The sequence below is a fragment of the Acanthochromis polyacanthus genome, chromosome 8 (assembly GCF_021347895.1).
Source record: "Acanthochromis polyacanthus isolate Apoly-LR-REF ecotype Palm Island chromosome 8, KAUST_Apoly_ChrSc, whole genome shotgun sequence".
NCBI lineage: Eukaryota > Metazoa > Chordata > Actinopteri > Pomacentridae > Acanthochromis > Acanthochromis polyacanthus.
In genome coordinates this window covers 31999029-32069635 of record NC_067120.1, presented here as the reverse complement: position 1 = coordinate 32069635, position 70607 = coordinate 31999029, and the positions used below count along the sequence as shown (strand labels likewise).

Below are 70607 nucleotides of genomic sequence, written 5' to 3'. Positions count from 1 at the left end.
TTGTAGCTTTATATGACTTTCGTGTTTCAATGTGAGCATTTCTTGTATGCTCTAAGGAGCTGTATAATCTACAAAAACGGCATGAACCAGTTGAGCTGAGCCTAGAAAAGGGACAGAGGGATGTAACTGAGGTGCTCTGGGTAAGTTTGAAGGAACCACGAGGGTTACGGACTTACTTTTGAGGGATTCTGAGAATATGATAACAGTGCAGGAGGACAGAGCTACGTTTGTCTGCTCCACCAGAATACATAACGGGGAGCCATCTGCTCGGACATCCTGCAGGGCCCGGGTCAGGCCCGATTCCACTTGAAGGTAGAGCATTTCCACTGACAGGCCGCGCTCCTGCAAGCACTGGCTTAGCGATTTGGGGTAATCCCTTTGAGAGGAAGAGAAACACTTTGTTAACTTGACATTTCTATGCTAAGTGACTCAACTGGCAGACAGAGAAAGCCTGAGCTCCATCTCTGAGGGGAGCAGAGGGTTATTTCTGATTTGAAATGTGCTTTACCAACAAAAACAATGTGTCATCTTTTTCTGAAGTTTTCGGTGGAACTAACAGGTTTTTGGATCTACTGTGGATGTGTTTAATGTTGCAGTGTGTGTTTAGGGAATGCTTCAGGTAAAAAAGGAGCAGCTCACTCCTGTGGAGGCCTTGAGTGAATTGGTCTGAATTCATGTGAAGAACTTCAACGAGGGCTCGAACTTTGTGTTTTCAGGGTTGATACCAATTAGGGCTGGGCGATATGGCCAAAAAATAAAATCTCGATTTTTTTTTTAGTCATCTTGGACGACTACGATTTTAATCGATTTTTGTTGTTTCTTTGCAGCCTGTTTGCTATGGCTAGTGCTAGCCATGCCGCACTCCCGGAGCTGCGAGCACTTTTCCCATTCTTCAGGATGCCTCTGCTGGAGGTGCTGAAAGAGGTTAGTTGCGCTGCTACTCTTCGTTTTTACGGTACTTTTGCAAACCTTGCACATGACTGTAGTTTGCTCAGTGTCAGTTTTGTCAAAGCTGAAGCACTTCCATATAATCGATGTAACATGAGGCCCTTTTCTCGCGACCAACTCTTCGTCTGCTGTTCTGTCCGCCATGACGGGGGTGTGAGTGTTTTGGCGGAAGGAGATGAGAGGTGGAAGCAAACGCCAGTGCACAAGTCGTGAAAGGCAGAAGAAGAATCTGTATTGTTATATATTTAAGCTTGCCTCGATTTTACGATTTGGCAAATTTTCAAATCATCAGGTTTTAAAAAGGTGAATTAATCGAATTAATTCGATGTATCGCCCAGCTCTAATACCAATACAGATTATTGGTAATCAAGCAGACTGATAAACGACATTTGAAACTGATGTACCTTTGCAGTAAAACTGAAAATTATGGTGTCAAAATCCAGACCAGTGCACTGCAACACAAAACTTTGCTGACACGCTTCAGTTTAATTATGTTTTACATGTGTTACATTAAGAGAAGAACCCTATTTGGAACTTTTCGGTCATAAGCTTTGATTGATTGCAGTAGCTTGTGTTTGTTGAATTGTGCTCGGAAAAAGATAAATGCGCATAACTCTTGACTATTAGCTGTTCACTAATGGCAAACGGGCTTTGAATAAAATGCAAAATGAGTTCCCTTTTTCGGTCTGCAGACAACCAGCATTCTACTGCAGCACACTAATAGAACCAGCAGCACTGCAGTGTCAATACCATTACGGCTTCCAACTCAGTCTGCTGGTGACCTTGATGTTGTAACTATCACATAAAGCAGCCACATTTGTTGCCATGAGTGTACAAGTACATTGTGCATGAAAGATTTTATGTTGTATTGTGTAGGGTGTGTTCTACTTCATACAGTACAATAAAGACTTTTATTTCTAACAAAACAATTAATTTGCTTCTTGTGTGTAGCATGTCACCGCTATGTAACAACAGCGGTTTTGTAAACATATGAAAGAAAGTTAGATTAAAGAGAATGTCTGGCCAGACTGCTTAAATGTGTGAAAAGAAGTGTGATTTAATGTCATGTAGAGAAGAATTCAAGAACATGAATTCTTTGGAAGAGAGGTGTGAGGAGACAGATTTTACTGTTAAACTGCATTAAAACAGAGGCTTTGATTATATGTTTTTCCATGTGCAAAAATGAATACAACCTTGGTTATTGATTGTAAAGTCTGTTGTTTCTTTATGAGGGACCATGACTGCCAGATTTATGGGAGTTTTTTAAAAAGAAAACTGGTGCTGTAGAAAAAAAATAATGTCAAACGAACTGGAGAAAAGATGAATCTGGAGTTTCAGTCACATTTCTTCTTCTGTAAATTATGTTCCAGCGGCTTAGCAAGACGTCAGGTTGTCTCGGACTCATTTTAACAACACTGAAGGTCAGTTTCATGATTCAGACAAACAGCTCACAGGTGGACAAAAACAGGAATCTGCTTATCAGTGCTTAGAATTTCACAGACATCATCATTCAGCACAACACAGAAAGTAAACTGAGCTTGTCGTTGTACACTTCCTCATCGCAGTGCTGTGGAACAACCAGCCAACAATGCATCTAACAAACCATCTCCTACATGTAATTAGCACACTACTTTCACAACACCTACACTTATTTACTACAGAAACGCACGGAAATATTTATATACTGTTTGCATAGCTGGCAACCAAGCATTTAGAATGTTTGGTATGGTAAAAATAGCTATAAAAAACACAGAATTCCAAACTACAGTTCAATCTGTAAGGACATTTATGTTTCTTGTTCTCTGTACTACAGCCTACTGCATGAAAAAATACCAACAATATTCCATACTTAGCATAAATCCCATGAAAAGACCAAAACCAACTGATTTTTCAGAGTACAATAAACTGATTTTCAATGGCCCGAGAAAGAATCAGAATTTTGACATATCGTTAGCTTAATAGCATAGTTGAAAGCAAAGTCATGAAGGCCAACAAATGACTTAGGCAATTATGCAATTATGCTATTAGGCTAACGATATGTGAAACTCTCAATCTCTCAGTGTAAAACGATAGAATATGCAGCAGAGGACTAGCAGCCTCCAGAGAAACAGATGCGTGGGAGAAAAGGTAAGTAAAAACCAAAAGCGTCATTGTTAAATGAATGGTGCTAACTATGCAGTCTCTGATGGGGTGGCGATAAAAAGAATTTAATATGTAACCATCAAGATGGGAACATTAGGAAAATGAGGGGCAGGTGTAAAATTGCTTATTTTCTAAAAATGTATTCGGTATTTATGACTCACTAGAATGATTTCATCACTGATTCTGGCTGTAATTATAACAGAGAGGAGAAAACAACTGCCAGCTTAAACAAAAAAAAAATAGAAGTCTTTGTTATTGCTGCACATTGCTTCAAATAACAATAGTGATGGCCACACTGTGTCACAGAAGACCTTATCAACACAAACTCATAATATGGTGATTTTATCTAAGCTTTGTCTAGACTCGGATCAGAAAATCATATTGGATATCCCCCGTGAAAAACAACAAGCTCTTGCATTTAGCTGGGCTTGAAAGCTCTATCCATCATAAAACGCAATAAAGCCGGAGGATCACGACCAGCCAGGGAGAAGTCATAACAGATAAGCCTCTACAGAAAGACAATGAGAGCCAAATGTTCTTGGCTGACCCCTCTCAATAAATAGAAAATTAAATGACATCTTTAATCTGTCTCACTGATCGACAGCCAAGTAGGAGCTATCAAATCCTGCGTGCAAAAGCCTCCTACACTGTGTTTCAACTGCTTGCGGTTTGGATCTTTGTACTCACAGGCACTGGTTGGTGACAGAAAGCACAACGCAGTCGGCCGGCTTCCTGTCCTCCTGCACCTGTCTGTAGAACTTCTGATAGAGGGTTTTACGTCTGTCTGCTGGAGTGTTGCCCTCTGGCTTGGCTGGGGATTTGAGGACGGTTGGAAGAGAATTAAAGTGAGGTAAACGGAGACAGGGGACATAAGTAGAAGATAAAAGTAAGAGGAGAATGTTTAAGTAAAAAATGGCACATTTTTGGTGAATGCAAAATCAGCAGTATAATTTGATCCAAGATGTACTGGCTCAAACACAAAGTACACATTTTTACATGGAGAATATCTGCCAGAATTAAAATGTTGTGTTTTAATTAACAACTTGAAGAAAGAGTCTCACCATTTGTCTGATTCTTGAGCCCCTCAAACTTTGCATTCCCAGCGTAGTTCTGCATTTGTTCTAGTTCTTCATAACTGAAAGAAAAGCAGTAGGCGTTACATTTCTATTTGAGGAGTCTTTTCCACAGCTTTTGTTGTCCATGTCATGCTACTTGATATAGTTGATGATGTTATATGCCTTCTTCAGATATCACAGATCATCTGCAAGGTTTAAACATTCAAAAATGAAATTCTGACACAGATGGGTATGGCACAGACGATTAAGAAAAAATGTGTCATTTGATCCAACACAGCAAGTGCAGCAAGTTATTGTGGCACAAATCCAAATAAATACCAACTAAATCAGATTAAAAACACTTCTGTTGCTAGAGTGTGACTGTAACACTGGACTACCAAATGGACATGTTACCTTATTTTATATGAAGCAGAGCATGGAAAGGTCTACACAAACCAAAAAAAGACATTAGATTTCTTGTAGAGCTGCATCTAGCTATTATTTTCATTGTCTATCCATGTTTGGTCTATAAGAAGTCATAAAATGGTGAAAAAATATCATTTGGGGTCATCCAAAGCCTTAGATGATGTCAGAAAAGATCCTATTTTGTTCACGATCCAAACACATTCAATTTACTGTTGTAGAAGAGTCAAAAAAATCCTGAAATAATTCAAATTAAGAAGCTGGACCCAGACAAATTTCTCATCTTTTGTTAAATAATTATCCAAAGCAAATAAACAATTATCAAAATTGTTATGTCACTAGCAACTAATCGATTAAACATTGCTACACTAGTTTCTTGTAGAGGGATTTCAACTTACCTGTTTGATTAGAATGTTTTGTGAAATTCAATTATTATTTAGTAGACTAAGATCTCCATGAGGTAGTCCGTAACTACCACGTTATTTATTTTGAAATATTTTATCCTTCTTTCTACTTAGTTTGTAGCACGATGTACAAATATTTGAATGTAATCTTAATCTATCCATGTCCCGCACATTGCTCCATTATTTCACTGTTGAGATTATTGATATTAATGGAAATGAAGGCTTTAAGAGTGAAGATGCACAGTAGACAACTGCCAATAAAGCTGCACAGCTGTGACTGCATTATAATCGCTTAAACTACAACACAAAACCTGCATATAGATGTGATGAAGCTCTGAATGAAGTGACAGAGAAGCAGGTACCTGTCCAGGGCACCCTTCAGATCTTCGGCCCTCTCCTCTCTGGTGGGGTAAGGAGCCGTTCTCCGGAACAAACGCAGTTGTTGAGCACTGTACAACACAGGAAATGTGTAGTTATTAAACAGACCTCACGTTAATTGAAATTACCTGGTTAGGAGAGCGTTCTCGGCTGGTAAAAGTCATTGTTTTGTTAAGTGCTGCAGCTGCTACCGAGCATGCTAGCTGCTAATGCGAACATTGAACGAGAACGTTTACCTTCCGTTCGGGTTGCCTGAGTTCCGCCGACCACCTCCAGAGGATTTCGCCCAAGACGACATGTTATCTGCACTGTTTTACTCGGCTTTTAATAGCAAGGAGGTGGAAAAAAAACATATAGTCTCGGTGTTCCTCCACCAGCGTTCCGAAATACCTGCCTACACTGGTAGAGAAGGAGGAGGAATAGAAGGAGTTCTTCTTCGGGCGGTTACTGCTCTGACCAGCCTTCTCTCAGGTACACTACCGCCCCCTGCCGAAGGATACGGTAGGTGGTTAAATGAAAAATGAAAAATGTCTTAAAATACTACACTATATTTTACGGTTAAATACTGTGTAACAGTTGAGTTGAGTTACTGGAAAATGTTCTTACTTACTGACTTGAGAGTGAAAAAAATGAATTATTGTTCACACTGTGTAATATGCTCTCACTTTTCTTAAGCATATTTCACTGTAAACTAATTTTTCGTGAAATTAGAAGAGTTTTGCTCACCAAAGTGTCATAGTCTAACTTATATATGGAAAAAATATAAATTTCACATTAATCAATAAAGACCATTCTGATATCCAGAGCAGCTCCCACATAAAATAAGTTCAACGCTCTCTTAGACTTACTTTTCAGCATTCAAAATCTGTAATAAGCGGATATGAATAAAAGCAGATATGGTATTTTCTTACATAGTTTAATTCAAAGAACTTCTCAAGGAAAAAAGAAATAAACCTCCAGTATTTTACAATATGGCTGCACAGTGGAGTAGTGGTTAGCACTTTCGCCTTGCAGCAAGAAGGTCTCTGGTTCAAGTCCCAGCCTGGACCTGGGATCTCCCTGAACATGCGTGGGCTTCCTCCCACAGTCCAAAAATATGCTGAGGTTAATTGGCTATTCTAAACTGTCCGTAGGTGTGAATGTGAGTGTGATTGTCTGTATATGTAGCCCTGCGACAGACTGGCGACCTGTCCTGGGTGTCCCCTGCCTTCGCCCGAGTCAGCTGAGATAGGCTCCAGCGCCCCCCGGGACCCTAGTGAGGATAAAGCGGTGTATAGAGAATGGATGGATGGATTTACAATATGCAAAATTATCATTTTTCACATTAGACTTGAACTTAAGCAGCTAATTAACTGTATAAAACTAGCTTCAGCTGCTAAAATGGTAAAAACTCAATTATCAACACATTGGTAAATACAAACTAAAAAATGTCAAACAGAATCACAAATCAGTCACAGCAGGCATTTTTCCATCTCATGAGTAGGCTGCTTTTAGTTTTGATACATGTAGAAATGTTACTGATTCTTCAGGAACTTCACTTGCAGTTGATTATTACATACTTAGAGTTAATATTAATTAAAATATGTAAATATTTCTTACGAAAGAGAGCCAGTTCCCCCCTTTCTCATCATTTACACATTTTATTGCATTCCCTGAGAGATTCCAGTATTTGACTTTTAATGAAGTTGCAAAATAGCATATTGTCATTATAGGTTACTTAGTGTAGACTGATGAAAAAAATTGCCCATTTAAAGTTTATTTATAACGCTATAAAATATGGAAAAACATGAGGGAGTCTGAATGCGTTTCAGGCACCTTTATACACTCAACAAAAATATAAACGCAACACTTTTGCTCCAATTTTTTATGAGATTAACTCAAAGATCTAAAGCTTTTTCCACATACACAATATCACCATTTCTCTCAAATATTGTTCACAAATCTGTGATAGTGAGCACTTCTCCTTTGCTGAGATAATCCATCCCACCTCACAGGTGTGCCATATCAAGATGCTGATTAGACACCATGATTAGTGCACAGGTGTGCCTTAGAATTCCCACAATAAAAGGCCACTCTGAAAGGTGCAGTTCTATCACACAGCACAATGCCACAGATGTGGCAAGATTTGAGGGAGTGTGCAGTTGGCATGCTGACAGCAGGAATGTCAACCAGAGCTGTTGCTCATGTATTGAATGTTCATTTCTCTACCATAAGCCGTCTCCAAAGGCGTTTCAGAGAATTTGGCAGTACATCCAACCAGCCTCACAACCGCAGACCACGTGTAACCACAACAGCCCAGGACCTCCACATCCAGCATGTTCACCTCCAAGATGGTCTGAGACCAGCCACTCAGACAGCTGCTGAAACAATCGGTTTACATAACCAAAGAATTTCTGCACAAACTGTCAGAAACCGTTTCAGGGAAGCTCATCTGCATGCTCGTCGTCCTCATCGGGGTCTCAACCTGACTCTAGTTCGTCGTCGTAACAGACTTGAGTGGGCAAATGCTCACATTGGATGGCGTCTGGCACGTTGGAGAAGTGTTCTCTTCACGGATGAATCCCAGTTTACACTGTTCAGGGATGGCAGACAGCGTGTGTGGCATCGTGTGGGTGAGCGGTTTTCTGATGTCAATGTTGTGGATGGAGTGGCCCATGGTGGTGGTGGGGTTATGGTATGGGCAGGCATCTGTTATGGACAAAGAACACAGGTGCATTTTATTGATGCCATTTTGAATGTACAGAGATACCATGAAGAGATCCTGAGGCACATTGTTGTGCCATACATCCAAGAACATCACCTCATGTTGCAGCAGGACAATGCACGGCCCCATGTTGCAAGGATCTGTACACAATTCTTGGAAGCTGAAAACATCCCAGTTCTTGCATGGCCAGTATACTCACCGGACATGTCACCCATTGAGCATGTTTGGGATGCTCTAGATCGGCGTATACGACAGCGTGTACCAGTTCCCACCAATATCCAGCAACTTCACACAGCCATTGAAGAAAACTGCACCTTTCAGAGTGGCCTCTTATTGTGGGCAGTCTAAGGCACACCTGTGCACTAATCATGGTGTCTAATCAGCATCTTGATATGGCACACCTGTGAGGTGGGATGGATTATCTCAGCAAAGGAGAAGTGCTCACTATCACAGATTTATGAACAATATTTGAGAGAAATGGTGATATTGTGTATGTGGAAAAAGTTTTAGATCTTTGAGTTCATCTCATAAAAAATGGGAGCAAAAACAAAAGTGTTGCATTTATATTTTTGTTGAGTGTAATATAATATATGTCATCATATAATTTCCCTTATGGGGTCAGTCAGTGCAATTACAATTAACATTTATCTTTTTCTCACTTAACATTAATGGTATCTGTATAGAATGGTATTATCAGACTTCTACACACGTGGACAAAATTGTTGGTACCCCTCAGTTAAAGAAGGAAAAACCCACAATTCTCACTGAAATCACTTGAAACTCACAAAAGTAACAATAAATAAAAATTTATTGAAAATTAAATAATCAAAATCAGCCATCACTTTTGAATTGTTGATTAACATAATTATTTAAAAAAACAAACTAATGAAATAGGGCTGGACAAAAATGATGGTACCCATAACTTAATATTTTGTTGCACAACCTTTTGAGGCAATCACTGCAATTACATGATTTCTGTATTTGTCAATGAGCGTTCTGCAGCTGTCAACAGGTATTTTGGCCCACTCCTCATGAGCAAACAGCTCCAGTTGTCTCAGGTTTGATGGGTGTCTTCTCCAAATGGCATGTTTCAGCTCCTTCCACATATGTTCAATGGGATTCAGATCTGGGCTCATAGAAGGCCACTTTAGAATAGTCCAACACTTTTCTCTCAGCCATTCTTGGGTGTTTTTGGCTGTGTGTTTTGGATCGTTGTCCTGTTGGAAGACCCATGACCTGCGACTGAGACCAAGCTTTCTGACACAAGGCAGCACATTTCTCTCCAGAATGCCTTGATAGTCTTCAGATTTCATCGTACCTTGCACACTTTCAAGACACCCTGTGCCAGATGCAGCAAAGCAGCCCCAAAACATTACTGAGCCTCCTCCATGTTTCACCGTAGGGACAGTGTTCTTTTCTTCGTATGCTTGGTTTTTGAGTCTATGAACATAGAGTTGATGTGCCTTACCAAAAAGCTCCAGTTTGGTCTCATCTGTCCAAAGGACATTCTCCCACAAGCTTTGTGGCTTGTCAACATGCATTTTTGCAAATTCCAGTCTGGCTTTTTTATGAGTTTTTTTCAGCAGTGGTGTCCTCCTTGGTCGTCTCCCATGAAGTCCACTTTGGCTCAAACAACGACGAATGGTGCGATCTGACACTGATGTACCTTGGCCTTGGAGTTCACCTTTAATTTCTTTGGAGGTTGCTCTGGGCTCTTGGGATACAATTCGAACGATCCGTCTCTTCAATTTGTCATCAATTTTCCTCTTGCGGCCACGTCCAGGGAGGTTGGCTACTGTCCCGTGGGTCTTGAACTTCTGAATAATATGAGCCACTGTTGTCACAGGAACTTCAAGCTGTTTAGAGATGGTCTTATAGCCTTTACCTTTAAGATGTTTGTCTATCATTTTTTTTCGGATGTCCTGGGACAATTCTCTCCTTCGCTTTCTGTTGTCCATGTTCAGTGTGGTACACACCTTTTCACCAAACAGCAGGGTGACTACTTGTCTCCCTTTAAATAGGCAGACTGACTGATTATGAGTTTGGAAACACCTGTGATGTCAATTAAATGACACACCTGAGTTAATCATGTCACTCTGGTCAAATAGTTTTCAATCTTTTATAGAGGTACCATCATTTTTGTCCAGGCCTGTTTCATTAGTTTGTTTTTTTAAATAATTATGTTAATCAACAATTCAAAAGTGATGGCTGTTTTTGATTATTTAATTTTGAATAAATTTTTATTTATTGTTACTTTTGTGAGTTTCAAGTGATTTCAGTGAGAATTGTGGGTTTTTCCTTCTTTAACTGAGGGGTACCAACAATTGGTACCCCTCAATTGTTGGTACCAATTGAGGGGTACGTGTGTACCCCACACGTACACACGTGTGGGGTGTACGTGTGTACACGTACACACGTGTGTACATGAGTCTCTCACTTTCACTGTCTGAAGTGTGAAATGCTTGTCTGTGGTGGAAACAGGGAGCAATTTGACATGACTAAGTAGATTATTTTAGTGACGGAGTGCTAATCTTCTATCTGGTAACAGATCATTGCAAAGCAAAATCTGACATAACTGATGATTATGAAATCTAATGTCAGCCTCCAGATGTAGCTCCTGTCCTCTATTTTGTTTGGTTCAGATTTAGGTATGGTTTTAGTCATGGTTGCTGATTATTTCAGCACCACTGTTGGATACCCAAACGCATAGTAGTTAGGGTATATTTAATACAACTACAACACCTCTGGATAAACTGGGCACCTTTGTCACATGTCACACTCCTGTCCAACTCACAACTTTTCCTGTCTGGCTGTTACACTGTCACTGTCCAGTAAAAGCAAACATGCTATAAATGCCTATGCCAATCAGTTAGAACATTAAAACCACTTGCCTATATTGTATAGGTCCCCTTCAAGCCACCAAAACAGCTCTGTCCTCCATGCATGAACACCAAAGGCCTTCTGAAGGTGTTCTGTGGAATCAGGCATCGAGATGACTAGCAGCAGATCCTTTAGGTCCATTTCACTTGTTTATGCATCATATCTTACTGATGCTCAATTGGATTGAAATCTGGGGTACTTGGAAGACAATTTAATGTCTTGAACTCCTTGTCAAGCTCCTAAAACCATTTCTGAATATGGTTTGCAGTGTGGCAGGGCAGGTTATCATACTGAAAGCAGTCACTGCCATCACGGACACTGTTGTCATAAAGGATTGCATGGACTTAAAACAGCATTTAGGTAGGTGGTGCATGCCTAAGTAACATCCACATGACTGCATGACCAAAGGAGGTAGTTCCAGATGGAGCTCAGAGTAAAGTAGCCGCTCCTTTGCATTGAAAGGTACCAGCTGAGGTGGTTCTGATAGTCTTACAAGAGCAACATGCCATCTATGATGACGTAAGGACATCGAGCAGAATTTGGGATGGTGTCAAGCCAGCACTGACAGCAGGATGGTGCCTTGAATATGACAAGAAAAACAGTGAAGAACACAGCTCTGTGTCCAACGAGATTAGTGGTGTATGATTCATACAAGGAGATTTAAAATGTTATAGTTTTTCTGAATGCAATGGGAGTGTGTCTGTACTGGGAACGGATCATTTTCTGGCAGTTACTGCCATTTTAGTCACCAGGCCACTTTTAAGGTTAGTGCCAGACTGAGCTCTTTCACTCTGGCAAGTGTACAGAGCAACTGCAGAAAGGAAATACATCAAGGAGTGTGTTCTGTGTTCAACAGTACCAAAAGCACTTTGGATCCACATCCCGATTCAAGGATTTTTCATTGATCTTACTAGGTTGATTATGTTCATTTTGACAGGTCACTAGTGTATTGCAGGGCTACATACACAGACAAACATTCACACCTACAGAGAATTTAGAGTTACCAATTAACCTGAGCATGTTTTTGGACTGGGCTGCACAGTGATGTAGTGGTTAGCACTTTTGCCTTGCAGCAAGTACATCCCCGGTTCGAATCCCGGCCTGGGATCTTTCTGCATGGAGTTTGCATGTTCTCCCTGTGCATGTGTGGGTTTTTCCAGGCACTCCGGTTTCCTCCCACAGTCCAAAAATATGCTGAAGTTAATTGGTTACTCTAAATTGTCCGTAGGTGTGAATGTGAGTGTGACTGTTCGTCTGTATATGTAGCCCTGTGACAGACTGGCGACCTGTCCGGGGTGTCCCCTGCCTTCGCCCGAGTCAGCTGGGATAGGCTCCAGCACCCCCTGCGACCCTAATGAGGATAAAGCGGTGTATAGAGAATGGATGGATGGATGTTTTTGGACTGTGGTAGGAAGCGGGAGTACCTGGAGAAAACCCACGCATGCACAGGGAGAACATGGTATTTGCATGCTTGATAGTATGCAAACTCCATGCAGAAAGATGCCGGGAAAGCAGGGACGCAAGCTGCAATTCGAAAGTGTGAACCACCAAGCCACTGTGCAGCCCCTGTTGAAACATGTCAAGGTAAAAAACATCTTTACCAATCCATACTAATTCAAAAGAAACGCTAATCCATAATGCTGTAAAACAATGTTGATGACATCAGAACTATGAAATAACATATATAAAGAAAAAACTATGTACCAAAAACATCTTTACGGAAGCTTCATCAACGATCTGAGCTCCTCTTGTTTGTTTTTACTTCACTCTGTGGTCCACCTGACCCCAAAACATCTCAGCTAGGTTTAGGCTGAGTGATGGTTGATGCCAGGTCATCTGATGCATCACTCCGCCTCTTGGTCAAACAGCCCTCAAAGAGCCTGTAATTGTGTTTCTGCTCAAAAGCAAATCATGGCCCTGCTAAGCTCAAACCAGATGGGATGTTGCATCACTACAGAATGTTGTGGTAGCTGTGCTGGTAAACTGTTTTCCTAAATTGTGAGTAAATGACCAACAGTGTCACCAGAAAAACACCCGGACACAATCACACCTCCACCTCCAGGCTTTGCAGAGGGAACCACAGACACAGATCTCTCTGTCTGGCAACCAAAAAACCATAAATACATAATTTGGACTAAAGCACATATTTTTCCACAGATCTGCCATCTAGTCCTCCTGTTTCTCATGCAATTCAGTTTTTCCTATTGATCTTTGCTGTAGTCGTTTTATGCAGCAATTCAACCATGGAGACGGCAGTTGTGGATGAAATGCTTCTTGTGAAACATCTAATCGGAAATATTATGAGTTTGTATGTCTATAGTTATTTATTTTAAATTCTTCTTTCTGAATTTGTAACCCTAAATACATCATCTGGGTTATTTTTTGCAAGACATTAGAGACAACTGCAGAAAATATTGGTATACAATTGTTCTATTGGTATACAATTGCCTACTTTACACTCATCTGGATGTGGAGAAATGATGCATGGTGCACTTAACAGCTAGCCTATAAAGCTCACTCCACGTGGTTAAACAGATGCCAGAACAGCTGTACATTCCAGTGGGATGAATTTCCATTAGGTATTGTTCTTTCCCCTCCAATATGAAACTAAAAACACCCATTACATTAGGGAATAATAGAATCACGAGTGTTTCTCTTTGTGTTCCATCGTCTGAAATGAATAAAATATAGGAAATATAGGAAAGGATATATGAGTCTGAGTGGAATCAGGTGTCCATCTGCGGGTACCTTGTGTGTCGCGCGAATAATCTCACGCACCCGTCTCGAAACGTGAGCGCGCCGCGGCGGTGACAGTCGCCATTTTATTTTGAAAATCAAGCTGGAGTGGAGGCACAGCAACCCTTCCATTTCGTCCAAGTTTGTTGTGAGAGACAAGGAGGGATGAGGAACTGAATTACTTTCTTGGGAGCACGGTGAGACTTCTAACACATTCGGGGAAAAAACAGCCGTCGACAGGGTTTACGCAGAACGCAGAAGCATCGATATTAACACGGAGTATGGCCGTTAGCCACAAGCGCGGGGGCGGTCTATTTACTGAGAAGCAGCTGTCATATTGGTCACATCAAGAAAGTAGCAGTTATTCAATTTAGCCAATATTTTCGTTCGGTATGTGTAGTTTTCTGTAACTGTATTTCTGTAAGTGATGCTGGAGACGATGCTAACATTAGCTCGGTGTAGGGGTTAGACGTTGTTCCGAGGTAGTTGGCGTTTGTAAGTAGTGTTAGCCGTTCCACAGACTAGTCGGAGCCTGGAGAAATAAGCTAGCAAGGTTAATGCTAACGTTACCTGCCACGATCGCGCAAAACCCATCCGCAATACTCAACGGCCTACAGGCTCACGGCCAAAATTGGGCTTCAGAGCCTTGGTATTTGATTAGCTGTTCATGTGTATAGTGAAGAATAAGATAATGTGCAAATTTAACTGCTTTTCCCGTTACATACTCCCTAGCTTAACACGGGCTCATGCTGCTAACGTTAGCTTCTAGTACATGCTAATTTATTAGCATTAGCTCATAGCCTACAGGGAGTTGGTACTATTTTATAGGTTAATGTTAAACATTGGCCACGGTCAGGCTGTGCACATAAGTTGAGATAGGGATGTACAATAGAAGTCTAACATTTGGAATAGGAAACAATTGCGTGCAATTAATTTAACTATTAATATTAACGCTAGCTAACATTCGGTAAACATGCTGGCTAACGGCAACTTAAACTTCTCCCTAGCAAGTGTTTATCAGCGTCATGGTGATGGTTAGCTGGAGTAGTTAGCTTGGTTTTTCGGCTTTCCACAGTCTCTTTCTAGAAAGGTGACGTTTGTTGTAAACAGTTTAGCCCACGTTAACTTTGTTACATATAATGAAGATTTCTACTAAAATTGGAACTCCGGTTAACGGTCACTGACATCTAAATTGCCTACGAGTATTTAACTGTCAAGAGTTGCTAACTTACGTTAGCTTGGTCTTTGTTTCAGTGTTTCTTTTAAAAATCAAATTGGGTTTATTTTTCATTACAAACTCACAGTTTCGTTTTCTTAATGCAACCTAATTTGTTAGTCAGTTCGATAAGCGACTAAACACGCTTTGTATCTGTGTGCTTGATATTAGTGAGGCCTAGTACAGTCGAGAGACACGATAAGTTTATGTAACACTGCTATATCTCAGTGAGGATATTGTACCAAATTACTTACCTCTAACTCATTTCGACCGTACTTTAGGGAATTTATTAGCAACTACATGGCTGGGCAGCAGGCATTAGAACATATTTAACTTTAAGGTCTGTCGTAAAAGTAGGCCTCAAGCCTGTCACAGTAGGTTGTGTTGTCGGTGGATAGTAAATATTGCCCTGCAATAAAGCAAGCTGCACTTCCATGTTTAGCTCACAAACTAATTCGTTTTTGTTTCCATTGCATAACGATTTATGTATGTGTTAAAAAATAATTTTAATTGTTTTGTCTTTTCATTACAGATGCTGAACTTGATTTTAAACTGAAGGACTCTACCTACTAGCATTGGGAGCCACTGATCGGAACACACATTTGGAAGCCAACATCTTTTACACCTTTTGGGGGGGGGAGCAGAAGTAACCTATCACTGAAGTGACTAAAGGGGAATAATGGTGATTTTGCGCCGTGCTCGGCCGCCTGCTTCCGCCCCAACCAGCAATGAATCTTGACTCGCTCTCGCTGGCTTTGTCTCAAATCAGCTATCTGGTGGACAATTTAACAAAGAAAAACTACCGAGCCAGCCAGCAAGAAATACAGCATGTAAGTGATGGCAGCGACATCATATGTGTTTTCCCCCATCTACCGGCAGATTTCTTGGAATACTTTACCATTTAGCCAGTTACATTTGTAAATTCCTATTTTTCCCTGTTTCAACCTTTCATACAGACTAAAACGGTGCTTGTCTTGCCCCAAAATGAAACACAGGCTGAGTGTTTCAATGAATACAGAGTCCTCAGACAGAGACCATGAGGCAGTAAACTGAAGACAACTTTTAATGAACTCACTTTAAGAAAATGGATTTGGTCAGCTGGCTTTTTCTGAATGACCTTACCAGATTTTTACTGTTACGCACTCTTGTACTGTTTGAGTGGAAGATAAAACAAAGAAGACATGTTGCTGTCTGTGTGTTGCTCTGACATTTTACATGGACAGTCCTCTTTATAAATAGATCTGGAACCACTTCAATGGGTCCAGATAGTCTTGACACAAAACCTGTGTTTTAAAATTTGATAACTTAATGTAAATATATTCTAACTTTTTTTAGTGAAGACTCTTAAAATATACCATGTCCAAGTGTTCTGATACTTTTTTTGTCCTCTCCCAGATTGTAAATCGTCACGGTCCTGAGGCAGACAGGCATCTATTACGCTGTCTCTTCTCCCATGTGGATTTCAGTGGCGATGGTAAAAGCAGTGGCAAGGACTTTCACCAGGTAATTTTTGATTAGAAACACATTCACTATACAGATTTTTTTCTTAGATCTTGGTTGTGTTGCTGGATATACATACATATATATATATATATATTTACTTTTTTTTCACCCGCATAGTATAAACTAAAATATTCCCATTTATCTTGGAAGTTGAGTTTATTTTGAAAATTTTCCGCTTAATATGAGCAATCTGTACCCAGCCAGGTACACATTACTTTAAGACATCTCAAGCTCACATCAAACATAAATGAAAGCATGTAGCATAAGATGGATTAGGGCAGGCAGTGCCAACATAGCACTTCTTTCAAGTGTTGTGCAATGGCCAATGCCTACTAGGGCATGAGAAGTTTTAAAACTGCACAATTCCTTAAACTTGAGAGTTTTTGTAATAATGTCACCCATAGTAAGTATTGGGCATTGGTTTAAAAAACGATCTTAAATTTATCTTGCTGAATTTCTAGTTTTTGGCAGTGCAGTACTGCATCAAAATAGTTAAGAAATAAGTATGTGTTTGCAACATTTAAAATGTAGGACAGTTACATTTATTTTTTTATACTCTGGTAGTTTCACATCTCCTTTCACAGGAGAGACAGATTCACTCAGGACAGGATTGGACGACCGCTACTGGTCTGGTCTTCTAGAGGCCCAGTGTTACGGAAAAACATAACTAAATGAATAATAAGATTATTGTGATAACACTATTTCATTGTTTCGTATCTCCCACCAATTTATATTTTTATTTGATGTTAGACTGAGCCTTTTGCTAAAACTGTCTTTGGCAATGAATAGGAAAGCACTGCCCGCCAGCAAAATAAGCTAGAAACTGCAAGTTTGCCTGAGTGTTTTTGCAACAGTTCCTGCAATATCGGAACTTTCCTTTCACTTAATCAAATTTGAGTGTACTACTACCAGTAGCTGTCCTACAGTATACTGAAATAAAGCAGGGTTTGACATTCACTAATTGATTGAGCACTGATCAGAGAGCCTGACAGACAAACTTTTCTCAAGAACTCAGTTGAATTCATGCCATATTATGTAAAACCATCTCAAAATCTGATAAATTGACCCAGCAAATTAGGAAATTTAATTTGTGTGGCTGTTACTCATCCTTCCCAAATAGTAGTGTCCTAGTTGCAACCACACTTAACTTGTACAGCTGATTGCCATTTTAGGATGCAGTCTCACAGTGGGCTGCTCGTCTTATTTTTTGGAAAAAATGTAATATCTTGGCTAAAAATCATCCCCTGGTAGTGATTGAGGGCTCATTTCAACCGCAATATACTTGGAAATACATCTAAAAAGATATCTTTAAATTATATTAAAAAGTTAAGGCTGCAGAGAGATTTTTCTAGATGTAAGTGTAGGGTTCCACCGATGGAATTTGGTGATTAAACGTAAATTTGAAAGGCGAGACATGATATTGAGACATGATACAAAAATGTGAATCCTTAAAAGGAAAAATTGTGCCAAAAAACTGGAAAAATCTACCAAATTTCAAGAATTTTTTAATGAAATCTGCCCTAAATTGATGCCTTAAATGACCATTTTCAAAATTTGAAGGCAGTTGTTACACTTAGACATCTAGAAGTCTTTTTATACTGCAAAGTATGTGTATATTAGAAGTACTACTTACGATTTCGATACATACGTGTTAACATCAATCGCCCAAGGTCCACACAGGGGAACTTAGACCTTCTTCAGTAAAATTTGATCTGTGAGAGTTGCCATAAGCCAGATTTTCTGACACTTGTATTTTTCAACACCTGACATCCTATTCTTTCAGAAAATATATACTTTCCCATATCTGGCTTATGGCAAGTGAAAATATTCTGGGTGGTACATGAAAATAGTCTCAGAAAAAAAAGTGAAAATTTACTATATTTTTTCAAACTTTGCAGAAATCTTCTAAATTTAAGCAATTAAGAAAATTTGGAGCAGGTAAACCTGAATATTGTTAAAATCTCAGGTAAAAATAGAATGAAAAGGTCAAATATCAATTTTTTTCCAGACATTTGAAATTGCCGCCTTTTCTTTTCAACCTTAGATTCAAACTGGCCTAACTTTTTAAAGAATAGACCGTTTGACTTGATTTTTTTTTTTTGTTGAACTGGATTTTTATTCTACTATAAGAAAAATAAAAGCAATTTGGAGGGGGTCAAATTTTCTAGATTTCCAGGTCCCAGCCCACTGTGAGTCTGTCTGTTGAGCAGCATTTAAAAATGTTGTACCTGGATCAGTCTAACAGTTTTTGCTTAACCTGGAAGAGAAGCCTATTTTATATTCTAATGACAAGCTGTGCTTGTGAAGACCTAGATGCATACAATTCTCTCCACTGACGCCAGTTACTTCCTTGGATATTGATAATTCTGCAGCCATCACTTCAAATTTGACCCAAGTCCTGCCAAACATAGCTTTGTGTGATGCCATGTGTTTTAATTCCTCTGTTGCATACACATCCCAAAACGATGTCAGTGGGAAACCTATCTTCATAACCCCCTTTGCTTACTTTGTTTTTCATGATCAAGTAGTCAGTGATTTTATACTGCTTATTGTCTGATATTTCTTTTTGACCTATTGTCCTAATTCACACTTCACCTGCTTCTGCTCTTTTTACTCTCTTCTTTTCGGTACATTTTGCTTTTCAACTTGCCCAAGACACAGTTTCTGATCCAGGAGTGTGTCTCGCTGATATCAAAGCCAAACTTTATCTCTACTCTGTGCTACGCCATTGACAATCCTCTGCACTACCAGAAGGTAAGAAGCAGATGCTAGAATTTCAGGGATGCAATTAAAATCTTTTTGAGTGAGAAAGAAAAATGAGGCAATTACATTTGTTCATCATTAAGGTGTTTGACTTAAATTGTCTTTCAGAGTTTAAAGCCATCGGCTCACTTATTCACTCAACTGAGTAAAGTTCTTAAGCTCAGCAAGGTCCAAGAGGTAAGCCAGCTCTGCAGCAGGCTTCATTCATGTCTATCTGCTATGGGAAAATATATTAGAATGTATTTTAAATGTATTAATTAATTTCCCAGGTGATATTTGGCCTTGCTTTGCTCAACTCCAGCAACGCAGACCTTCGTGGTTTCGGTAAGTTGTTCACGTAGATCTTCAAATATTTAAACCTGCAGCAAACATGAGCTGAAATCCTGTTTTAGTAGTATGTGTGACACAGTGAAAAGTACTAAAATGCATCAAAACACTTTCCATATTTGCCTCAAACCTGTTATTTGTACAGATCAAATGTTCCAAGCTTTTATAGTGGGAAGATTTAATTTGAGACATTGGTTGAAATATGCATATTGTATAAATATCCCACGACTCTTGAAAACACCATTGAACATGTGACAATATCTACAAAGTAGTTTGAATAGTTTGCAGTTTAAATAGAAACTACGTAAATCCTTTGGCAGTACTAACAGTCAAACGCTGCCTTTAATAAGAGCCTGTAATTACCTGTGTCTAAGATTGTGGTTAGCTTGGAAAGCGTAGATTGTTAGTTGTAAGTGTGTGTATTAATAACTGCTTTTCACAGTTGTATTTAGTTTCCTTGTTATTCAGTGAATGCTTTTTCTTATCAAGCAGTGATAAAGATTGGTAACACCTGGTCATAAAGAGCTGGAGAAGTTTGTCAAACTATGCTTTCAATATGGTCTCTTGAACAAAAACGAATGTGCACGAAAGTCTGTCTTTGCCAGCTTAACTAGTCATTTATGGCCGTTTCTCAGCTGCGCAGTTCATCAAGCAGAAACTTCCAGATCTCCTGCGGTCATACGTTGACGCGGATCTTGGAGGAAACCAGGAAGGTGGCTTCCAGGACATTGCCATAGAGGTGTTACACCTGCTGCTCTCCCATCTACTGTTTGGCCAGAAGGGAGCCAGTGGGGTAGGGCAAGAGCAGATTGACGCCTTCCTTAAGACACTTTGCCGAGGTATGAAGGATGAGATTTGTTGCATCCCTCTGAGTCTGATGGCCAATCAAATAAATGTCTACAAAAAAACATATATGGCTTTGTCAGACCAATTAAATGCCAATGTGCCACATTTGTTTGTGTGTTTCATTTCAGATTTCCCCCAGGAGCGCTGTCCTGTGGTGCTCGCACCACTGCTGTACCCTGAAAAACGGGACATTCTCATGGACAGGATCCTACCAGACTCGGGGGAGTTAGCTAAGACCATAATGGAGAGTTCTCTTGCAGAATTCATTCAAGAAGTTGGCTATGGCTTCTGTGCAAGGTGAATTTCTGGTGTCTTTTGAGCTGTATCAACAATTAAGTAATTGAAATTATTTTTTTGTAATGCCCTGTGTCTACAGTAAGTTTTTTTTTTTTTAATCATGTACGTGAATGGAAAGTAACCATTTGAAAGACCATGTAAGGTGTATTTAACTGCTGCATGCAAACTATATGACTGAGACACAGAGTACAGAATTTATATGAAACATTTATTTCACAAATCTGAATCTGTGTGATTACAAACTTCAAAAAGGATTCAGTTTGATGGCTATCCTATCGCTGACAGCATAGAATTTCCAAGTGATTGAAATTGATATTTGAATGTTCCACATGATGGATCCCAGTGAACATTAACTTGTTTTGTCCCATTTGCCTCCTCAGTCTGGATGAGTGCAGAAACATAATCCTCCAGTATGGGGTGAGAGAGGTGACAGCCAGCCAGGTAGCCAGGGTCCTGGGCATGATGGCTCGTACACACTCTGGCCTAACTGATGGCATTCCACTACAGGTGAGGCACTTTGACTTCTCTAGTTTGGTTTCCTGGATACGGACTAAATGAAGCATATTAGTTTGTTACTGTTGAAGTGTGGTTGACTTGTGGACTTCCCACAAACCAAGATGTGCAGACCTGATGAAATGAACTAGGCCTGCCTCCTCTGGAGTTTACTTATTTTTATGCACAAAATATATCATAAAAGATGCAGGGTCAGTCAGTCTTACTTATGTCTGCTGCATTAATCTTATTTCTGCCACATGGGTGGTTGGCAGTGTAGCAGGCAACTTGTTCATCACAGCTGTTGGAAATGATTTAGAAATTTTAATATTAAAGATGTTAGATAATGCTGACTTGGCTTTTGGATTTTTAACTTTTCATACATCAGAGCTTTAGGTTTCTGCGTGTTTGTGTTTTCTCCCATAGTCCATCTCCGCTCCAGGAAGTGGTATCTGGAGTGATGGTAAGGACAAGAACGATGGTTCGCAGGCACATACGTGGAATGTTGAGGTTCTCATCGACATTGTCAAAGAAGTGGTAAGTGAACCATCTGCTTTTCTCAATGTAAACTTGAACCTGTCCTGAAAAGCAACATGTAGCCACAGACCACATCTTAAAAGATTTACTGTTTTGAGCGACACAAATAGACATGAATCCATTGCAATGTTTGGTGCAATTTAAGCCACATTTGTGCAAGCCTACTTCATGTTAGGGATCAGTCTAAAAGTTGACAGCTCCAGTGTTTGAGTCTGATCCCCACAGCCTGAATGTTGCAGAAATATGTTTTTGTGTGTTCAGAGCTACTGTGGTTTCAGTGTTTGTTTTTTGTTTGTACCCAAGAATCCAAATCTAAACTTCAAAGAGGTGACATACGAACTGGACCACCCAGGCTTTATAATCCGGGACAGTAAAGGCCTGCACATAGTGGTATACGGTATCCAGAGGGGGCTTGGCATGGAAGTCTTCCCTGTTGATCTCATCTATCGACCATGGAAACACGCAGAGGGACAGGTAACGAACCTATGTCTTTTCTCTCAGGATGATTTTTTTTTTTCTTAAGTGTGTAAGTGTTTAAGTGTAGTGGCAAGTTTGAAAGGAATTATGGCTGTCAAGTAAAAGTGGTAAATAATTGTAATGTGGGAATTGATTTTTGTCTTGACACAGTGCAGTGTGAGTAGGTAAGGTTGACTTTTTCTTTCCTTTTTCCAGTTGTCATTCATTCAGCACTCACTGATGAACCCAGAAGTGTTCTGCTTTGCTGACTTCCCCTGTCACACTGTGGCTATTGACATCCTTAAGGCCCCACCAGAGGATGACAACAGGGAGATTGCAACATGGTAAGGAGATTTTTTAAAAAATCTTCTTTATGTTCCTGCTTTGTCCTTGCAAACTCTTAACATTTAATTGCTGTTGCCATGCATGCCGTTCAACTGCATGGCATCAGAAGTTATGTCACGTTAAGGAAACCTTGCAGATGCTTGGATGGTTTAGACTGAATGTCTGTAACCCCTCACAGGAAAAGTCTGGATCTGGTAGAGAGTCTGCTTAGGCTGTCTGAGGTGGGCCAGTACGAACAGGTGAAGCAGCTGTTCAGCTTCCCAATCAAGCACTGCCCAGACATGTTGGTGCTGGCATTACTGCAGATCTCCACCTCCTGGCATACACTGCGCCATGAGCTCATCTCTACCCTAATGCCCATATTTTTGGGCAACCACCCCAACTCAGCCATTATCCTGCACTATGCCTGGCATGGACAGGTTGGTGTTGTTTGCTGGTTTCAATTCCAAAGATCATATTTTGCTTACTTTACTTTGGTTTTCTGAATTCTATTATCTTTTTATTTTGTGAATAAGTGTGATGTTTTTATTTCCTATGTTATGTACTCAAATAACAGTATTGTTATAAAGCATTCTTTTCTTATTACCAGGGACAGTCTCCTTCCATTCGTCAGTTAATTATGCATTCTATGGCTGAGTGGTACATGAGAGGGGAGCAGTATGACCAGGCCAAGCTTTCTCGCATCCTGGACGTAGCCCAGGACTTGAAGGTTTGATGAAATTCATTACATAATCATTAGCTTAAGGCAGTAGTTTGGAGGCAAACATGTTTCCTAAATCTTGACAAGCTCCTAACGTGTGTTTTTTTTTCCTAATTCTTTTACTATTTGTCATTAATCAATCTAGTGGATACAAGGACATACTGTATAACCTTTGGCTTCTTTCCTAAATATGAGAGAGAGTTAAATTGTTACAAAAACAGAATTAAAATTTTAAAATAATGCACTGTGGATTTGTAGCAGTAGTGGGTGTTCTTGTCCTGTATTATCTGACTGGCATAATCAAACAGATTTGAAATATTGATGAGCTGAAAAGCTTTGGGAGTTAGTAATAATTATAGGTATAATTTCCCTGATGCCAAACACGTTTTTTTTTTTTTCTTCCTCCAGTCTCTATCGATGCTGCTGAATGGTACTCCATTTGCCTTTGTTATTGACCTTGCTGCACTTGCCTCTCGCCGTGAATACCTCAAACTTGACAAATGGCTGACTGACAAAATAAGAGAGCATGGGGTAAGTCTTTTGTTTGATCTAGAATCAGTTATTGATGGATATATTTTTTTGGTAATGTCAATTTTATTTTGAGCATGTTACCCTAAGCGTTGTATTATACAATGATTTTCTTTTGTGTTGCTGTGTCAGGAACCTTTCATTCAGGCATGTGTGACATTCCTGAAGAGGCGCTGCCCTTCCATAATGGGGGGCCTGGCCCCTGACAAGGACCAGCCCAAAAGCGCCCAGCTGCCACCAGAAACTTTAGCCACCATGCTGAACTGCTTGAGTCCTGGGTGAGTGGCTTTACCCAAAGTTGAATTTGAGGCCAGAATTAGTTGCATAGGATTTGGCTATATAAGACTGCCAAGCTTGAGAATGTGTAGTTTATGAATAGTTAAACTGGGATATACGCCAGTATTACTATTCCACACAGTGATACATTTATTTACATTAACAGTGTTTTTACTTTTTTCTTAGGAGTGTTTCCCAGGAATTGTCAGAGACGATCCTGACCATGGTTGCCAATTGCAGCAATGTAATGAATAAAGCCCGACAGCCACCACCTGGGGTTATGCCAAAGGGACGTGCCCCAAGTACCAGCAGCCTGGATGCCATCTCACCTGTACAGGTATCTTCATGCGAAAGCCGCGTCATAGCTCTGTAGGCAAATTAGGAAATTCTCTTTGGTGTTTGCAATTGGTGTCGACTAAGCTGATCTGTATAATATAAATTATCAACTTAGAAATATGACTTATTGTGACAATTTTGTCAGAATCCATATTTTTTGTGTTGCCGCAAAATATTTTGCGTTGGTATTACTGACTCAACCTAAACTTATTAAATGCTCTCTATATTTTTTTCCTCCTGCTATTCTCTAGATGGACCCATTGACTGGCATGAGTTCCTTAAACCTTGGGGGCACAGTCACTTCCCACACTCAGAGCATGCAGGGTTTCCCAACCTCACTGAGTTCAGCTTTTAGTAATCCCCAGTCCCCAGCAAAGGCCTTCCCACCACTGTCCAACCCTAACCCCAGCACACCTTTTGGGGGCATTGGCAGCCTCACCTCGCAGCTTCCTGGTATGGACTCTGGTACTATGCTATTTGATTATTTTCCTTTCATACAAACATGCTCACACTCAAACAAGTCATACTACACCACCAATGCGATTTGTCTCTGCTCTTTGGCATCAGTGAAAATATGACCAAAAAGATCAGTTGTAGTTGCACTAAGTGTGGCTGTAAATATTATGTGACCAGGAAAACATTATGGAAGAGATAAATTTGGCAGAAAAGCCTGTTTGGTCACTTAATATTTGTCATATTAAACTGAACCAAATTCAGAGTGCGAAGCGCAATAGTTCAAAAGCTAAAATAATGGTGGACTGAAATGTTGTGTTACTTACAGGTCCCTTGGGCTCTGGCATCGGCTCTGGCATCGGCTCAAGCCTGGGGATGCCAACAGTAAGCACTGACCCTTTTGGCACCAGGAAGATGAGCACACCAGGCCTGAACCCGACGACCTTTCAGCAGAGTAAGATGAAGGCCTGTAAGTGGTGGTGGTAGTGGTGTGACTGAGAGCCCCGCCCTGCGCTGCTCAGCACTGTATTTCCTCTGTAGTGACAATGAATATCTTTTTGATTTGATTTTTGATTTCCAAGTTCTTGCCATGAGTACTGTATAGACTCTTACAATTTTTATTAAATTGATTTCCTTCATCATTCATGTCAAACAACTCAACCCTTTCTTACTCATAGAGGAAATACAGATCAGTCTTCCATTCCTTGTCTGCTTATGCTGACAGCCCCACTTTAATGTGATTGGTGAACTTTTTAAGCATCGAAAAGTGGTCTAACTTGACTGCAATAGTTAGATTGTACATGCAGTCAGGCATTCTTTTTTTTAATATTTGACTTTTCTCCACATCGTTGATTCTAGATCATTTTGGTCGAGATCTCAACAGCAAAATCTGTTTTTATTCACCTTCAACAAAACATAAATCCATGTAAATGAAAACGGCTCTGCTGTGTTTTTGACTGTTGATATTTAAAAATGTATTATTGAGTGAGGTCACTCGCTTATTGTCACTGCCACACAACTCTCAACACACTCTGGGCGGACCTAGGTCATTGCTTTGCAACTGATCTGTTTGCCCTTTACACAGTGAAACACCCAGCTGATTTTATCATATGAAGATGTTTAGGAAGTCATTAGGAAGAAGCACTGTTTTGGGTGGAGTAAAAAGCTGTTTTAGCCTGGATGTGTGGCTGAAGCAGGCACGCAATTTCATTGGCTTATCTAAAGACACATTTTTGATGCGTAATGTGTATCACTTGAAGACGCAATGATTTTCAGCTGTTTGAATTACTTGACTCATGCTCAACCAGCGTCAAATTACAACAAAAAAATGAAAGACGAAAATAATGACTTTCTACCCTCCTTTTCAGCTGACCTTTCTCAGGTGTGGCCCGAGGCAAACCAGCACTTTAGTAAAGAGATAGACGACGAAGCAAATAGTTACTTCCAGCGCATCTACAACCACCCACCTCACCCAACTATGTCTGTGGATGAAGTAAGTAGTGGTGTTGATTCTTTCTTGTCAAAATACACATGGATTTTATTGATTGATTAGCTTGACCCCTCTATTTTTTTGGTACTTTTGCTGCTTTCGAAGTCACTAAACTTCCACTACATTACTGTCATCATCCAGGTACTGGAGATGCTGCAAAGGTTCAAGGACTCAACCATCAAGCGGGAGCGAGAGGTGTTCAACTGCATGCTTCGGAACTTATTTGAGGAATACAGATTCTTCCCCCAATACCCAGACAAGGAGCTGCACATCACTGCCTGCCTTTTTGGTGGCATTATCGAGAAGGGTCTTGTCACCTACATGGCCCTGGGCTTGGCCCTTCGATATGTTCTTGAAGCCTTAAGAAAACCATACGGATCCAAAATGTATTACTTTGGAATTGCTGCCCTAGATAGGTTCAAAAACAGGTATTGAAATTTTCTTTTGCAAGCTAAATGTTAACATGTCAGTCATCTTACATGAAGATGACATATCGTTTGTGTTTCTAGACTAAAGGACTACCCTCAGTATTGTCAACATCTTGCTTCAATTGCTCACTTCTTGCAATTCCCCCACCATTTACAAGAGGTAATCAGGTTTCCTTAATTTACCATTCACAATTCCTCATGTCTTTGTATGTCCCGTCTCTGACTGCGGACAGGGTGTCCCACATTCAGATAAATTAAATCTGTCGCTCTGTACCTTTAAATATCCTGTGTGTGCAGTATATCGAGTATGGCCAACAGTCACGGGACCCTCCGGTGAAGATGCAGGGCTCCATCACCACACCTGGCAGCCTGGCACTGGCACAAGTTCAAGCGCAGGCCCAGTCACAGCAGCCAGCTGGCCTCAAAGCCCCACAGCCTGGTCAGCCCAGCACCCTCGTCACCACCACCACGACTACAACCACAGTAGCGAAGACAACCACCATCACAAGACCGACACCAAGCAGCTTCAAGAAGGATGTACCTGTGAGTTTCATTTGGCTGATAACTGAACACCACATGATGTCCAGTCAGTGATCAGAATTGCTTATTTTTCTGTATGTACAATATATATATATATATATGGTGTCCTTGTTCTTACCTGCAGCCTTCCATAAACACTACCAACATTGACACTCTGCTAGTGGCCACTGACCAAACTGAAAGGATTGTAGAGCCTCCGGAGAATGTCCAAGAGAAGATTGCTTTTATCTTCAACAACCTTTCTCAGTCCAACATGACACAAAAGGTAGGAGAATATTGCCAAAATGTGACAATATCGAACAAACATTGATATTAAAAGATGCTTTGTTTTAAAAGCAACACTTTTTTTTCTCAGGTTGAGGAGTTGAAAGAGACGGTGAAAGAGGAGTTCATGCCCTGGGTCTCTCAGTACCTGGTGATGAAGCGTGTCAGCATCGAGCCCAACTTCCACAGTCTGTACTCTAACTTTTTGGACACACTCAAAAACCCAGAGTTTGTCAAGATGGTTCTCAATGAAACCTACAGAAATATCAAGGTAAAATTTTGTGGGAGGGCATGTTAACTTCATAGTTTTAGGATTTCAGAAGCCACAACTATTTTATTCCTTATCCTGTTAGTGACAACTGTAAATTTGATGTCTTGAAGTGTCAAAAACTCGCCTCGTGTAAAAATATGTTGTCAGCCCTATCTACATGTTGGTCATCCATCACTGATATATCCAGTTTATATAAGGCAGAAATTTTCATTTAGTCCCTGCATTCACTTCATGTCTTCGAATCACACACAACTATGCTTAATAAATGTAATTGTTGTCCTACTTGGCACAGGAATAATTTGTGAAATGCTAACCCTTCCTCTCTAACTCTGTTTCGTTCAGGTGCTTTTGACCTCAGACAAGGCAGCTGCCAATTTCTCTGATCGCTCCCTGCTGAAGAACCTGGGCCACTGGTTGGGCATGATTACACTGGCCAAAAACAAGCCTATCCTCTATACAGTAAGAATTTGTTACAAGTTTGTTGGTTATGTTGTAAAATGATGTGCAGTTTCCTCTGTCTGCTCCAGAGCTAAACTTTTTTTTTTTTTTTTTGTCAGGATCTGGAAGTCAAGTCTCTGCTACTTGAAGCCTACGTTAAAGGCCAGCAGGAGCTACTTTATGTGGTTCCCTTTGTAGCCAAAGTTTTGGAGTCTAGTCTGCGTAGCATGGTGAGCAACATAAGTGTAGACTTGGAGATTTCTCCACCTTTTTGACATTCCAATTAAAAATTATAATCTAGAAAAAACAGTGTGCGCAGTATACTTGACACAAAAACATCTGTTCTTTTTCTAGTTGACACAAGACCAAAATAAATCTGATTCTACTGTGTAATATTCTTGAATTCTTCATTGAATTTGTCTGTGATACTGCAGGTTTTTAGGCCCCAGAATCCTTGGACCATGGCCATCATGAATGTTCTTGCTGAGCTGCATCAAGAACATGACCTCAAGGTAACGTATTACTTTTTCTTGCAGCCGCTGAGAAACCAAATTGTTCTTGGACTGGAGTGTGAAGTCCATTCCAACTAAATGATAGTAACCAGAGCCACAATTATTTCCTTACATTTGTGGTTTAATGGTGGATAAGCACTCCTCTTGCTACATAACAGTCATATATGTAAGTTTTTGATGTAAGTCAGCTATATTTAATATCTGAACACAATGATCCCTCATTTTATCACTTAATGGGCAATATGAATATATTTACCATTAACTTTAAGGGGGAAAAGTGAACAAAAATAATTAAAAGGAATCAGAAAATATTTGGGAATTTGTTGCTCACATTCTCTTCTTGTTTACTGCAGCTGAATTTAAAGTTTGAGATTGAAGTTCTATGTAAGAACTTGTCTCTGGACATCAATGATCTGAAGCCAGGAAACCTGCTGAAGGACAAAGAGAAGCTGAAAAGCCTGGAGGAGCAGCTGTCTGCACCAAAGAAAGAGGCAAAGCCTCCAGAGGAGATGCTGCCAGTCTCTACCACAGGTGACTGCTTCATATTTTTCAGTCTTTTCTTTTTTTTTTTTCTTTTTTTTTTAACTGTCTTCTTAATTTAAACCTGCTTGTGAAGTATTGAAGTATTTGAGCTTCCTGCCTGTATTCAGATTAGGCAAAGATGTTTGGCTAAAAAAGTAAACAAGTACTGTCTGCTTTGTACTCAGCCTTAGAGATATGTAGAGTCATGGATTATTATTTCTTTTTTCTTGTGTGAAAACACACTGCAGGAATGCTTTACCTTTCATAAATGACTAATGAAATAACATTACTTGACTCAGTTGGATGAACAGTTTTAATTGTCAACATAAAGTTCAGAATTTTAATGTAACAAAATCTTAAACCTACTGTGTTGATGATTATAATCATTTTAACTAAATCACCGACCCGTTTTTTCATGTCAGATTTTCTTTTGTTCTTCATTTTGTAACGTTTTTTTTTGTTGTTGTTGTTGCTTGTGTGCTTACTCATTGTTGATTTTTTTAAATTTATTTATTTATTTTTTTGTCTGCATAATCTGCTTTTCCTTGTGATTTTAATCAAATAAGTGTTTTGTGACCAACAGGAGACTTTGTTCCATTTGCAGCTCCTCCCTCAACCCAAGCTGCCACCACTACCACTTGCACAACCACCGGGCCTCCCACTCCACAGTTCAGTTACCACGACATCAATGTGTATGCCTTGGCAGGCCTGGCACCACACATCAATATAAATGTCAACGTAAGTATAAAGGCCAATTCATGGTTTCAGTGTCTGGAGGCAGCTGTGGACTTGCACGTGGTTCTGTAAATACTATAGCTGGGGGGATGCACACATGAAGGCGTTCCACACATGCACACTAGACCTCCTGCCAACAAGAAGAGGAGCTGCTTTGTTTATTGTTCTTGGCCTAACAACACAAAGAAGGAAAAATAAGAACTGTAACAGCTCAACATGATCAGGCCCAAAGATGTGTAATGAAGTACAGACATCATGTTACACATATAGTGCTTAAAACCAGTGACATGTGCACGGTCTGTGCTTTTACTATTGAGATATTCTCTCAGGGCTTCTGCTAATTTAGCAGATGACAAAATTCACATCATGATCTCATGTTGATATTTGTTTTACTTATTTTTCCTTTGACGGTTTCACTCATGCTTCCTTTGTAATTTCTCTTCAGATCCCACTGCTACAGGCTCATCCTCAGCTGAAGCAATGTGTGCGGCAGTCCGTGGAGCGGGCAGTTCAGGAGCTTGTGCACCCTGTGGTGGATCGGTCTATCAAAATTGCAATGACAACCTGTGAGCAGATCATCAGGAAGGACTTTGCCCTGGATTCGGAGGAGTCCCGCATGCGTGTGGCTGCCCACCACATGATGAGAAACCTCACTGCTGGCATGGCCATGATCACTTGCCGCGAGCCACTGCTCATGAGCATTGCCACCAACCTGAAGAACAGCTTTGCTGCTGCTCTTAGGGTAAGCTCGATGCCAGCATGAATGCTTGTCTTAAATGACTAGTCTCAGATGTGATGAAAAGATAGCGCTGTAATTGAAATGGTGTGAATGAACTTATCGAAGTGCATCCAAATATTTCCCCCTTCTTTTTCTACACACCGATCCTTTCTTCTGTTTCTCTGATGACATGCATCCTTCTTATTTTCTAACTTCATCGGTCATTTCTTTCAGGCACCAACACCCCAGCAGAGGGAAATGATGGAAGAGGCTGCAGCTAGGATTGCTCAAGACAACTGTGAATTGGCTTGCTGCTTCATTCAGAAAACTGCTGTTGAGAAGGCTGGCCCTGAAATGGACAAAAGACTAGCCACGGTGAGGAAGACTAGCTATGCAGCCAAAAAGATAAATGTATTGTGTATTTTCATGAAACGGATTAAAACAGATGCACCATTTTAATTAAGTGAAACCAAATTATTAGTTACAGATGTGATCTATGGCGTCAGCCCCAAAAAAAGAGTTGCGTGGTAAATGTAATTAGAACATTTTCTGCTAATTACAACTAGATCAGAAATATGCATATTGCTTGATTGAGTGCTTTTGATCTCCCCCCCCCCTCAGCATGGTGACTAAACATGATACTGGTGTACCTCTGATTTATAGTCGACTGCCCTGCCGGTGCTTACACACTTGCATTATGTGTTTATTTGTTATTTTTTTTAAAGATATTTTTTAAAAATATAAACTATTGGCCAATTTCTTAATCGGATCTGTACTCCTCCAGGAGTTTGAGCTGAGGAAGCACGCACGGCAAGAAGGACGTCGCTATTGTGATCCTGTTGTTCTGACTTACCAGGCTGAACGTATGCCTGAGCAGATCAGACTCAAGGTATGCAACTTTGACATCCAGTCCAATAACAGTGAAAAAAGACTTTTATTATGCTTGGTTGCACCATCAAACAACTCATGAGTTACTCTTACCTTAGTTGCTGTATATGTCCAATTAGGTAACCCCTCGGTGCAATTTTCCGTTGTCAACAGTCTGTCGTCTGTTGAGTAACAAAATGCACGTGTTACAGGTGGGAGGAGTGGACCCTAAGCAGCTGGCTGTATATGAGGAGTTTGCCAGAAACGTTCCAGGTTTCTTACCAAGTAATGATCTCTCCCAGCCAACTGGCTTCTTGGCTCAGCCCATGAAGGTAAGTCTATTTCCTATGACTTCCCAAAAACAAAACTAACTGAAAAGACTGCTTTTAGGCACCACAGTGTTCAATAGTACAATAGTTATTGTCTCATTTGTGCCAATCTTAACTAAAAACCTAAAATGTTGCTCCATCCCACTGTATGAGGCACACAAGCAGCCAACTATTATCGAAATGGATTTTGTGTGAATGCCAAGAAATTTGTGTTGCAACTTTTTACTGGTACACTTTGCTTCCATCTCTGTATCTAAGCAACAGCCATGGGCAACAGATGATGTTGCTCAGATCTACGATAAATGCATGGCGGACTTGGAGCAGCATCTTCATGCCATCCCTCCAGCCCTTGCCATGAATCCTTTGACTCAAGCCCTGCGGAGCCTGCTGGAATCTGTGGCTTTGGCCAGGAACTCCAGAGATGGCATTGCTGCACTTGGTCTACTGCAGAAGGTAGGACAGTTAACCTTCACTGGTAAATGTCAGATAGCCAGCAGGTTCAGGACTTCAGTCTTTAGGAATGGTGTGAGAGTAGCTGGACTAATCTGAGTTTTACTAAAGTGTTTTCTCTATTTTTCCAGGCGGTGGAAGGTCTTCTGGATGCCACTAGTGGGGCTGATGCTGACTTGCTGCTTCGCTACAGAGAATGCCACCTGTTGGTGCTTAAAGCCCTGCAGGATGGACGTGCTTATGGACCACAGTGGTGCAATAAGCAGATTACCAGGTAAGGACACCTTTAATGTCTGTCTTTCTTTAGTCACTTTGATTCTGACCAGAATGTCCTGCACAATTGCTGATGTGACTTTTAGATGTTTAATAAAGCATCACTCATTGAGGCTTGTGATAGATTTTTGTAAAAATAAATAAGATTATTGTAACTATAAATACTTAATTGATTTGATTTGGTGTTATATTGCTGTTCACAGACATGAAGATGCATGCTGTGTGTCTAACATGCCTGCTTTGTTTGCTTACAGGTGTCTGATTGAATGCCGTGATGAATACAAATACAACGTAGAAGCAGTGGAGCTTCTGATCAGGAACCATCTTGTGAATATGCAGCAGTATGACCTGCACCTAGCACAGGTACACACTTTTGCTTAATTGTTTACAGGTTTATTCTCTTATATCTTAGTTTATTACTTTGATGGATGGTCAAGTCTTCTTTCTTCTGTTCAACGCTGTGATTTCCTCATCACATCAATTTATAAATAATCCAGTTGTGTATGAAAAAAATGGAGGTACATGAGCACTGTTTGTTCTGCAAGTTCTGTTAAATACGTCATGTTGTCTCATCAAGTAGAGTTTGAAATTGCTGTCGGTCATTAATTACATTTTTTTGTTTTCTTTCAGTCAATGGAGAATGGATTGCACTACATGGCAGTTGCGTTTGCCATGCAGTTAGTGAAGCTGCTGCTGGTAGATGAACGCAGTGTGAGCCATGTCACAGAAGCTGACCTCTTCCACACAATTGAGACTTTAATGAGGACCTGTGCACACTCCAGAGCCAGCGCACCTGAGGGGTAAGGAACGACAGCAATGGTTTCACACACACCACCTTTCTAACATCAGAAAGGGAAAGGCTTCTCTTAACTAGGGCTGGGCGATATATCGAATTAATTTGATTAATTCTCATTTTTAAAACCTGACGATTTGAAAATTTGCGAAATCGTAAAATCGAGGCGAGCTTCACTATATAACAATACAGATTCTTCTTCTGCCTTTCACGACTTGTGCACTGGCGTTTGCTTCCGCCTCTCATCTCCTTGGGCCAAAACACTCACACCCCCGTCATGGCGGACAGAACAGCAGGCGAAGAGTTGGTCGCGAGAAAAGGGCCTCATGTTACATCGATTATATGGAATTGGTTCGGCTTTGACAAGACTGACACAGAGCAAACTACAGTCATGTGCAAGGTTTGCAAAAGTACCGTGAAAACGAAGAGTAGCAGCACAACTAACCTCTTTCAGCACCTCCGGCAGACGCATCCTAAAGAATGGGAAAAGTGCTCGCAGCTACGGGAGTGCGGCATCGGATCAATACGGGACGCTACAATTAATAGTCAAATAAAGGACGATTCCGTATTTTAAGGAACGGGTGGCAACCCTATGCTGCACTTCCGTAGCTGCGGGCACTTTTCCCGTAGTGATTCAATACGGGACACTAATTGTTCCGTATTTTCGTAAATGTCCCATACACGTCTGTCACACACGCATCAAAACTGCATAATGAACAAAATAAAATACAGGAAATATTAAGGGCAGCCAGTTTCATCTTCCTTAGACCTATGTAGCGAGGACCCGATGCGAGGTCCAGCAGGTCTGTTTGCCGGTTCTGCCGTGGGTTTCCTGGTTACAGACGCTGCTGCTCCCGTGTGTTTAAAAATGTCTACACCTGAAACTCCACCGCGTCCAAAGAAGCAAAAATGTTTTTAAAAGCACAGGCGTGAGTGGGAAGACTGGAACCCTGGCAATAGGTACAGAGCAAACTGTGGTTTCTGTTGCTCATAGACTAGCTGAAGTAAGGCAGCATCAGGAGACAAACATGTAAGAAACATGAGAACAGAGAGAACCCAACCAGCAGGTCACAGTTTATCATCATATAATCATCTCCTGAAGTCCCTTTGGTAAGAGACATCAGTACATGGTTGTGAATTTACCAGAGGATGATTATAGTCAGACTAATGTGGCCATAGACTCTACAGTATTTTAGTGACTCAATAAATGGCCTTTGCCTATCTAAAGAAAAACTAACTCAGAACTGATATGTTAACAGTACTAAATAAATAAGTCAGTAAATACATTCATACACACATAAATAGTTAATACATTCATTGTGTTAAGAAAAGATTTAGATGGGAAAAATATCTGTAGAGAATTTCTTTGTCCATTATTCTGCATTCAGTTTTTGCAGAATCCAGTATTACACACTGGTTGGCCATTACATTTTATTAGTCTGGTTTCACTGTTTAAAATGATGCCACATCTTTTTAGACAGAACCTGTGATCATAAAACAATACAAAACTCTTAGTTTTGTGTTAATAAAGCACTTAAAGCTTTAAGTATGACTAAATGCTTTTTTCAAAATTAAATATACCACTCCTTGGGTGGTTGTGGCCCCGCGTCTGGTAAAGTTGGAAAGATATTCACAAATTCAGACTTCCAGCATCAATAACTCATTAGTTATTGATGCTTTTAAGGTGAAATATAAAGGTAAAATCAGAATAGGTAAAATCAGAATTGGTCAAAGACAGACCTCCTAATTATTATTAATTATTTCTGTGTGTAGCTATGTTGCTAAATTGGAGTGTTTGTGCTTTTTATCTCTTCTTACCAGGCTGCCACAACTGATGGATGTTGTTCGCTCCAACTACGAAGCCATGATTGACCGGGCCCATGGCGGCCCCAACTTCATGATGCACTCTGGGATTTCACAGGCTTCAGAATATGATGATCCTCCCGGCCTTAGGGAGAAAGCAGAATACCTCCTGAGGGAATGGGTCAACCTGTATCACTCAGCTGCTGCAGGCAGGGATAGCACCAAAGCATTCTCTGCCTTCGTTGGCCAGGTGAGCACTCGTTCATCACTTCAGTGCAAATGACCAAAAATCACGTGTCCTCTTCGTTCCTCACGTCTCCCCTCTTTATTCTTCTCCAGATGCACCAGCAGGGCATCCTGAAGACAGATGACCTGATCACACGGTTCTTCCGGCTGTGCACAGAAATGTGCGTGGAGATCAGCTATCGGGCACAAGCAGAACAGCAGCACAACCCAGCAGCCAGTGCAGCTATCATCAGAGCCAAGTGTTACCACAACCTGGATGCCTTTGTGAGGCTCATTGCCCTGCTAGTGAAGCACTCTGGAGAGGCCACCAACACGGTGACAAAAATTAACCTCCTTAACAAGGTATAGCAATGTGCCATGAAAATATTTGTCAGATTAATTTTATTTAAATATTGTATTATTCAGGCTTTCTGCAGGGCATTAAAAGGCATTAATAGTCATTAAGTTGATTTAGAAAATTAAGGCCTTAAATGGCATCAGTTGCATTAAAATTTTTGCAGTATGGCATTAAAATAGCATTAAAACGCATTAAATTTGACTGGTTGATTTCTGCAGAAACCCTGTAATTATAAATTGATGAATTACAAATTGTACAGCTTACATTTTTTTAATTGACTACATTATATCTTGATATGATGTAATATTAGTCCAGTCTAGCCTCAAACAGTGTTTTCTAATGTTTTTTTTTTTTTTTTTTAACAAATCAAGGATGAATGATGTTTTAATGATAGGTGATCTTGATACTGATGGAGCGTTTCCTTGTTCTTCCAGGTGCTTGGTATTGTAGTCGGCGTGTTGATCCAGGACCATGATGTTCGTCAGACAGAATTCCAGCAGCTGCCGTACCACCGCATCTTCATCATGCTGCTGTTGGAGCTCAACGCTCCTGAACATGTCCTGGAGACCATTAACTTCCAGACACTCACTGCCTTCTGGTAGGGCATCATTTAATCTAAACAGTCTCCACATGCCAGGGAACTGTGTTCAGCATGTAGAATAGAAAATGCTCATCTTGTGCAGGTTTCAAATGTTTGTTTTTTTTTCTGTATGATTTATCTGCAGCAATACCTTCCACATTCTGAGACCCACCAAAGCACCTGGCTTCGTGTACGCCTGGTTGGAACTCATCTCCCATCGCATCTTCATTGCCAGGATGCTTGCACACACACCACAGCAGAAGGTACTCGAGGCTGATTTTTAAGCACTATAAATAACTTTACTTTTGTTCAGAGACAAATGCTGGTGCTGTTCATCATATTTATGGACTTTGCTTGAATAGACTGATGGTTTTGTCTTCCAGGGCTGGCCCATGTACGCACAGCTGCTGATTGATCTCTTCAAGTACCTGGCCCCATTCCTGAGGAATGTAGAGCTCAACAAACCTATGCAAATCCTCTACAAGGTGATTGTTGTTTTTCCAACTTGGGCTGAATATATTTTTGTTCAGTTAGTGACAGAAAATGTTACCAACTGAACTAAGTGAAGTGGTCCTAAATTCACACTGGTACTTTTTTGATAGACCAGTGTCATGACACTGGACTTAGGATTTGTTGTTTGTGTATTATAACAGATTATGTGATTTATTTTGTTGATGACAATTAAAGCCTTATATTACAGCTTTTTACTTAATGTCTAAATATTTCCTGTTGAATGCTTTGATTACACAATCTGAACCTAATGTTTGCTCCTGTGTTGTTTGTCCTTGCTGACTGTCCAGGGCACACTGCGAGTGCTCCTGGTCCTGCTGCACGACTTCCCAGAGTTCCTGTGTGATTACCATTACGGCTTCTGTGATGTTATCCCACCCAACTGCATCCAGCTCCGCAACCTCATCCTCAGTGCCTTCCCACGCAACATGAGGCTCCCTGACCCTTTCACACCCAACCTGAAGGTAGGAAGATTCAGACACACTGAGTGAATGGTGCTTCAGAGTCTGTTTTAGACACGCAGAGCTGTGGCTGAGTGAATCCCTACACAAGTGGGATTACTTTGATTCGAAGACAGACAAATGATGTCATAAATCTGTGTTCTATCGACGCCCCTTCTGCAGGTGGACATGCTGAGCGAGATCAACATTGCTCCCCGTATCCTCACCAACTTCACAGGCGTTATGCCGTCACAGTTCAAGAAGGATCTGGATTCGTATCTGAAGACACGCTCACCTGTCACCTTCCTGTCAGAGCTGCGCAGCAACCTGCAGGTAAGCCCAGAGTCCAGCTATTTTATTTCAGTAGTTGCGTAATAAAGACAAAGTGTTAATTCTGCCTGTTTTTGTCTCCCAGGTGTCGAATGAACCAGGAAACCGCTACAACATCCAGCTGATCAACGCTCTGGTGTTGTACGTAGGCACACAGGCGATCGCTCACATCCACAACAAGGGCAGCACCCCGTCCATGAGCACCATCACCCACTCTGCACACATGGACATCTTCCAGAACCTGGCTGTGGACCTGGACACTGAGGGTAAGGACCCACAAAAACCACATCTGTTCCTGTCGGATAGAATAAGCAAAGGCTTCTGCAGAGGATTTATTCCCAAGGCAGCCAGTACAAAAAACATCTGGCCAACATCGTATGGCGTCTATAAACACAGAACTGGCTGCCTTGACTTGTGTGTGGATTAGAGATGCCTTTAAGGGCTGTTCCTTGATAGCAGCAAGCTCTGTAGAGCCAAATAAGAAAAGCCTGTTGAAACCTTCATGTTGTGCATTTCTGGAATGGGATTTTAGATGTTCAGCATCTGTACTAACCAAAAGCTGAACTCTCTAATCCGATTTCTGGTCTCATGTCTTTCTAGGGCGGTACTTGTTCTTGAACGCAATTGCCAATCAGCTGCGCTACCCCAACAGCCACACTCACTACTTCAGCTGCACCATGCTCTATCTGTTCGCTGAGGCCAACACCGAGGCCATCCAGGAGCAGATCACCAGGTGAGACTCTGATCTGAGCTCTGGGCGACTTTATTAGACCAAGTTAACTCCAAGTTCTGTTAGTTAAAACCGTCTTCTCATCTGTAGGGTCCTGTTGGAAAGGCTGATTGTGAACAGGCCTCACCCATGGGGTCTCCTCATCACCTTCATCGAGCTGATCAAGAATCCCGCCTTCAAGTTCTGGAGCCACGACTTTGTGCACTGTGCCCCTGAGATTGAAAAGTAGGTGATTTTCTGTGCTTGTTAGGAGAAACTGGTTTCTGTTAAAATATTGGTCAAATTCATGATGAAGAAACAAAGTATTATCCGTTCCAATGACGTCTTCTCCTCACTGTGTGTTCTCAGGCTGTTTCAGTCGGTCGCCCAGTGCTGCATGGGACAGAAGCAGGCCCAGCAGGTGATGGAGGGCACCGGTGCCAGCTAGCCTGTGCACCAGCCAGCTTGTAGCCCTTGGGAGAGATGCCGTGGCCTTGACCCACCCCCCACCACACACATACACAGAACCTCCCTCTTTACTGTTGGCACTGGATAAACTGGCAACCACAGTCATTTGAAATGTGGATGAAAGGACTACTGCTCACGGATCTAAGGAGTTAGATTTTTTTGTTTATCCCTTTGGGGCTGAATTGAGATGGAGAGAACGGATGAGGACATGCTGTTTAATATACTTTTTTGATGCTTTGATGTAAATATTGAAAAAAAAAAAGGGAGAACAGGGGAGTAGACAAGTGGAGAGCAATGCACATGTCAAATAAAATGTATCCTGACATGTAAAGACATCTAAACATAGTTTCACTCACTACCAAAGTCCTTGGTTTGCTTCCCTCCCACACAAATCCTTTTTTTCTGACTTTTTTTTTTGGCTTTCAGAGGCTGAATGGTAGATGATTGAAGAAAAAAAGCTGCCTGCTACTTTGATTTGATTCCTTTTTATCCCTGAGTGGGACAGAAAGATATAGTTAAGTCTCCCAGGTGGGGTGGGGGTCTACTCGTGGTGTGTTGGTGGAGACGGTTTGCCGATGGTTTGGCCATTTGAAACCGGCTCTGGAAGTCTCTCCCTGGCACTTGTAAAATTGTGCAAAGTGATGGTAACATCGTATCTTGACAATTTGTATAAAGATCCAAATTGAAGAACAACAATAGAAGGACCAATACAGCCCATTTTGTAACATTTTGAATGTTTTGTAAATGTATTGGTCCATGTGTTGTATTTTGTAGTCCTTTCTAGTTTGCCTTTAGTTCTTGCTACTTAACTGCAGTATGCATACATACAGGAAATAAAGCATTCAAACTGCAACGGCATCTGTGTTCATTCAGTGCTGCAGTGGTGGTCAGATATCAGTAAAACATTCAGTATTAGTTTTCCTGACTCTAGGTACAGGTGGTACTTGTACGCCAAAGGAAATCTACAATGTGTTTTTATTAGAATTATGTTATGACCTGCAGCAACTCAAAAATGATAAATGGCTAAAAAGGTGGCTACAGTTTTGAAACAATTTGAGGTTATTGGATGAAAACTGTTACTAGTTAATTTTTAACATGACTTAAGAGTTCATATTAGATGTGTTATTTGGGTTTTGTATGTTTTTTGTGCATGTTAAAGATCTGCAGGATCCACACTAAAGGGATTTATTCTCCCACAGAAATCACTGCTCCTTACCTGCCTGAAATGCCTCAGTCCACAATGTACTTCCTTAATTTTTCTAGCAGCTTGTTTGCAATGAACATTATTCCTTCACTGGAGTCACTTCTGTTCAGGTAACTTATGCTTCCTCACATCCTCTCACCTAAAAGTCACTTCCCATCCACCATCTTGGAGGATCTTCCAGTTTCCAAAATGTACCGTTGGAGAGGAAAGGAGCCCAACATGAGGGGACACAGGGGCATCCTATGTTTTAGTCAGTTGTGATGTATAAATGCTGTACCTACATGGGGATTTGTTGGAGGATTTCACAGGTGATACAGCTTGTGTAAGGCGTCTAATTTTGCAGCTTCAGGTTTCCATCCTCGCTTGGAGGAGCTACAATACAAGTCAGGGAAGCCAGCAGACACGTCATCATTAAAAAATCCCGGTGTCTTTCTGTACTCAAAGATTTAGGACTATAACATGTAACCAAATTAACATTCTTTTGACCTCTTGGAGCAGATTGAGCATTTTAACAGGAGAGGTGCTGCAGCAATGTACAGTATGAGATATGTTTTGAACATTAAAGCATGTAAACACATTCTAGTAGATCCCAACATGATCATTATTGACATGTAAATGTAAACAATATGGACTTTGTTTCCCTACTACTCTGCATTAGGAGGTGCAGGCACTGAAACACTGAAGGAGGCTGCTGTGTCTCTTCAGAATCTGTCATAACCCTTTGATGCACTACATGGGTCAAAAATGACACAAATCCAATGGAAAATGGGTATCTCCTGACCCACGCTGCACATCAATGGGTTAAAACTGTTTCAGTTCAACTGTAAAGCTGTTTTAATTGCTAGTTTAGCTTTGTACAGTTGTGTTCAAGTTTGAAGGCAAATATGTCGTGACCTCAGTTTGTTTGCTTGCTTGGGCTCTGGGTGTTTTCTATTCTGCACATGGATACTTAGTTTATCATACTTGTACCCATTGTCATGTACAGTCAGTTAATGACAAAAACCTGTTTAAAGTCAACACTAAATATCAGCAACAGCACTACAAAACAAACACCCATCTTCAAGAAAAATATTTATTGATTGCGTGTTGTGAAAAAGACGATTAATGATTAACAAACTGATCTCCCTCCTTGTCACAGTTGGACTCATGACTTTGTGAGCTCCATCAGTCTCTGCAGGATTCTCTTCTGTCCATAGCGAACCTGCAGCGCCCTCTGCTGCCTGCAGCTCAGACCTGCAAGTGCTGCTTTATCCTCCATCAGCGCTCGGTCGCCGTCCACCGCATTTTCCCCCAGCTTCTCCTCTCCATCTCCGTATGATCTCAGAGTCAGACGTGCCGTCTCATGAATCAACCTTTTCCATGAAGGCTTTAATTCAGGAAGACCGTCGTTGGAGAAAGCCTGGGAGATCTTCTCGTCGTCCTCATCTTCCTCCCAGCCTTCGTTTTCTTTGAACTCTGAGAACTCTTCGGCTGACATGCACAGCACCTGAGACACAGTTTCATATTAGCAGCCAATCATCATAAATCTCTAACTGTATTGTCTTTCTCTTTAGGATAGAAGCAAACACCCTGTTGTCTGTCACCTTGAGTGCAGTGTGCAGCTCTGTGTCTGTGAGGCAGCCCTGTTTGCCGAACACAAAGGCTGCTTTCTCCGGCAGCATCTCACACACCATCTCCCACTGCTCCTCCCTCAGCTGCCGGTCCAGATCAGACTGGATACCTGCAAGGATGAGAAGGAAAGCAGAGGAATTATAGGGCAATTTCTGAAAATATCATCCACAAAACCCCCCCAAAAATCGGACAAGGTTGCGCTCTTGGATCTCATCAACTTTAAAAATAAGGAATATAAAAATCTGTCGCGCCACAGTGCTTCATTTATATCAGCATGTTATGACATGTTTTGTTTTTATCAAAAAAATTGCAGCTCCTGCAATTTGGGTATCACACTCTCCATATTCCAATTTATAAGATATAAATGAATTGCTAAACTCCGATGCACAAATGACAATTTTTGAGTAATTTCAGTTACTAGAGCAATGCTGGCTAAAAACACAGAGCTGGAGTTCCATGCAGGTAACTTATTAGTGTGTTATGTCTCATTAGTGAACAGGAGTCTGTGTTTATGTTCATTAATTAATAGGAAACCGGGATAGCAGTGAGCTGAAGGTCTTCAGTGTAATCTAGTTGATTTACTAGATATGTGTCACTGTGCTGCATCAAATCATCATTCTGCTAGAAACCACCAGCATATACACTACTGTTAAAAAGTTTGGGGTCACTTAGAATGCCCTTATTTTTGAAAGAAAATGAGCTTTGTTCTCAATGAAGATGACATTAAATGAATCAGAAATACAGTCTAGACATTGTTAATGTGGTAAATGACTATTCTAGCTGGAAATTTTTACTGGAATATCTCCATAGGGGTGCAGAGGAACATTTCTAGCAACCATCACTCCTGTGTTCTAATGCTACATTGTGTTAGCTAATGGTATGGAAAGGCTAATTGCTGATTAGAAAACCTTTGTGCAATTATGTTAGCATGTGAATAACAGTGTGAGCTTTCATGGAAAATGTAAAATTGTCTGCGTGACCACAAACTTTTAAACAGTAGAGTACTGTACTTGCCCATCAAGATACCAACAATTAACTTTCTAAAGTAGCTGCCTCAGATGAGTGGATTAGCACAAACACTACAAGTAATGTTTGTACAACTACAAATCTTTGGTTTAACACAGGGGCCTCATACAGCCCAATTTAATCTCAAGTGGGCCGTATCAGTAAAACCACAGCTTAACAACCTATAAATATCAACTTAGAAAAAATGTTCCCATTCTTTTTAAGGCTATCATGTACATTTTGAAAATAGTCACATTTAATGAACTCTTTGTTTACCAAGCATGAACAACCTGAAATTTCATTAGAAAAATAAGTGCAGTTTTAAAAATATTATGCCTCAGTTGATCATTTACAAATTGCAGCTTACAGATCACAGTGTATCAGTGTATAAACAACTTGCCAAGATAAAGAAATTATATAAAATGTACAGTTTTACAATTTGCAGTTCATGTCTTCTGTGTAATTTTTACCCTTTGCAGGATTGGATGCTCTGGCCGGCCGGTTTTGGCCCACAGACCGTATGTTTAACACTTCTGGTTAAACATACAGTATGACAATTGTTGATTGAATGTTTTTGCCTTGAGTTTTGGGTGTTTTTCCCCGGATGGCCACTAGCAGGTGCTGATTAGCCAACACACTCTGGGCCTCCTCCCTGCCACATCACCAGACTGTCTACTTGTACAAAATAGGAGTGTCACTTGGCTCAGATGTGTTGGCTCGTTGGTCTAGGGGTATGATTCTCGCTTTGGGTGCGAGAGGTCCCGGGTTCAAATCCCGGACGAGCCCTGATTTTTTTTTTTTTTATCCCAGGGCAGCAGTACCCCCTCAAAATACAGTTGGGGGAGTTGTTTAGGTAGAACATTTGATTTTGAAATCTGTAACACATAGATAATGCAAGGACAAAAACAGCTGTGTGTAATATAAGACCAGTGGAAAACCTACAACTTAGATCCTGTGCACCAGATGATTAAAAGTAGGAGATTAATCAACAATCTTTGCTGGGAGCAGAAAGTTGGGACAGTTTATGTAACTGCAGCTCTGGCATGCGATCCATTTTTGAGGCGCTATGGCCACAACCTTGACGTCCACACACATGGCAGACATAGTTAACCTCCGAACACAGAAGCTTAAATCCAACCAGCTATTCTTGTTTCTTATTTAGACACTCTTTGGTCGTGTCTGAACATATGTGAGGAATCTGTCACACTGTCAATCACCTTGTGTGGCGACTCTGTAGAGATTGGCGGCGGGGATGTCAGCGGTGTCATTGCTGTTGCTCGGATACGGCTCGGTGAAGCCGTACATGTGAAGCAGCTGCCAGTTGGCCATCTGTCCGTACGTGTTGAACACCTCGTCGCCTTTAGGAATGGGCCGCACGCAAACCATCTTCAAACTGTCCTATACAAAGAACACAAGGAGGCCAAATTTAAAACAAAAAAAAAATAGGCAAATTAAATAAAATTCACTCCCGGAATAGATGTTAATTCACATCCATCCATCTATTTTCTTGTGCTTATCTAAGGTCGGGTTGCAGAGATATTCAGATCCCGACCCCCGAAAAAACAGGGAAACAACAACAAAAAAAAGACAGAAAACAACAAAAACAGGACAAAACGATAAAAAATGAGACAAATGACACAAAACAAAACAGACAAAACATGACACAAAAAAAGTTACAAAATGACATAAAAGTGGAAAAAATTATACAAATGATCCAAATATTTGGCTCATCCCTCCGTCTTCTCCTCAGTCGTCTTCTCCTACCTCCACCTCTCCTTGTTGGACTATCCGAATATTTAAATACTCGTCATTACTTGGGGCCAAATATCCGGAGCTCAGAAATTGAAAAAAAAAATAAATAAAAATTTGCTATTCGATCCAGCCCTAAGCGGCAGCAGGCGAAGCAGGTCCAGACGTCCCTCCTCCCAGCAACGCCTTCCCGAGGCGTTCCCAGGCCAGATGAGATACATATTCTTTCCAGCGAGTTCTGGGTCTGCCCCGGGGTCTCTTCCCAGGCGGACGTGTTCGGAAAACCTCCAAAGGAAGTCTCCCCTGAGGCATCCGAATTAGATGTCCAAACCACCTCAACTCGGTCCTTCCGATGTGAAGGAGCAGCGGCTCTACTCCAAGCTCCCTCCGGATGTCTGAGCTTCTCACCCTATCTCTAAGGCTGAGCCCAGCAACCCTGCAGAGAAGGCTCAATTCAGCCACTTGTATCCGCGATCTTGTACTTTCGGTCACTACCCAGAGCTCATGACCAGAGGTGAGGGTTGGAACGTAGACGGACTGGTAAGCTCCCTCTTCACCACGACGGTTCGATACAACGATCACATTAGTGCTGACGCCGCACCAGTCCGCCTGTCCATTTCTCGCTCCGTTTTCCCATCACTCGTGAACAAGATCCCGAGATACTTGAACTCCTTCGCTTGGGGAAGCAACTCCCCCCCAGCCCGGAGGGAGCAGTCCACTGGTTTCCGGCAAAGAACCAAGGCCTCGGACTTGGAGGTGTTGATCCGCATGTTAATTCACAGTTTGGCTCTAAAATGTTACGTTTCTGCAAAAAGCTCCATCATGTCTTTCTCATTGCTATTAAAGCAGATGTGTCTGCTCACCGGCGTGAACTCCAGGTTGGCGTTGTGATTGGACACGTGGTTGAGCATGTCGGCCATGGGAACCATCATCGGAGGGTTGGGGGCTTTCTCCTCTTCCTCATCTTCATCATCGTCTTCCTCTTCCTGCGGCTCCTGAAAACTAAAGAGAGGAAGGGAAACAGAGCAGAGGTTTAAACTGACGTGACAGGCAAGAATTTAAAATGACAGTACTTGTGTCCATATGTGCTAACCTGTAGGCCATGATGAAGGCCACCAGCTTTGTGTAGAGCTCCAGTGTGTGTGTGTTTGGGTTCCACAGGTCAGAATGCTTGATCATGAAAGGCAGGACCACGTCTGTATATTCCCGCTCAATGTTAGCCAAGTCTGTGTCCACCGCCTCTGGGACTCCTGTTCCCCTCAGCAGACTGTCTCTCTCCTCTTTAGACCTGAATGGAAGGAGAAAATATTACTCTAAAGCAGGGGTGTCAAACCCATTTTAGTTCAGCCCAATTTGATCTCAAGTGGACCACTAAAATCACAGCATAATAACCTAAAAATAATGACAATTCCAAATCTTTCCTTGTAGTGCAAAAAGTCCAATGTTCCAGTGTTCACATTCAAGGATTTTTTTTCTTTACAAAACATTATGAACAGCCTGAAATTTCTTAAGAAAAATAAGTTCAATATCAGCAACATTATGTCTTAGTTTATCATTTACACATTACAACTTACAGATCACAGAGGATCTACAAAGGCACAAAGCATTCAGTGTCAAGTGTCTGGAACTGAATAATACATAAATTTACGACATGACCAAAATGACACAAGTCAGACAAAAAAAACAACAAAAAAGATAGAAAATAACAAAAACAAGACAAAATATTACAAAAATGAGACACAAAACGACAAAAAACGAGATAAATGACACAGAACAAAACGAAAGAGACAAAAAAGTTACAAAGTGACATAAAAATATACCGACGACAGAAACAAGACAAAAAATTATACAAATGGTGCAAACGAGACCAAAAAATGACAAAAGCGAGAAACGGAACGACAAAAAGTAGACACAAAACAATGAAAAAAGCGAAACACAAGATGACAAAAATATGACAAAACACACAAAATGACGACAACACGAGACAAACGACAAAAGTCAGACAAAAAACAGGACAAAATATTACAAAAATGAGACACAAAATGACAACAGAACAATGAGCAATCGAGAATTTTACTTTATGATGAAAACAATTTGTCATGGTCTAGAAATTATTTGAAATTTATGTTTTTACAAATTTAAAACCTGCAGTTAATGTGGCGGCATGGCTCAGTGGGTAGAGTGGCTGTCTTGCAACCGGAGGATTGCTGGTTTGATCCTTGGTCTGGAGAGCTCATGTCGAGGTGTCCCTGAGCAAGACACCGAACCCCTGATGGGTTGTGGTTAGCTTCTGCCATCAGTGTGTGTATGAATGGGTGAATGTGACGTATCATCTAAAGCGCTTTGTGTATCTTTCAGGTATCTAAATACAGATCATTCACCAATGTCTTCTCTGTAATCTTTACACTTAACAAAAAAGTCGTCCCGTGAGCCGGACTGGACCCTCTGGCGGGCTGGTTTTGGACCACGGGCTGCATGTTTGACACCTCTGCTCTAAAGAATGCTGTTTGGTGATCTCTGGGATGGGGGATGTAAACGGCTTCTCACCAGAACATGGGATGGTCGAGCGTCTTGAAATCGGTCCACAGTGACAGGTAGGGTTTCCAGTGGGACTGGGAGGACGTGTACTCATACAGCAGAGCCAGCAGCAGAGGAACCCAGCCTGAGGAGCTCTCCAAAGAGGATTTCTCTGAGAGGGCAAAAGGAGGAAGTAAAAAAGTTAGAAAGAAAGGTGTAAGACAGGCAGCTATAGTTGTAATCTGAACTCTCACCCTTTTCCAACAAGGCAGAAACCTTAGTTGTTCCCTGGTGAAGAAGAGCTGGTCTGGGGATGGTGAATAAAACTTCTCCTTCTTCTATATCATCTGTAGCCAGCATCCCATATTCAGCCACAGTCCCCTCTTTACTCACACACACCTGCAAGAAACATCCAGACTAAAACTACCCGCCAATATCATGACTATTTTCTCAATTTTGTGTAATAACATATGAGTTATTACACTGTACACTGACATTTTATTTTTTAGAAAATGCAGATTTTAAATTTTGTGCTTATACTTTTTCTATTTATGTTTATATTTTTAGGACCTATGTTTATCTATATACACCACCCTTCAAATGTTTGGGGTCACCCAGGCAATTTCATGTTTTCTATGAAAATTCACACGTCTATTCATGTGCTGACATAACTGCACAAGGGTTTTCTAATCATTAATTTGCCTTTCAACACCATTAGCGAACACAATTTCGCAAATGCTGTAACAGAAGCATTTTGCCCTCAGGGATTAATAAAGTAATTGTTATTCAATTAATTAGTTGGACAAAAAAAGCATAGTAGGAAGGAATAGTAAAAATATTGAAAAATGTTGAAACCAAGGATGACGTCCTAGAATTTTTGGTTTTGTCCACAGCCCAAACATACAGAATACTGTCATAGAAAAGTAAAGAGATCAGAAAATATTTGATTTTATGTGTTTGGCAGATAGAATTTAGACTTTTTTAGTTTTAAAAAATTCTAATCAACTGTCAGAAAAGTTGATGATTAATTACATGTTTATGAACCAATTTCGTAACTGTTACTGCTCTACAGACAAAAAATAAGCAGCACCATAATAACAGATAATGGACCTACCAAACAGACAGCCCCTAAGACTCACTTTTTCAACAAATAATGGCTGAATACAAAGAATCAACAGACAATGGTTTTCCTGATTATCAAAATCATTATTTTCTTTAACCGACAGCAGAATAAATACATTTATTAGTGAATGTGCTATTGTACCTCCGAGGCAGCCACCTGCCACTACCTAAATGTGTCACCATTCTTGGTCTGTAATAAGTCCCACCCACAGCACCACCTGACTGGTTACATGTTATGTTTAATAGTAATCAAAAATGAATGACAAATGTTGAAAATGTTTAAGTAAGCACGTGTAAAGGCACAAATAAAAGCATTTCAACAATATGACAGTTTAATTTACTGCAAATGCATCCGTTAGTTATTGTTCTACTTGATTAATAACAATAATTGTATTGCATCAGTATCAGCCAAAAAACAAACATGTCAGTGAACCTCTACTGCAAACTTGCCAGCTGTGTTAAGTACTAAGTGCATGATGTAATATACCTTACTGCTCAGTACCAGACCCACTCTGTCACACCACTGTAGAAAGTTCTGCAGGGGGCTCAGCTCTGCACCATCAACCACCTGTCAGCAACACCATTACACAGAAAATAACATTACTAATATGATCATGTATGGGTTGTCCAGTACTATAGATCATTTACTGCCCCTATGTAGCCACATGTTTACAATTGCAATAGCCCTTTCTTCTATTATTGCTAAGTTACCAAGTATTTGGGTTTGTCAGACTGATTCGACGGCCTGAAAGGTTTACAATCATCCTACAATGGAGTGTGTTGAGTCAGCTGTTTTAATAACGCATGCTGTTATTCCAATCAATGAAGGTGTGATCTAAAAATGACAACACAAGCTAACATGAACTCTGATGAGAACAGTCAGTGATGTTTTAGGACTGTTTTAAGAATATAAATGCAATAAAAAAACAGCTGGAAACCCAATAACCACATAACTGGTTTTAATAAAGCAGCTGAAACTGAGCTAATGTTACCATACCATCTGCACAGTAAACACAACGTGCACAAGTAGCAGCTAACGTTACCCACGTTGTATAGTGTCGCTACTGTAGGCATGATAAACACACTTTCAAAGAGCTAAATTAATATAAACTATGTGTGTCGGTTAAATGCTAAAAACAACGTAACCTTGGCTCGTTTCGCTTCTGTTGCCATCCTCAAAATGTAGTTACAAGCCCCAAATTTGCAGGGTGCTACTGCTAGCTACGAAGCTAACTTGCACATGCGCACTACGAAAAAAAAGTCTTTGATCCTCACGGCTACTCGTAGGAAGCGGATTCATTTACAGTATAGTATAATATTTTATATATATATGTTACAAAAAAACAGAAAAAAATAGTCACGTAGCGCGATGTGTGTCTGGCATAATTCAATCTGGCATAATTGCAAACAATTAGTCCTACCAGAAAATAAAAAAATAGAAACAAAGGGAAGTGTACACGCGCAAGGCTTTCAGTTAATTCCGTCGGCTTTATTTGTAGCGAAATTGATATTTTCGGTGTGGATATGTGCAAGCAGCCTTTATGTTACGATTTTACTATTAATAATAGATTGAGTAATGAATAAAGAACATATTCTAAAGCTACTGCCACAAATTAGCACTTAGATAAACATAAGAGCTAAAAAAAAAAAAGCCTTACAAATAATGCGTGCACGAATACATAGCTGTAGCTTTAGATATAAGACAGTAATTGTATTTATTTTTATGATTACGATGTGTATGTGTTACATTTAGAATGTGTTTCCCCATATGGCCACTAGTAGGTGTTGTTCAGTGAATTGAGTCCAGGCCTCCACCCTGCCACATCACGTCTGTCCAGTTGATTTATAGACTGGTTGTACAAAACGTGAATGTCACTCATACAGTAAGCACCGGCTCGTTGGTCTAGGGGTATGATTCTCGCTTTGGGTGCGAGAGGTCCCGGGTTCAAATCCCGGACGAGCCCTGCTTTTATGCTACAGGGTGAAAGGTCATCAGATATGGTATGAATGCCCTCAACTGACACCAATAACTCGCTAGATGGATATTTGTGTTCTTATGGAGCCTCCCAGCTTACTTATATAATTTGGTTTTGTGATATGTTGTCATTTGTTTGACTCGTATGATTCTTGCTTTGGGTATAGAAGATTATAGGTTCAAATCCTGGATGAGTCCAGCATTTGACCCCAGAGATAAGGGACAAAAAAGCCCTAATATGGAAGAATATACCCTGAATGGTATCAAAAATAATAGATGTTAAATTTTGCATGCACAAATCAAATACTGAGTTCAAGAACTCAGAATAATAAGAATAATCTGATAAGAAATAATAAAATGATTATTTGAATTCTTACGTTCCTGGGAACAGGATGAATACACCCCAAAAACAAAAATGTTAAATACTTGAATTGGGATATTAAAAGGTTGAAATCAATATGGATCTTGTCAGTAAGATTAGGGAAGACCAGCAGGGCTGGGCCACGGCAATGCACATTTACAAAACAACACATAAGTTGCCAAATGTCCCACATTTAAATCCTGGACAAACACAATGTATATACACTGCTAAAAAAATTAAAGGAACACTTTGAAAATACATCATATTTCAATACGGGGGAAAAACAAACTGGATCTTAGCATTGATATGGACTGGATAATGTGTTAGGAATGAAAAATGCCACATTGTTTGATGGGAATGAAAATTATCAACCCCTCAGGAGGGCTAAATTCAAGACACCCCAAAATCAAAGTGAAAAACTGATGTGGCAGTCTAGTCCATCTTGCTGAAATTCCTTGGCAGCAACTCAAAATGGTATTCAGTAGTTTGTATGGCCTCCATGTGCTTGTATGCATGACTGATGATGCCGGGACAAGCTCTGAATGAGACGACAGATGGTGTATTGGGGTATCTCCTCCCAGAACTGAACCAGGGCATTGCTGAGCTCCTGGACAGTCTGAGGAGCAACCTGATAGTGTTGGATGGAACAAAAAATAATGTTCCAAAGGTGTTCTATTGGATTCAGGTCAGGTGAGCATGGGGGCCAGCTAATGGTATCAGTTCCTTCATCTCAGGAACTGCATGAGTTCTCTTACCACATAAGACTGGGCATTGTCGTGCACCAGAAGGAATCCAGGACCACTGCACCAATGTAGGGTCTGACAATGGGTCAAAGGATTTCATCCTGATACATAAAGGCAGTCAGAGTGCCGTTGTCCAGCCTGTAGAGGTCTGTGCGTCCCTCCATGGATATGCCTCCCCACACCATCACTGACCCACCACCAAACCAGTCATACTGAACAATGTTACAGGCAGCATAACGTTCTCCACGGCTTCTCCAGACCCTTTCATGCCTTTCACTGGGCTCAGGGTGAACCTGCTCTCATCAGTGAAAAGCACAGGGCACCAGTGGTGGACTTGCAAATTCCTGTGTTCTATGGCAAATGCCAGCCGAGCTCCACGGTGCCAGTCAGCGAGCACAGCGGACACTAGAGGACGCTGGGCCCTCAGACCACTCTCATTACATCACTTTCTGATTGTTTGGTCAGAGACATTCACACCAGTGGTCTGCTGGAGGTCATTTTGTAGAGCTATTGCAGTGCTCATCCTGGTCCTCCTTGCACAAAGGAGCAGATACCTGTCCTGCTGATCGGTTGAGGACCTTCAACAGCCCTGTCAAGCTCTCCCAGACTAACTGCCTGTCTCCTGGAATCTCCTCCATGTGCTTGACAATGTGCTGGACAATGTGCTGGGAGACACAGCAAACCTTCTGGCAATGGCACGCATTGATGTGCCATCCTGGAGGAGTTGGACTGTCTGTGGAACCTCTGTAGGGTCCAGGTATCACCTCATGCTACCAGAAGTGACTCTGACTCTAGCCAAATGCAAAACTAGTGAAAAACAGTCAGAAAACATTAGGAAGGAAAAAGATGTCAGTGGTCTTCACCTGTAAACTCATTCCTGTTTTGGGGGTTGTCTCATTGTTACCCCTCTAGTGCATCTGTTGTTAATTTTATGAACACCAAAGCAGCTGAAACTGACTAAAAAGCCCCTCAGTTACTTACTTGACCAGATCAGTATCCCACATGTTTCACTGATTTGATGCTATACTTAGATTAAAAAGTGTTCCTTTAATTTTTTTTGAGCAGTGTATTTTCAGGATGTGTAAATGACTCTGGGGCCGAACTTTCTAGGATTCAGTGTTATAATGCACAGCAAGGTGAATCCATAAAATCCCTCACCAGAGGGTGCTGTTGGATCAGATCAAATGTGGAGCCCCAAGTCACCACATCACCACTTTGGACACTTAAATTGCAGGGGCCTCATTTATAACGCTTGCGTACACACAAAACAGGGCTAGAAAGTGGCGTACGCCACTTTCTACGCAAAGGTTGTGATTTATAAAAACAAACTTGCCGTGAGAATGTGCCCACGGTGCGCCAACCTTGATGCTCGATGCTTGCTTACGCACAAAACAGGGCTAGAAAGTGGCGTAAATCACAACCTTTGCGTAGAAAGTGGCGTACGCTGTGTACGTTGTGATTTAAAAACAAACTTGGCGTGAGAATGTGCGCACCGGTGCGCCAACTTTGATGCTTGCTTAAGCACATTTTGGAGACAGAGGGAACGGCAGTGCCGGAGGGTGGTGAATTGAAACCAGATTGATCTCAAACCTTTATTGTCATCACATATTAGACTTGTAGAGCCGGATAATCATAAACCCTCATTGTTGTAGATGTTCATATAGTGCGCCATTTGACCTACGACTGTATTTGCAGAACTAGATTCATATATTAACAGGGGGATTGAATGTTATTTCATTCGGTCGTTTGACCGAAGGGCCGGTCCACATCTGGGCCGGTGCGCTGGTCTTCATTAAATAGTTTTGTTTACCAAGCACCCAGTGCCCGTATAGCTCATCGGGTTATGCAGGTGACCCATTTGCAGAGACTGACCTCCGAAACAGCAGCCCGGGTTTAATTCCTGCCCGTGGCCCTTTTATGGATGTCTTCTCCCCATTTTCTGTCACTCTTCACTGCAACTATCACAGTAAAAAGGCAAAAAAAAGTAAATTATTTTGTTTATTTATCCATATGCGGCCGAATGGGATGAGCGTCCAACCATTAATCAGCCCTGTACAGGCACGCAGGCCCACATGCGTCACACCACAACCACGCTCAGCGTAGGGAAAAGACTGTAGGCCAGCGCTGCGTAAAATGCCGTGGATCCCAGCAGCTTATTTACATACAGATACATTCATGAGTTACTTTGCGTTGACCATTCATGGTAAAATGTGGGTGTGTTGTGGGCGGGATGTGAGGTGGATCCACCTGCGCAATCTTAAAGCTGGTGTGTGATTATAATAGGGAAATTGTGTGCAGCTGTGCTTATGCACAGTTTTATAAATCAGAGGCGAAGGGCATACGCCCATTTCGGATTTTCAGCGTACGCAAACTTTAGTATGGATCCTATGCAATGTTTTATAAATGAGGCCCCAGGTCTTTCCACACAAAAATGCAGATGTGAATAGCTGTACATGTGGGTTTTTGGTCTAGGGGTATGATTCTTGCTTAGCGTGTGAGAGGTCCTGGGTTCAAATCCTTTCCTTTGACCCCTGAGTGATATACTAACCAATACATTTTTATAAATCAAATGTATCTCCAACAGAACTGTCTTCTAAACAGGACTTGATTACTGTGTCAAAACAAGAATAACATTTCAGATAAACCAGGTTTTGTTGTCAGAGTAAAAACTGTCACAATACAGAACACTGACAGTAGATACTGAATTCAAACCTTACTTAAACAAAGTTGCTGCCAGATTTAATGAGATGAAATAATTTCTATGGTATGAACAGCAACAGAGTTGAGGTAATCCTGTGACTCTGACCAGTGAACACAAGTTTCAGCTCATCCTAAACCTTCAACCAAAACTGAGCTAATGACAGAGCAACAGGTGCCTTGAGTTCCATGGATCTTAGAACAGTCCTCCTTGTGTAGAGGGTGCTCTGATCTTCAATGCCAGAGTTCATGTGCTTTCTGTTCTGTTTCTTCAATGAGTTGATGCCTGTTAACCAATGCAAGTGGAGATGAGCCTCTGTGGAACACAGACTCTGTGAAGGCCCCATCCAGGCCTTGGTTTGTCTACTTTACATCCCATGCCACTGCTGTGGACCCCTAACCTTGCCAGCAAGTTGATTTCTCGCGATATTTGTGAGTTCACAAATCTCTCAAGAAACCATCTTGCTCCGCTCCCGCATTCACTGTTCGTACAGAACCAAGTTGGTTCGGGCCAATCACGCAGCAGTATTCGTGTGTGGGGCGGGATATCCGGGTGTGAAGACGACACCAAGCGCCAGTAGATCAAAACAAACATGGCAACGGAGGACAACGATCGTGTAGATGCTGCTATTAAGTCAGTTTCCGAGAGGCGCTTTGCGCATTTCTGGATGGTAAAGATGTTTGTGCTTTTTTTACCTACGGGTTTTGGTAAGAGTTTAATCTACCAATTGGCTCTGCTCGTTGTGAAGATCCCGCCATTGGCTAAAAACAAACCTGTCAGAGGCGGGACATACTGTTGCATTGTCCAATCCGTGCCTCTTTCCTCCGAACGGATTTACATGGAGCGGTCCCAGATTGATATTGTGGAGTACTAAAGTACTACACAATTATTAATCTGGCTATTGCCAGGTTAGTGGACCCCTAAGCTACACAACATATTGCTTCCGCTCATCCTCTGCATTATATTAACATTTCTTATTGACTGAATGCCATCAGTATTGCTCAAAGGCCATGAAAATTCAAATACTACATAATCTGTGATGACTACATATAATTGAGCCCTCGCTTTGTGTTAGTTCATGTAGGTTGCATGCTTGCAGATTCAAAGGAAATGCATCAAGCTTCAAGTCACTCAGTCTCATATCTCACATGGTATTTTCCCTGTGTCAAGTCACTACAATAGTACGTTGCCAGATGTTCATTTGTGTGCATTCAGCATGCTGCTGATCCACTGTACGCAGATGTTAAGGACATGCATGCTTGCAGGAATTCAAAGAAAATGCGTCATGCCTGACACCACACATAGCCTCACATCTCACATAACATACACACGTGGACAAAATTGTTGGTACCCCTCAGTTAAAGAAGGAAAAACCCACAATTCTCACTGAAATCACTTGAAACTCACAAAAGTAACAATAAATAAAAATTTATTGAAAATTAAATAATCAAAATCAGCCATCACTTTTGAATTGTTGATTAACATAATTATTTAAAAAAACAAACTAATGAAATAGGGCTGGACAAAAATGATGGTACCCATAACTTAATATTTTGTTGCACAACCTTTTGAGGCAATCACTGCAATTAAACGATTTCTGTATTTGTCAATGAGCGTTCTGCAGCTGTCAACAGGTATTTTGGCCCACTCCTCATGAGCAAACAGCTCCAGTTGTCTCAGGTTTGATGGGTGTCTTCTCCAAATGGCAAGTTTCAGCTCCTTCCACATATGTTCAATGGGATTCAGATCTGGGCTCATAGAAGGCCACTTTAGAATAGTCCAACGCTTTTCTCTCAGCCATTCTTGGGTGTGTTTGACTGTGTGTTTTGGATCGTTGTCCTGTTGGAAGACCCATGACCTGCGACTGAGACCAAGCTTTCTGACACTAGGCAGCACATTTCTCTCCAGAATGCCTTGATAGTCTTCAGATTTCATCGTACCTTGCACACTTTCAAGACACCCTGTGCCAGATGCAGCAAAGCAGCCCCAAAACATTACTGAGCCTCCTCCAACGACGAATGGTGCGATCTGACACTGATGTACCTTGGCCTTGGAGTTCACCTTTAATTTCTTTGGAGGTTGCTCTGGGCTCTTTGGATACAATTCCAACGATCCGTCTCTTCAATTTGTCATCAATTTTCCTCTTGCGGCCACGTCCAGGGAGGTTGGCTACTGTCCCGTGGGTCTTGAACTTCTGAATAATATGAGCCACTGTTGTCACAGGAACTTCAAGCTGTTTAGAGATGGTCTTATAGCCTTTACCTTTAAGATGTTTGTCTATAATTTTTTTTTCAGATGTCCTGGGACAATTCTCTCCTTCGCTTTCTGTTGTCCATGTTCAGTGTGGTACACACCTTTTCACCAAACAGCAGGGTGACTACTTGTCTCCCTTTAAATAGGCAGACTGACTGATTATGAGTTTGGAAACACCTGTGATGTCAATTAAATGACACACCTGAGTTAATCATGTCACTCTGGTCAAATAGTTTTCAATCTTTTATAGAGGTACCATCATTTTTGTCCAGGCCTGTTTCATTAGTTTGTTTTTTTAAATAATTATGTTAATCAACAATTCAAAAGTAATGGCTGTTTTTGATGATTTAATTTTCAATAAATTTTTATTTATTGTTACTTTTGTGAGTTTCAAGTGATTTCAGTGAGAATTGTGGGTTTTTCCTTCTTTAACTGAGGGGTACCAACAATTTTGTCCACGTGTGTATTTCCTCTACATCAAGGCTCTGTCAAAGCATCTTGCTACATGTTCTCTGCATGCTTTCGGAGTGCCACGGATCCTCTCATTCAGTGAGGTCATGTCAGCGTACATGAATTCAGAGGAAATGTGACCGGCTTGGCACATCACATAACCATTTCATTCATTTCACAAGCTGTGATTGCGCTCATCTGCTGCTGTTGGGAGCTTGGTTTTGGGGTTCATGATCTCAGTGACTGTCTGTCATGTTGATCAGGTCATTCCAGAGTATGACCTGAACACAGCCATTGCCAATCACAAATGCATGCAAGTCTAAAGTAAATGGATAAATTATGACAGCGTCCTGTCTGAAAAGTTTGTTTTTGTTGCAGTGCTCGGAGAAGCAAAACATTCAAAGCAAACCCAGAAACTCAGATGTAGGGGTTCAGACAGATCAGATCTGAGGAAGATGAAGATAGGAATGCAAGATATGACTTCAGTCTATGAACTGAATGAAGTTTATTTGACAACTATCTAAGAATTGATCATTCAGTCATGTAGAAAGAGAAACGCTGGACATTCTGGGGTTCCTGCTTCTCTAATGTGAGAATTTTCAGCATTTCTCCTTTATAGCTCAGAAAATTAAATAATTTGGGACTTTGGATTGATGGTGAGATAAAATGAGACATTTGAGAAGATACTGTGCTCTAAAAAACCTTAATGGGCATTTTTCACTATTTTTTGACACTATATAAATAAACAAATTAAAAAAAAATATTAGATAGATCAAGGCATGGTTGCAGCTTTGCTTCTTTAGATCTTCAGAGTGAAGAAACTTTGATGTGATTGGATGATCACATTGATGATCCTACAGAGAACCATCACCTGAACAGCAACTACAGCCTGGATAGCTTTAGCAGTGTTCCCACTGTGCATAACCTGACATTGTCTTTGAGGAAAAAACTATAATTTTTACTTCACTTCGGATCTCTGCAGTCATTAGCTGTCATCTTGGTTACAGGTGGGATGATAATGTTGCACTAGGGTTTGCAGCGCCGTACAGATTCTCCCTCAGAAAGACCAAGATCTTCTTCCAGGCGTCCTCCTGAGCACGAGAATGTTCCACCGTCTGTCCGCCCCACAGAAGCATCACTGTAAAACAACAACAAACAGCCATCACAAGTCAAGCTCCTTATTCTTGTCAGTGTCTCCAGCTTCCCGGTCTGAAAGTGAACTTACACTTCTGATGTGTGTCGAATATTCTGAAGATGCTGGCTCGGACGTGTGGTGTGTACGGTGGTTCAATCAGGTGACCTGTTTTTGGGTACGACAGGATGGTCAGCAGGTGGCTGTTCCCTGCTCGCTCCATCATCTCCTTCATCTGGAAAACAGGAGGTTCAAATCCTGATGTCATATCTGTCAGAAAGCTTCATGATGTGTTTATTTACTCCCGGCGGAGTTATGTGACGATCGGCGTTGGTTTGTTTGACTATTCGCAACATTACTCTAAAACGGACTAACGGATTTGGAAGAAATTTTCAGGCAAGGTCAGAAATGACACAAGGACCAATTGATTAGATTTTGGCAGTGATGCGGCTTATAGTCTGGATCCATGGATTGCTTAAAGGTTTCTTCTTATTGCGAGATAGCAACAATACAGAAATGTTAGCTCACATGATTATGATCCTACCACAAATCGACTGCTGCAAACCACGAATTGTTTAAAGATTTCATCCTGTAGAAATCATACAAATACTGAGCAGCCTTGGTAAATACTGTGCTCTCTGAGTGCTTTTCTTGTTTATCTATGTGCAGACCTTGGATGCTTCCATTCTAAAAATAACTAAACATTTTATATACCTGGAAAACATCCTACGAAAAATCCTCAAGTTAATACTTAGAAGCTGCTAAATTTATAGAATGATGGGAAAACTCCAAGCTCCTGCATCAGAGACTATAGCCCCCATTTGTGGGCCGCCCGCTCAACCAGTTGAGCTACCTGGGCGTCTGCATGCTATCTTGACTTCTAATCTGACTTCAGACCTCTTTTTATTCATACATAAAGCTGTTAGAAAAATAAACTTACATCCTTTGCAGCCTCAGAGGCAGGCCAGTTCTGATCGTCTTCACCCACAACCAGCAACAGAGGACACTGAAGACGTCCCATCTGCTCAGAGACAAACAGCTTTTCACTCTTCACCTCTGCATCACCTTCCATTATGTCAGGAATTAGTTATGCATAGAGTTTTGAGACCTTGTCGACAGCTATCGGTAAATACAAGAATATAAATTCACCCACAACACTGATAAATTTTTCAACAAAAGTGGTTTCACAATAGACAGGACATAATGTAAATCTCCTGTTAACTCTGAGCAACAAAGCTGGTCTGAATCAAAGAAAACTCAACTTACATTTTTGTTCTATCAAATATCTAACAGATTTTAATCTTATCCCAATTTAAGAAGTGCATTTTGGATACATTTTCAAGAGTCACATCACAATGTACCATATGGGATTGGTCAAAACAAGTTAAAGGAAATGAGGGATCACTATATATTTATAGTTTGATACCAGATTCGTCCTCCAGCCATGATTCCTTCTGTGTCAATTACCCTTGATGTATTAATGAATTATTAATGTAAACTGTGATTCAACACTTGCATTGAAAACAAGATGAAGTGTTCAGGAATAAGAGATTGCGGTGATACTCACATCCACTTTGATTGAGGGGTCTGCGGTAGGCTGGAACACATCTCGCCAAATCACCTCATTCTTCTCATTGACGCGAATTTTTGAGGCATTGCTGGTTTGACAACAGAAGAAATAAAAACACTTGAAAAGGACAACTGTGTAGGGTGGGGAAGCAAAAATGTCCTATTGACAAATTTGAATGTCCTGCCCAAACGGTGAAGGTAATCAAAACAATAATTCAAATCAAAGTTCCTTTAACCAATCTTTTTAGTATTTGTCAGACCTTGGTGCATTGTGAAGTGAGCAAGCAACAAGCAAAACACAATAGGGTTTGTGATCTCCTGGATGCCCAAATCCCTCAGAAGGACATTGCCAAGATTGTTGGCATCAATGAGAGGACCATTTGCCGCATCCAGCATGCCAGACAATCCAGTTTGGGCACCAAGAGATCTCCAGATGGTCCTGGGAGTCTTGGGCTCAGATGGCAATAAGATGTCCCCCTACTTCTTCAAGCCAGATCAGAAAATTGGGGCTGATGTGTACTACAAAGTTCTGAGATACACCGTTTTGCACTGGCTGAAGGCCACCTACCCTGACAACAACTATGTGTGGCAGCAAGATGTGGCTCCTGCTCACACATCAATCAAGGTCCAAAAGTTCTGTGAGTAGAATATGGCGAACTTCTGGCCCAAAGGCATGTGGCCCCCGAGCTCACCTGATCTAAACCCCCTGGATTTTTTCTGATGGGGTGCCATTGAGTTGAGGACTAATGCCACCCCTCATGCCAATATGGATTTACTTAAGGCTGCATTCTCCAGGGAATGGGAGGCCTACCCCAAGGAGGATATCAGGAGGGCCTGTGCCTCTTTCAGAGGCTGCATCGAGGCCTTCATCATGGCTGATGGAGGACATATTGAATAAACATGTTCTAAAAGCTTTAAATTTGTGTTCTTCAAGAAATCAGTTCAAAATTTCAAAGAATAAAAAAGTTATACCCATTTATAGTTGTTTTTACCTGACAGGACATTTTTGCTTCCCCACCCTGTATGTTCTAAATCGTGGCCAAACCAAGTCTCAGATTCACTCCTTAAACCTTGTTTTTAAATTTGGTTTCTATGAATGTGTCTTATACCTCAACTTCAACAGAAATCATTAACTACATTTAAACAGACCAACTTACTTGTTAAAATAAGTGAACATTTCTTTCACAGACGCATCGATTGGCTGCACGTGACTCCCCCCAATACACACTGCACATCTGAGCTGGGAGACACACACACACACTTTGAGAATATGACAACATTTTGTCTCCATCAACAAGCAGATTCCAAGAGGTAACAAGGAGCCAAAAAAACACAACTCCTCTATCAGTCCTAAAAGGAAACTTAAGCTTGCTATTAGACCTGTAAAGGACCATGCTGCTCAGACGTCACAGCACACCCAGGAACCTGAGCAGGAACTGACTGATTTTCTTTCATTTGTCACAAATGGACACCGAGTTCAGTTCAGCTGGCCATTTCTATGTCCTTTCTCTGAGAACCAGAAACCTGAATTTTGAAACCTTGAAGCTCATCCTTGCTAGCCTAGCCATGCTACACCCATGTTTCTGACGGCACAAGGGTCTAGGGAAGCTCGACAGGGAGGGAGGCGGGCTAAAAGGTTGTCTATCAAATCCCTCTGCAGCAATTGGGTAGGTATACAACCAATCAGCGCAACGAATAGGCTGACGTAGTTCCGAGAACACCGGCGGATTGTTGCTAAGTCCCATTAGCTTCCCAACCAGCGGAGCCGCAGAGCCAACTGGTATATTAAGGATTTGCCATATCCCGTCGGCATAAGTCCAAATACGTCTTTCTTCTCAATGAAACACTTAAGTGCCGTCCTTTGTTTATCTTTCAAGTTGAATTTTAGCTTCAAATCTTTAAGGGCTGTGGCCAAAGCCGAGTCGAAAGATAACTGTTTATTGTGCGCTGGTTGTTTCTGTCAGAATCGTCACGCCTCTGTCGTCACTGAGTTACGCCTGCCTTCTGACTCTACACTTCATGGTGATTCGTCCGGCCAGTTTTAGGAAAATCCAGCCTCGAGCCTTATGGAGGGTAACTAGACCCACCCTGGCAGAGAATGAAATTCGTTGCCGTGGGTTGTCTAGCGCGGCTAGGCTACATCCTTGCACATGCAAGGATGTTGTCTAGCGCGGCTAGGCTACATCCTTGCACATGCAAGGATGTTGTCTAGCGCGGCTAGGCTACATCCTTGCACATGCAAGGATGTTGTCTAGCGCGGCTAGGCTACATCCTTGCACATGCAAGGAGCCATTTAAGTCCATGTAGTTGCAATGTGCATCCAGACACTGATGTTGTAAATGGGTCATTCCGTGTGGTTTCACCAGATGGTGGTTGCCGCAGCATTTTCAAATTAGTCCTAAATTTGTATGCCATTAGATAGTCACAAAAGTACTTTCTATGCAAAATTGTAGGCCGGTAGCTCAAATAGTTTCTGAGTTGTGGGGGTCTGAAATTTTCAGAATTTGGGCTATAAAAAGCCTCACCAGCGTTTTTTGCATCTTTAAGTGGTTATTTCTCAGCCTCTAGACATACCAGAGAGCTGTGAGTTGGTAAACAAGGCCTCTGCATGTAGCTAGTGCCCCACAAACATCCCCAGGTGTTTCCCTACACTCTGCAGGCCATGGGGGCTTGCTAAAAATTAAGAGATACCTACTCACAAGTGGGGTTTGGGACCTTAAAAGTACTAGAAATACTGCACAGAAGTGTTCTAACACCCCTAGGTTCCATTCGACACAAACTTGTGTGATAACTTAGCAAACTGGAGCTTTCTAGGTACCTCAGTTTGGAAATTTGAGCGCCCAAAGTTGGACAAGATTTTTAATTGGCTATTTTTGGTGGCAAAAATCTCAGTGTGGGACAGGTACCAGAGACCCCAAATTTTTCTACAAGACAGTTCCATCTGTCTTCTATCACTGTACAAAAAAGCAGCAGGGTTATATTTGTAGTTACTGAGATATTCTTACTCAAAATGGCATGGGTAATGTCAAAATCGTTTTTTGCTTTTCAGTACTTTAAATTGGGATACAAGTATTAGTAGTCATTCCAATGGTAGTATTATGTATGTTTTGTTCTTTTTTAAATGTTAGTTGTTAAAAGTGACTACCTTCAAAAAGTGTAATGTCCTTTTTGTGTCACAAGGTCTAGTTTAGAGCCATACCTGAAGATATCATGACATGTTGACACCCATTTGCAATGCATACATGTAATTATAACATACACATACAAATTACATGTACTAACTTGAATTCAGGGAGCGCTGTGGTAGTTTATGGTTGATTAATTTAAAAATACAACAATAGTGTTGAATTTTACAGTATCAGTGCAGTGGGATTAAACATGTTAAATGTAATTGTACAATGTCATATTACAAGCAAAAGAACCTATACCTAAATTATAACTTAGGTATACCTAAGTTATACCATTACACTTTTTGAAGGTAGTCAAATTTAAGACTAAGACTTTGCATTTGGCATGCAAATTGAAGATTAATTTGAAAATGGTGCAGCAACACCCCCAAGGAATATCTGGTCATTTCACCTGGAATGACTCAAATACCTCCAAGTCATCCATTAGTATCTTAATCAGTGACAAGTGACAGATTTGGACGCAGAACGTCTGCCAATGCCATGCTGATGTCAAAGTCCCAGAGAGGAACCTCAGGCAAAAGTTGTCATACTCAAGAATGAGATTTTGGCTCTTCTATGACATGGCATCTGGTCAGGGAAACTTCCAGTAGCTTGTGTGGGACCGATCCACAGGCATTAGCAAGGTCCATTCCCAGCACTGGCAGGTCTCTCATGTTTTCTTGTGCTTTTCTGTTCAAATGGGCTACTAGCTCAGTGTCCAGAGTTTGACAAGGGCCAAATTATGATGGCCCTTGCAGCTCTTGTGGGGTGTTCCTGGTCTGCAGTGGTCAGTATCTATCAAAAGTGGTCCAAGGAAGGAACAACAGTGAACCAGTGACAGGGTCATGGGGGGCCAAGGCTCATTGATGAACATGGGGAGCGAAGTTTGCCCAAGTGATCCGATCCAACAGACGAGCTACTGTGGCTCAAACTGCTGAAGAAGTTACTGTTGGTTCTGACAGAAAGGTGTCAGAATACACAGTTTGTTGTGTATGAGGCATCACAGCTGGACCACAGAGAAATTGCAGAAGGTGGCTGGTCTCATGAAACACATTTTCTTTTTCCTCTCGTGGATAGCTGTGTGCGTTGCTTACCTGGCAGGATGCACTATGGGAAAAAAGCAAGCCGATGGAGGCAGTGTGATGCTTTGGTCAATGTTTTTGCTGGGAAATCTTGGGTCCTCGCATCCACATGGACGTTAATTTGTCACGTAACACCTACCTAAGCATTGTTGTAGATCATGTACAACTTTTCATGGAAACGGTATTCCCTGATGGCTATGGCCTCTTTCAGCAGGATAATGTGCTGTGCCAAAAAGCAAAAATGGTTCAGGAATGATTTGAGGAGCACAACAACGAGTTTGAGGTGTTGACTTGGCCTCCAAATTCAGAGTCAAATTCTGTATGTAGCATTTCGAAATTGGAAAAATCTTCACTAAAATCTTACGTTTGTCTTCTTCTCTTACATTTATCAGTGCATATATTCCTCCTGTAAGTTGTTCTAGTCAAATGCCGTTGCCAAGAAACAATGTACACTACCCCAGAAAGCAAAAATACAAGGATCCTGACTTGACGATGAAATCTAACAGCTTTCTAATGAGCTGCCGAGGAACCAGCTTTCTATTCGGCACCATGGATGGGGCAACAAGGCATTCACAACAGATTGCTGTGCTCAGTTCAGTCAACCATCCTCCACCTGGCTACGTCTTTATACTTTCTCCACGCCTGTCTTAAAATGTGGACATCACTTTGGCCAACTTTGGTTAATTTCAAATGTGTGATAAAAATAAACTTGATTTTACCTGATTTAATAAACAGGAATGACAGCAGTATCAACCAATCAACTCAAAAGCGAACACATGGATGTCCAAAAACACATTCACATTACAAATACGAAGAATATGAAAGTGAGTTTTACCTGTACTTGCCCTACCTTTATAACCTGGGAGTAAACAGCCATTTTGAAAGTAAAACTGGTGCCAAAGGAAAAGCCCAACATGGCCATCCTGCTGCTGAGGACTTGAGGATGCTGCTGCAGGACTCTGTAGGCTGTCTTTGGCAGGAAAACAAGTCAGAAAACAAAGTGTGAGTGCTGAAACACAAAAACCAGTGTGTTTTCAACATCTGATATGTTTTAGATGTCACATATATTTTGGTGGTTCAACAAACTCAAACCTGAAAACATTTATTGTGAACAGATCTCCATAAACCTGCTTCCATCACATCATGGAAACAGGTCCGTCAATGAGAAGCAGGCTGCTATAATGTAGATCTGTGCTATTTTTGTTAACTTGTGGCTAGCTAAATAATGCAGGGAAGAGGCCATTAGGGATGATAAAAATACTTTTACTAAATGACAAAAATAAAAACCAGGTTACACTATACAGGAAATACCAGGCTACAAACATGCATGTCATAGATGTTTCTTTTATCTGCTGCTTTCTAGTGATTGAAACATTAACCCATTTAATCCCAAATTTTTCCCTGCAAAATAAGTGCATGTATTTTACTTCTTAGACCTCACTAACACGTAATATGTATACATTTTTTCCATTTCATATTGGTTTTGTTCGTGAAAATGTAGGTTTTACACTTGGCCACCGGTGTGAAACCGCATTGACGACCCGCTCTACAGCCTGAGCCACGGCCGCCCCAAGCCAGTTTCAGGAAGATGTGTGTGAACTCCACAACAGAGCCCCATGTGAAACACGTACCCAGTGGGTGAAGCAAGCCTCAACAACCTGTACCCAAATCGGATTGGTTTGCCCCTGACAGCCATAACGCTTTCATGCAGTTGATAGCCGTTTTGTACATGGCACCATCTTGTGAACACCCTTAGAAATAGAGGATACATCAGCAGTAACAAATCAACAGAGTTTGCTTCAGTTTGTTTCATGCAGTCTGCTGCAGTTGCTCCATGGGTCACAAAATCTGGTTTACTGGATGTGGCTGGTCATCACAGTATCTTAAAAACCCTGTTCCTATTTTGCTTATGTTATTGTGATAGCCTGGAGTTATCAGGTGAACATCTTCTTCATCCTCCAGATAGCTCAGCTCTGCTTCTCCATTCAGAAGTCTAGCAGACAAATGGCCTGTTTCGCCTTGGTACCTGTTACTCTCTATCTGAACGCTCACTATCAGTCAATGTAACTGCATCTTTTTCAACTGTAGGAGCGACTGTGATGTAGCACATATCAGTTTGGGGCTCTTTTAAGTCCAGAAGACTCAAAACCTCTTATGGTTTTAAGCTGTGTAGAAAAAAACATGAGATGAATAGAATAAACAGCCAAAAGTTTTGACACGTAGCACAACACGATGACTATGTGTTATGCTAGTGGCAACAAACGTTGCTGTGCTTACGTTATGCACGCAAGCATAAAATTCTCATTCTATATCAGTGGTAGACCCTTTTAAAACTGCATGTACAAAATATCTCACATCTGTTAATTTAGATATTTAAATTAATTCCTCATGTACAAGTTTGAGGCAGACATCTCCTTCCATCGGTGCAGGCAGGAAGTAAAGAGGCCTAGTCATGTCACCATTCACACTGGTTACATGACATTGACGCAATTTAGAGGAGACAACCTATTCTTGGATGTCAAAATTTGCATTAGCTGTCCAAAGCCAAAACAACACTTTCAGAGAATAAAAATTTTAAGAAAAATGAGCGGCAACTACTGTTGCCAGTGGGATTAAATGGGTTATCATCAGATGTACCTCAAAGTACTGGTTGTCCACCATCTTTCCAGTTTCCATGGTGATTTTACATGTAAGGTAGTCGAGGGCCAGAGAAGCGAAGCCATGGGAGGCTAGCAGCGCTGCACGATATTCCACCAACTGCCCTCCTGCCCCCCACAGGTCCAGGACACCAGGGAAAGGTCCAGGTCCTATCAACAGGTCCAAACCAAAAAAAAACATTGATTGCATTACATGTTAAAATTTGGTTTTGTGATCCTTCAGCAACTATGGACTGCTGAATTATTAAATATCTTTTACTTTAATATTCAAACAAGGCCTGCCAACCGCAGACTAAGGGACTTTTCCCAGATAGCAAAATATGGGTGAATCAATGTTGAATCTATGTTGAGACCTAAAGTAGAAATTATACAGAAAGCGCAAGGTTGATAAAATGTTGAGTCAACGTTTGCTTTTCAATCATAAATCACACTTTACCTAGATAGCAAAAGATGTTAAATCAATGTTGAATTCGGGTTAAGAAGGTTGAATTTTGGTTACGGCTGAAGATTGATGGTTGGATCAACGTTGATTCAACAACATTTTGTCAACATTGAAGTTTGTGTTTAAAAGATACCATTGAATCTACATTGTATTTTGGTTTAATTAAAATGTTTGACAGGTCAATGTTTAATTAATGTTGAATCTATGTTTGCAAACATGTAATCTATGTAAGCAAATGTTGACTCAACATTTTATCAACCTTGCGCTTTCTGTATAATTTCTACTTTAGGTCTCAACATAGATTCAACATTGATTCACCCATATTTTGCTATCTGGGTTCAATCCTGAAACTCCAAACCAATGTCTGATATTGTTGCACTGTCTGCATCTGATCTACAAAATTTTACTTTGTCAATATGTAACCGCACTGAAGAACTTTACCCAACATTCCTCCAACCAGTCATCTGTCAGTGATTGGTTTGTAGAGAAGTGCTTAGAATGATACCCAAGTCGTCATAAAAATGAAATTTGTCCTTCTCATAGGTTGATGTGCAGCTTTGTGTAAGGCTGGTGCAGTTTCTTCATCTTCAGGTGGCATTGCTCCCCTGTCCTCGCCTATTCTGTCTCTCATCCTTTCCGCTTTCTTTGTCCAGTATCCTTCAAATGATTTTGTCACACCATATTTCAATTAAAAACTTGATCTCCTCCCTTTGTGCTACCATGACTCATTTTTTATTTTTCTTTCCAACAATAATCTGCCATAACTTCCTGCAACTGGTCCAAAAGTCCAAACCATCCAAAAACAGTTTGTACACCAATAACAAACTGAGCCATCATTTGAATTTATTCAAGACCCAGACAAACTGTTCATTTGTACCAAGGTTCAGCTGTGCAGTCTACACCATGGTCGAGGGGAGGTTTCACGCCTGTATTTTTGATTTTGCACAACCTCAAAAGTCAGAAAGGTATTTTGGAAAAAGGCTTTAAGAGTCTTCCTACATCTCCTTCTCTCTGCTAACTGCACTGGTTTCCTCATGCACCTCACATCCAGTTCATGCCTCCAATGCTGGCCACATTTACACCCACAGAACACCTCCCTCTAGACTTTCTTCTGGTCCTACCTGCAGGCAGGAAGAGGGTCGCAGTGAGTCCATCCTCTGTGACTGGGATTCTGCGGACGCCGGGTGCCATGTACCAACGCTCCACCAACACACTGGCCAGAGGCACCTGATCCACAAAGCCCTCTGTCTGGTGACCCTGGTACACTGAAATTGTGACCTCCATGGGAGTCTGGACGTTCTTCTTCCTCAACCTGAAGGGTGATGGAATAGTCAGCCCCGACAGTGATAATGGATTCTGAACTGATTGGCATCATTTTACAGTTGGCCTACCTCAGCCCTGGTTTGCTGCCTGGAACTGGTCTGAGGCTCCACAGTAGACCCATCGCTTCAACCCCAGAATATGTCCCACCCACACTGGTATCCTGTGAAACTGTGAAGTGCAAACTTTTCAATACCATGAAATTATTTTCCCAAAGTTTTCCACATTCAAGTACTGAACCATGTACCGTTCACAGTCCCGCTGGCATCTGTCATGTAGTGACCGAATGCTTCCCAACTATTCCTGTCTTCACACCGGTGGAGGGCATGGACAGTTAGCTGACAACCAGGGAGAAACTTCTGAACCTGGACGTTGAACTTTTCATCTATCAGCCCTCTGGACGGATGAACTGACAGCTGAACACAACACTTCCTCCTGTCCATCCTGAACTGAGACAAAGAAAAGAATCTGAGACAAATTTATTCAAATATAGGCTACAACTATATGTTGGCTCATTTTTATTTTAGTTCCTTTTCTAAATATCTTTTATGTATGCATTATGACCTGGCTCAAAATTAAAGATCATTTTTATCAAGCTAATCAAATTAAGCCAAAATAGTATGGGGTTGGGTCAGTGGTGTGTGTGATGCATGCATGAATGTCTGTGCAACTGTTGTCAATGCAAATCAAAACCTGAAGGAGAAAACTAAAGCACCGTAACCAAACCAGGGTTTAAATTTGTGGAGAAGCAGAGAGAATGATTATCAATTCGGTCAGCTCTGAAGTAACCTGGGAGCACACTTTGGCTCACAGGTGCTCCTGATGACTCTAATCAGCCACTCCCAAAAGCAAAAGAAAACTAGAACCACCCACAAGGAGACCTCAGGGGTCATCATCACATAAACAGGCCTCCTGTGCTCTCCCAGGAAGAACACACTGAAGCATCAGAGCAATCACATCTGGTCACACATTCAGTAAGAGTGAAGAAGGTATCAGGGTCAGACGCATATAGTTTCAGAATCAAATGCAAGTTAGTAATCACATCAACCCCACAATGACCCAAATCAACCAAACCAGGATTCTCTGTCCAAAACCCAGCTTAAGGAAGACTACCTTCACGAATCAACTGCAGTTTAGACTGCTCTACTAGGAAACGTAACAGCGTGTGTGGAAAAAACACAAACACACACACACGCACGCACACACACACACACAGATAAACGGGAAAAAGTTAGATGAAGCATATCGACGTCCTGAAGGCAGGAATGTGAAATCTCTGATTAGAATGTGGTCAGATGGTTTATAGAATTTAATTGTTTTACTTAAAATGTGTTTAAAAGTAGAACAACTGAGACCAACAGTGTAACTGCAGTAATCTTTGAAAATCGTAGTAGTATTTCTCTTGCTGTTTCTGTCTGACCGTCGGACTGAAGCCACAGACTGTCACAAGTTAAGCTGGTGTAGGTCATCACACTCTGCCGCAGTGAAGCCATATTTCCACTAAGTTTGGTGGAAGTCCTCATATTTGTAGAGTGAAAAGCCGCGAGTCCAAACAGAGCAATAAAGACAATGTTATAGATGACAAGAAGAACATTTCGGAACAGTTGTTTTGAACAGGCATCGGTACAGTCACCTATGCTAACTGCCTCGCTCACGAATATCTTGAACACCAGTGGGTCCATGAAGCCACCTGCAGCTAATAACCGCTCCTCACAGCACTATTAAAAGAAAAAACACACACAACCGGATAAATGTCTGGAAATACACCATCCAAACAGTAACGCTCACCATGTGGAGGGCACCAAACAACCGACGCCGGACCGCGAACATCCCAAAAACACTGCAGCCTGACTGGACATGCAGCACACCGCTGGACCAAATCCACTGATCAGTACCCTATCAACACCGTGTTCACGCTGCTACCAGAGGCACAAGTCACAAACTGAACATGTCTGAAGGCACTGCTGGTATCTAAACCCAGGAACTTCTGCTGGCTGTGGACAAGCCCCTATTTGTTATGACCTGCCTCTAAATGGCCACTACAAAAAGAGAGACACACTGTAAGAAATTACATTATGTAGAATTTAGGTTGATTGATTGATTTTGTTTTTCTGTTCACTTTCATACTGATTGACTAAGCTTAAAAATTAATAAAAGGTTTCAGTCGTGCTCATAATAGTTGTGACCTGTTGAGAAATAATTTAAGCATTGATCCTGCAGTGCAAAGGATCAATACCATGGAGAGAGATAAACCATGTTAGGATTTATTTTTTAAACAACTGCTGGCTGAACACTGAAATTGATATTACAAAATGTGTATTACAATATTGATATCAATAACCATTTACTGTGTAATTAATGTATGAGTTGTGTTGATTTGAATAGAGGGAGATGATTAGCCCCAGGTGCTGAAGGGTTAAATACATGATGGATACAGGCAGGTCACACACACACACACACACACACACACACACACACACACACACACACACACACACACACACACACACACACACACACACACACCAGTACAAAGACTGTTTTCACATACACACACCAAAAAGATAGAGAGATTGGACTGCGCTGAAACTGCGAAAAACATCTCTTTTTCAGGGCGCAGTCACTTTGTATTGGGTGGATTGTGTGCTAAGGGACATGGGGACATGGACAGTAATGATGTGAGGGTACATATAAGCCAAAGCACTGGTTTGTGAGACACTACAATGGACAGAAATCTAAGAAGAGGAGCATGG

General features: G+C 41.1%; 4 protein-coding genes and 2 non-coding genes across 21 annotated transcripts in view; 3 read left to right on the top strand and 3 right to left on the bottom strand.

Annotated features, from left to right (window-relative positions):
- Positions 1–5796, bottom strand: part of si:ch211-216l23.2 (uncharacterized protein LOC565061 homolog) — a 15428-nt gene extending 9632 nt beyond the window's left edge. The window contains exons 1-5 of one of the 2 annotated variants that reach the window (XM_022206155.2): positions 5587–5796; positions 5335–5421; positions 4152–4225; positions 3778–3901; positions 177–376 (exon numbers count right to left, since the gene is read on the bottom strand). In XM_022206155.2, the coding sequence (XP_022061847.1) occupies positions 177–376; positions 3778–3901; positions 4152–4225; positions 5335–5421; positions 5587–5648 (547 nt within the window). In that variant the 5' untranslated portion in view covers positions 5649–5796. The remainder of the gene's footprint in view (positions 1–176; positions 377–3777; positions 3902–4151; positions 4226–5334; positions 5422–5586) is intronic. The other variant, XM_022206156.2, reaches the window with a different exon arrangement.
- Positions 5797–13724: 7928 nt separating this feature from the next.
- Positions 13725–39650, top strand: cnot1 (CCR4-NOT transcription complex, subunit 1). 13 transcript variants are annotated; one of them, XM_022206171.2, is made up of 49 exons: positions 13725–13867; positions 15419–15716; positions 16282–16389; positions 19051–19143; positions 19261–19329; positions 19422–19476; positions 20115–20318; positions 20454–20622; positions 21003–21129; positions 21541–21651; positions 21955–22125; positions 22324–22451; positions 22631–22871; positions 23042–23161; positions 23561–23683; positions 23813–23958; positions 24143–24293; positions 24544–24745; positions 25074–25199; positions 26113–26237; positions 26376–26662; positions 26744–26822; positions 26960–27205; positions 27327–27467; positions 27558–27737; positions 28080–28196; positions 28295–28405; positions 28610–28687; positions 29041–29218; positions 29814–29947; positions 30390–30686; positions 30897–31037; positions 31447–31551; positions 31742–31861; positions 32117–32311; positions 32440–32582; positions 32836–32944; positions 33212–33381; positions 35196–35427; positions 35517–35765; positions 36195–36358; positions 36486–36603; positions 36724–36825; positions 37141–37314; positions 37474–37623; positions 37706–37886; positions 38221–38353; positions 38441–38575; positions 38699–39650. In XM_022206171.2, exons 2-49 carry the CDS (start codon positions 15615–15617, stop codon positions 38775–38777), a joined length of 7119 nt encoding a protein of 2372 aa, XP_022061863.1. In that variant the 5' UTR covers positions 13725–13867; positions 15419–15614; the 3' UTR covers positions 38778–39650. The 13 variants fall into 13 exon arrangements, with proteins under 13 accessions (XP_022061863.1, XP_022061850.1, XP_022061861.1 ...); XM_022206158.2 differs by having other exon boundaries at positions 24544–24757; positions 25074–25214; positions 26951–27205; positions 29793–29947; XM_022206169.2 differs by having other exon boundaries at positions 19045–19143.
- Positions 39651–41059: 1409 nt separating this feature from the next.
- Positions 41060–57595, bottom strand: setd6 (SET domain containing 6, protein lysine methyltransferase). Of its 2 annotated transcripts, none has more exons than XM_022206173.2 (9): positions 57448–57595; positions 48493–48573; positions 47138–47282; positions 46914–47055; positions 45460–45654; positions 45230–45368; positions 43835–44015; positions 41585–41721; positions 41060–41487 (listed from the first exon to the last, which is right to left on the bottom strand). In XM_022206173.2, the coding sequence occupies exons 1-9, from the start codon at positions 57469–57471 to the stop codon at positions 41146–41148; spliced, it is 1386 nt and encodes a 461-aa protein (XP_022061865.2). In that variant the 5' UTR covers positions 57472–57595; the 3' UTR covers positions 41060–41145. The 2 variants fall into 2 exon arrangements, with proteins under 2 accessions (XP_022061865.2, XP_022061864.1); XM_022206172.2 differs by lacking the exon at positions 57448–57595 and adding an exon at positions 49152–49311.
- Positions 43332–43403, top strand: trnap-ugg (transfer RNA proline (anticodon UGG)). The gene has a single exon. It is a non-coding gene; the product is annotated as a tRNA-Pro (tRNA).
- Positions 49898–49969, top strand: trnap-ugg (transfer RNA proline (anticodon UGG)). The gene has a single exon. It is a non-coding gene; the product is annotated as a tRNA-Pro (tRNA).
- LOC110972240 (peroxisomal succinyl-coenzyme A thioesterase-like) lies at positions 56974–70276 on the bottom strand. 2 transcript variants are annotated; one of them, XM_051952142.1, is made up of 11 exons: positions 69643–70276; positions 68102–68298; positions 67926–68025; positions 67656–67846; positions 66073–66242; positions 64286–64405; positions 60344–60426; positions 59185–59275; positions 58558–58638; positions 57711–57852; positions 56974–57623 (listed from the first exon to the last, which is right to left on the bottom strand). In XM_051952142.1, the coding sequence occupies exons 1-11, from the start codon at positions 69711–69713 to the stop codon at positions 57487–57489; spliced, it is 1383 nt and encodes a 460-aa protein (XP_051808102.1). In that variant the 5' UTR covers positions 69714–70276; the 3' UTR covers positions 56974–57486. The 2 variants fall into 2 exon arrangements, with proteins under 2 accessions (XP_051808102.1, XP_051808103.1); XM_051952143.1 differs by having other exon boundaries at positions 57475–57623; positions 68102–68303.
- Between the last annotated feature and the right edge of the window lie 331 nt (positions 70277–70607).

Excerpts from the sequence above, each read along its gene's own strand:
- cnot1 (XM_022206157.2), top strand. The coding sequence starts at position 15,615 with ATGAATCTTGACTCGCTCTCGCTGGCTTTGTCTCAAATCAGCTATCTG. Across the intron at positions 21,652-21,954 it reads TCGACATTGTCAAAGAAGTG|AATCCAAATCTAAACTTCAA; the intron begins GTAAGTGAACCA and ends TTTGTACCCAAG. Across the intron at positions 28,688-29,040 it reads ATCAAGAACATGACCTCAAG|CTGAATTTAAAGTTTGAGAT; the intron begins GTAACGTATTAC and ends TGTTTACTGCAG.
- setd6 (XM_022206172.2), bottom strand. The coding sequence starts at position 49,178 with ATGGCAACAGAAGCGAAACGAGCCAAG. Across the intron at positions 45,655-46,913 it reads CTCGACCATCCCATGTTCTG|GTCTAAAGAGGAGAGAGACA; the intron begins GTGAGAAGCCGT and ends CCTTCCATTCAG. Across the intron at positions 41,488-41,584 it reads AGCTGCACACTGCACTCAAG|GTGCTGTGCATGTCAGCCGA; the intron begins GTGACAGACAAC and ends ACTGTGTCTCAG.
- LOC110972240 (XM_051952142.1), bottom strand. The coding sequence starts at position 69,713 with ATGTCCAGTCAGGCTGCAGTGTTTTTGGGATGTTCGCGGTCCGGCGTC. Across the intron at positions 68,299-69,642 it reads TGTTTGGTGCCCTCCACATG|GATGGACAGGAGGAAGTGTT; the intron begins GTGAGCGTTACT and ends GTCTCAGTTCAG. Across the intron at positions 58,639-59,184 it reads ACCCCTCAATCAAAGTGGAT|ATGGGACGTCTTCAGTGTCC; the intron begins GTGAGTATCACC and ends GTCTCTGAGCAG.